Source organism: Cetorhinus maximus, chromosome 8 (assembly GCF_964194155.1).
Source record: "Cetorhinus maximus chromosome 8, sCetMax3.hap1.1, whole genome shotgun sequence".
In the NCBI taxonomy this organism is placed as follows: Eukaryota; Metazoa; Chordata; class Chondrichthyes; order Lamniformes; family Cetorhinidae; genus Cetorhinus; species Cetorhinus maximus.
This window is the reverse complement of record NC_135886.1, coordinates 142,121,198-142,193,286: the sequence shown is the minus strand read 5'-3', so window position 1 is coordinate 142,193,286 and position 72,089 is coordinate 142,121,198. Positions and strand designations below refer to the sequence as shown.

At 44.4% G+C, this 72,089-nt stretch overlaps 1 long non-coding RNA gene across 1 annotated transcript; it reads right to left on the bottom strand.

Annotated features, from left to right (window-relative positions):
• Nucleotides 1–33,107: 33,107 nt before the first annotated feature.
• Nucleotides 33,108–49,024, bottom strand: LOC144683225 (uncharacterized). The gene is made up of 3 exons (XR_013577202.1): nt 48,954–49,024; nt 47,358–47,462; nt 33,108–33,289 (listed from the first exon to the last, which is right to left on the bottom strand). It is a non-coding gene; the product is annotated as an uncharacterized LOC144683225 (long non-coding RNA).
• Between the last annotated feature and the right edge of the window lie 23,065 nt (nt 49,025–72,089).

The following is a 72,089-nucleotide window of genomic DNA, read 5'->3' as shown; positions in this document are numbered from 1 at the left end:
CAAAGCAGGTGTGAAATTATCCCCATAATTTTAGGCTAGCAGGAAAGAAAAATCATTCTTCTGGTGTCTAATTGCAATTTGTTTATTTTAGCCCTCCATACTGAGCCTGCCCAGCATTTTCTTTTTCTTTAAATGCATTTTTATGTTATCAGAGTTACATTAAAAATTGGAAAGCTTCCCCCCTTGCATGTTCTATAATAGCTTGAAATGCTAACTTCATATTTAAAGGAAAATATATAACGCAAGTTCCTTGGGCCCCTAGTATTTATGTTGATTTCTATGGATGCTAATGATATTGGTAATGAAATTCAGGTCTAAATTGACCTCAGTAAAATGGGCCCAAAAATGGGCATAGTTTCACACATAACTTTCCAATTATGCCACCCATAGGAAATTCCATTCCCCAGTCTGTAAAGAGCAGAAAATTATTATTGGCACACAAACCTTGCATTTGTTCCGGCTGTAATTTGCTGATGCTGTTCTGAACCATTTCATCATCTGTAAATTTGTGGGGCAAATTATGCTTTTGAGCTGCTTTTGCTTTTTGGAAAAAAACAAAATGTCACTTAATATTTGTGTTCACAAAAAAATGTACTTCTATTCACTTGCACAAAATAGGACAAACTGGAAATAAAGTCTTGACATGGCAAGATTTTGGTCCCGGAGCAGATACTAACTCAACAGGAGTGTAAGTCCGAAATCAGTCACTGGGGTCAACATGCCCAGTATTTTTAAAGGGCATGAAATTAGAAACAATGTAAGTTGGGGCAATGACATCCACAGCGGATTTTCTGATCTTCACTGCACCAAGTTAGAATCTAGGCTTGGAGCACTGTTTCACAATTCTGAGGCTATAACCCTGAGCCAATGTTTCTGCTGAAAGTGGATCTTTGGTCCTGTGAAACAAATGGGTTGGCTCTCAGTTTTTTCTGCGAAGAAAGAGTAGAAAATATAGATAATGACATTATAGATGAATTGTTCCAGTGTTCCTCAGAATAATAGTAAAATTAAGACCAAAATGGATAACCTTTTGTTTTGTCCGATAATTTATATAGATTTTTCTTTTCCCACCTATTTCCATTATTTTTAAATTTATACCTTTTATGCCCTGTTAGTCTTACTTCACCCCACCCCCACGAGAGCTATCTGTACCTTGTGTGTCCTGCCATCCATTCTTAATTAGCACATTCTCTTAGATAATATCACCACCTTCAACACCTCTTTGATCTTTTGTCTGTGACATCTTTTGATTATCTGCTCCTATCACTGCTTGCTTGTCCCTACAACCACCCCCCCCCCCCCCCCACTTAAACCAGCTTATATTTCACCCCTCTCCTAATTTTACTCAGTTCTGTTGAAGGGTCATGAGGACTCGAAACGTCAACTTTATTCTTCTCCGCCGATGCTGCCAGACCTGCTGAGTTTTTCCAGGTAATTCTGTTTTTGTTTCGGATAACCTCACACTTATCCACATTAAACTCCATCTGCCAAATTTTGGCCCATTCACCTAACCTGTCCATATCCATTTGTAAATTTCTTATTTCTTCATTGCAACTTACTTTCCCACCTATTTTGGTGTCATCTGCAAATTTAGCTCTAGTACTTTCTATACCTGAATCCAAGTCATTAATATAGATTATAAATAGTTGGGGCCCAAGAACTGAACCCTGTGGCACCCCACTAGTTACAGCTTGCCATCCAGAAAAAGACCCATTTATCCTGACTCTGCTTTCTGTTGGTTAGCCAATCCTCTATCCAAGCTAATATATTACCCCTAACTCCATGTGATCTTATCTTGTGTATTAATCTTTTGTGCGGCACCTTATCAAAGGCCTTCTGGAAGTCCAGATATACTACATCTACAGGATCCCCATTATCCACTTTGCTTGTCACATCTTCAAAGAACTCTCGCAAATTAGTCAAACACGATTTACTCTTCATAAAACCATGCTGATTCTGATTGATTGCATTTTGACTTTCCAAATGCCCCATTACTACTTCTTTAATAATGGATTCCAACAATTTCCCAACGACAGATGTTAAACTAACTGGTCTATAGTTTCCTACTTTCTGCTTTCCCCCCTTTTTGAAAAAGGGCATTATATTAGCATTTTTCCAGTCCACTGGAACCTTTCCAGAATCCAGGGAATTTTGGAATATTATAGCCAATGCACCCACTATCTCCGCTGCCACTTCCTTTAAGACCCTGGGATGTAGGCCATCAGGTCCTGGGGACTTGTCACCCTTTAACCCCAATAGTTTGCTCAGTACTTTTTCTCTAGTGATGGTGATTGTTCTAAGTTCCTCCTTCTCTATACCCTCTGCACTACCTGTTACTATTGGGGTGGTACTAGTGTCCTCCACCATGAAAACCGAGGCAAAATATTGATTAAGCATCTCTGCTATTTCTGCATTCCCCACTATTAACTCCCCAGTCTCATCCGCCAAGGGACCAACATTCACTTTAGCTGCTCTCTTTCCTTTTATATACTTGTAGAAGCTTTTGCTATCAGTTTTTACATTTTGCGTTAGTTTTCTTTCATAATTTACCTTTGCTCTTTTTATTATTTTTTTAGTAATCCTTTGTTGATCTTTAAAAGTTTCCCAATCTTCCAGCCTGTCACTGACCTTTGCAATTTGGTATGCCTTAGTTTTTGCCTTTATGTTATCTTTAACTTCCTTGCTTAGCCATGGATGCTTTTTCCCCCCCTTACCATCTTTCTTCCTCTTTGGAATATATTTTACTTGAGAGTAATTGAAGATCTCCTTAAATATCTGCCACTGTTCATCAATTGTCCTACGTTGTAGTCTTCCTGCCCAGTCCACTAGGGCCAATTCTGCCCTCATGCCTATGTAGTTACATTTATTTAACTCCAGGACACGAGTGTGGGACTCAAGTTTCTCACTCTCAAACTAAACTTGAAATTCTAGCATGCTATGATCACTCTTCCCTAGAGGATCCTTTACTGAGGTCATTAATTAATCCCATCTCATTACACAAAACCAAATCCAGAATAGCCTGCTCCCTGGTTGGTTCCACAACATATTGCTCCAAGAAACAATCTCTAATACACTCTATGAACTCTCCCTCGAGGCTACCCTTGCCAATTTGATTAGTCCAGTCTATATGCAGATTAAAATCACCCATGATTATTGCCGTGCCTTTCTTACATGCTCCCAGTATTTCCTGATTTATACTGTGCCCTACTGCTGAACAACTGTTTGGGGACCTATGGATTACTCCCACCAGGGACTTCTTTCCCTTGCTATTTCTTATTTCTACCCAGACTGACTCTACGTCTTGCTCTCCAGTGCCTATATCATTCCTCACTATAGCACTGATCTCTTCCTTTACTAACAAAGCTACACCACCTTCTTTTCCTTCCTGCCTATCCTTCCGAAACACTGAGTACCCTGGGATATTCAACTCCCAAACCTGTTCTCCCTGTAACCATGTCTCAGTAATCACCACCAAATCATACTTATTTATCTCTATTTGCGTTGTTAACTCATTAGTTTTATTCCAAATGCTACGTGCATTCAGATACAAAGCCTTTAAGTTTGTCCTATTGTTTATTTTCCCTACTCTTATATGATTTTTTGATGCAATATGGCGTTCACACACTCTGTCCCTTCTTTTCACGTTTTGGTAACAATCAGCCTTGTCACTAACCTGCACTCTTACCCTCTCCTTAAACTTTGATTTTTTTATATTTCCATGCAACTGAACCCTCCTCCCCACTATTTAGTTTAAAGCCCTATCTACAACCCTAGTTATGCGATTTGCCAGGACACTGGTCCCAGCATGATTCAAATGGAGCCCATCCGAATGGAATAGCTCCTTCTTTCCCCAGTACTGGTGCCAATGTCCCATGAATTCGAACCCATTTCTCCCACATCAATCTTTGAGCCACACATATACCTCTTTAATCTTATTGACCCTGTGCCAATTAACTTGTGGCTCAGGTTGTAATCTGGAGATTATTACCTTTTTGGTTCTGCTTTTTAATTTAGCCCCTAGCTGCTCGTATTCCCTCAGCAGAACCTCTTTCCTTGTTCTACCTCTAACGTTGGTATCTACGTGGACCACGACAACTGGATCTTTCCCCTCCCACTCCAAGTTCCTCTGCAGCCCAGAGGAGATATCCTTAACCCTGGCACGAGGTAGGCAACACAGCCTTCGGGTTCCATTGGGTTCTCGATCCTGGCTACAGAGAACAGTATCTATTCCCCTAACTATACTATCCCTGGTTACAACTACATTCCTCCTTTTTCCCCCAACCTGAATGGCTCCCTGTACCACAGTGCTATGGTCAGTTTGCTCATCCTCCCTACAGTCCCCACTCTCGTCCACAGAGGGAGCAAGAATCTCGAACCTGTTAGATAAGAGCAAGGGCTAAGGTTCCTGCAGTGTTACTTCCTGGATACCTCTACCTGCCTCACTCATAGTCACACCCTCCTGTCCCTGACCACTGGCCGAATTTCAGGTAGTTAATCTAAGGGATGTGACTGTCTCCTGAAACACAGCGTCCAGGTAACCCTCCCCCTCCCTGATGTATCGCAGTGTCTGAAGCTCAGACTCCAGCTCATCAACTCTGAGCTGGAGTTCCTCGAGCAACCAACGTTTGCTACAAATGTGGTCACTAGGAACCACAATGGGGTCCACCAGCTCCCACATCATGCAGCTACGACACATCGCCTGGCCCTGCATCTCTATTTTATTTAGTTAGTTTTTCAATTTGTTTGTAAATTTCCTACTGGTCTTTAGTTTATCAATCTGTTAAATATTTCTCCTATTTACCTTTAATCTGAAAGCAAGTTAGAATAGAGATTCAAAATACATTTTTTACAATCAACCAGAACTTGCTCTCTCTGCTGAGTTGAAGCTGAAGTGTTAGGCCTCCGATCCTGGGCCCCAGTAGTCACCTTTAATCTGAAATCAACTTCGAATAGTAGTTCAAACTAGCAGTTACTTACCAGCCAATGAACTTACGGTTTTCCTGTGATGTCACTCTTTGTTTTTTTTCACTCGGCGACTGTGACTGCAGAGGACACTCTTCCCAGACTGCTTCTTATCCAAGTGCCTACTTTCCCTTTTGTTCCTTGACCTAGAATTTTGCTCACAAGTTTATTGTGTGGCACTGTATCAAATGAATGAGAGGGGTTCTCATTGAAACGTATAAAATTCTGACAGGAATGGACATACTGGATGCAGGGATGATATTTCCTCTGGCTGGGGGGTGTCTAGATCAAGGGGTCATAGTCTCAGGATATGGAGTAGGCCATTTAGGACTGAGATGAGGAGGGACTTCTTCACTCAAAGGGTGGTGAATCTGTAGAATTTTCTACAACAGAAGGCTGTGGATGCCAAGTTACTGAATATATTTAAGAAGAAAATAGATAGATTTCTAGACCCTAAAGGCATCAGGGAGTATGAGGAGAGAGCGGGAATGTGGTGTTGAGATAGAGGATGAGTCATGATAATATTGATCGGTGGAGTAGGTTTGAAAGGCAGAATGGCCTGCTCTTGCTCCTATTTTCTATGTTTTTAAAAATATAGGGCAGAATCTTGTGGAGGCCACTATGGAGGTCAGCTTGACAGGCCGGCGGTGGGTCTTCCGCCAGGATCAAGGACCCTGGGGGAGGTGGGGAGGGTGGGTTGGAAGTCCCACCCACTGAGAGCTGCCAGCCGGAGTGGCCGGCTGCTCTTCTGTACTCAGCATCATCACCAAGGAAGTACGACACCCACCTGAGGCCTCGGATCGAGGAGAGACGCAGGCACGGTTGAGTGATGGTGGGAAGGGGGTCACGGGGTGGGCATTGTGGGGGAGGGTAAGGCTCAGCCAGGATGGGGGGTGTGCCTCTCAGCAGGCCTCTCCCCTCCCAATGTCGGGTTCTTCGATCAGGCACTGAGTTAATACCAGCAGCGACAGGATGAGGCCCTTCAGTGGGCATTAATTGGCCACTTAAGGTCTTCAATTGGCAGCGGGGTGGGCAGGTCATTCATGGGCCTGGACCTTCCCTGGACCTAATCAGGGTGAAGGTGGTGGGATTCCAACCCACCACCCTCCCTCTTGTTTAAAAGGCCCCCCCCGCCCGCCCCCACCTCCAAACCCGCCACGGGACAAGGCACAAGATTCTGCCCAGAATTTCAAAATTTACCAAATTGGGGGATATAGTTAATACACAGGAGGACTGTAAAAATTACAAGACATAATAAATTGCAGAATGTGTGTGAATGGTAAATAGATTTTTAATATAGATTTGTGTGGGTTGGTACATTTTGGTAGGAGAAATAAAGTGCCCATATACTCCTTAAAAAATAGATGTTTAGTTGGTTAGAGCAGCAGAGAGATCGAGTGAGGTGGATGTACAGTTTCAAAAACTGAACTCAAAAAAAATGTATTTATACAGCGCCTTTTATGACTTTGGGATGTCCCATAGCACTTTTGAAGTGTGGCCACTTTTGAGATACAGGAAACGCGGCAGCCAGTTTGTGTACAGCAAGCTCCCCAAAAACAGCACTGTGATAATGACCAGATAACTGTTATTGTGATGCTGATTAAGGAACAAATGTATGTTTTATTTTAATTCATTCACCGGATGTGGGCTTCGCTGGCTGGGCCAGCATTTATTGCCCATCCCTAGCTGCCCTTGAGAAGGTGGTGGTGAGCTGCCTTCCTGAACCACTGCAGTCCATGTGGTGTAGGTATACCCACAGTGCTGGTAGGAAGGGAGTTCCAGGATTTTGACCTAGTGATAGTGAAGGAACAGCAACATATTTCCAAGTCAGGATGGTGAGTGATTTGGAAGGGAACTTCCAGGTGGTTGTGTTCCCATCTATCTGCTGCCCTTATCCTTCTAGATGGTAATGGCTGTGGGTTTGGAAGGTGCTGTTGAAGGAGCCTTGGTGAATATTGGCCAGGACCACCAGGATAACTCTTCTGCTCTTCTTTGAAATGGTGTTGTGGAATCTTTAATGTCCATCCATGAGAGCAGATAGAGCCTCAGTTTAAAATCTTAGTTAAAAATGCAGTGACACACTGATATGTCGTTAAAAAAAACCAACAAACCATTGGGATTGGAATGATATTTCCTCTGGCTGGGGGGGTGTTTAGATCAAGGGATCATAGTCTCAGGATATGGGGTAGGCCATTTAGGACTGAGATGAGGAGGGACTTCTTCACTCAAAGGTTGGTGAATCTGTAGAATTTTCTACCATAGAAGGCCCAGCCAGCGAAGCCCACATCCAGTGGTTTATAGGCGACCTAATGAAGTTCAGTCAAAATATGAAGGAGGTTGATGGGGGTAGGTGTAGAGAAGATATTTCCACTTAGGGAGAAATCTAAACCTCGGGGTCATAATTATAATACAGTCACTAATAAATCTTACAAGGAATTCAGGAAAAACTTTTTTGCCCAGAGCAGCTAGAATATTGAACTTGCTACCACATCAAGTGGTTGAGGCAAACAGCATAGATAGTGTAGGAGAGGCTGCACAACACCAGGGGGGAGAAAATAATAGGAGGATTCGCTAATAGGGTGAGATGAAATAGTGTGAAGAAGCTTCTGTGGAGTATAAACAGCCAGATAGAGCAGCTCGGCTGAATGATCTGTTTCTGTGCAGTAAATTCCAGGTAAGCCTTTTCATGATCTGTTCAATTTAAGCATTTGTTTTCTCCATGTAAACACATTGCCCACTCCTCCAATTACTGAATCAGTAATACTATCAAAGGAAGTCATCTTGTACAACACTTTCTTAATATTTAAACAGAGATGGACCGAACTCTAACCATGGACATCATGTGGCTCCAGTTCTTGCATTAGCTCATCAAAGGCTTCTTCACTGGTATCTATACCACGTATTCCATTAAGGTCAGTAACTTTGACTTCAAAGCTGTTTTCGCTGGTATCTGTAAAATATGTTTGGTTTGATAACACATCAATTACAGATGCTCACAAAAAAATCTCTGCCTCACTCATTAATACTTTGTGTTGGTTAAATCTGAGATAGTGCTTCTCCAGAGATGCAACATTTTGTTTAGCATTTTCAGGGAAGGTTTCCTCTCTTGCTGTGTGTTGGTGACTGTGCTAACACATTGTGAAGATGTCCTCTAGTCAGCTTTAGTGATTTTTCTAACAGATTGAAGATTTCCTCCAGTTGCTGTGCATTAGGGTAGATGTAGAGAGATGTTTTCACTTTTGGAAAGTCCAAAATAAGAGGTCATAAATATAAAATAGTCACTAATAAATCTTATAATGAACTCAAGAGTAACTTCTTTATGCAAAGAGTGGTAAGAATGTGGATGCGCTACCACATGGAGTAGTTGTGGTGTATAACATACATGCATTGAATGGGAAGCTACTTAAGCTTGGAGGGAGAAGAATATAAGGGTATTCTGATGGGATGAGATAAAGTAGACTGGGGGAGGCTCATGTGGTGCATAAGCACCAGCATAAGACTTAGATTAAACGGCCTGATTCTGTGCTGTAAATTCCAGGTAATCTATTTCATAATCCGTTCAATTCAAGCATCTGTTTTCTCCATGAATGTACATGTGTTTCCCAGTCCTCCAATTACTGAGTTAGTAATACTATTAAAGGAAGTAATCTTGTACAATGCTTTCCTATTATTTAAAACAGAGATGAACAGAACGCTAACCATCGTCATTTGGTGGCTCCAGTTCTTCCAAAAGCTTGTTAAAGGCTTCTTCATTAGAATCTATATCATGTGTTTCATCAAAGTTGGTGCTTTCGATTTCGGTGGTATCTGTAAAATATGTTTGGTTTGACAACACATCAATTACAGATGCTCAAATATTTGTTTGCCTCATTCATTAATACTTTCAGTGTTGATTAAATTTGAGCTATCGCTTCTCGAGAGATGCAACCTATTGTTAAACATTTTCACAGAGCTTCCTCTGGTCTCAGTGTGTTACAGACTGTGCTAATACAGTGTTAAGATTTCCACTTGTAACTTTTACTGATTTTGTTAACAGTGTGAAGTCTTCCTCTGGTTGCTGTGTGCTATTGGCTGTGCTAACTTAGTTTGAAGGTTTCCTCTGGTTGCTTTTTGGTATTGTGCTAACACAGTTTGAAGATTTCCTCCAGTCATTTTTGGAGATGGTGCTAACAATTTGAAGATTTCCTGTGGCTGCTGTGCGTTAGGGTACATGTAGAGAAGGTTTTTCCACTTCTGGAGGAGTCCAAAGCTAGGGGTCATTAAGAGAAAATAGTCACTAATAGATCTTATAAGGAATTCAGGGATATCCAGAGTTTGGTTAGAATGTGCAACTTGCTACCCATGGAGTAGTTGATGCAATAAAATAAATGAATTAAGGTGAAGCCACATAAGCACTGGAGGGAGAAAAGGACATAAGGAGATTCAAATTGGGTGAGATGAAGTAAAATGGAAAGAGGTTCATGTGAAGCATAACACCAACTGAGAGCAGCTGGGCTGAATGGCCTTTTTCTGTGCTGCAATTTCTATGTAATCTTTTTCATGTTCCATTCAATTCAAGCATTTGTTTTTTCCATGAATGTACACGCATTGCCCATCCTCCAAATACTGAATTAGTAATACTATTAAAGGAAGTAATCTTGTAGAATTTCCTAATATTTAAACAGAGGTGAACAGAACTCTAACCATAGGCATCAGTGGTTCTATTTCTCCATAAGCTTGTCAAAGGCTTCTTCACTGGAATCCATATCATGTGTTTCATTAAGGTCAGTAACTCTGACCTCACTGTTTCACTGGTATCTGTAAAATATGTTTAGTTTGACAACATATCAATTACAGATGCTCATAAAAAAGTATTTGTTTGCCTCATTCATTAATACTTTCAGCGTAGAGTAAATTTGAAGTAAAACTTCTCCAGAGACACAACATTTTGTTAAGTATTTTCAGGAAGATTTCCTCTCTCATTAACACATTGTGTAGATTTCCGCCGGTCACTGTTAGGGATCATGCTCACACAGTGTGAAGTTTTCCTCTGGTTGCTGATAGTGACTGTGTTAACACAGTGTGAAGATCTCCTCTGGTCACTGTGTGATAGTGACTATGCTCACACAGTGTGAAGGTTTCCTCTGGTTGCTGTGTGTTAGTGACCACGCTCACACAGTCTGAAGGTTTCCTCTGGTTGCTGTTAGTGACTGTGTTAACACGGTGTGATGATCTCCTCTGGTCACTGTGTGATAGTGACTATGCTCACAGAGTGTTAAGGTTTCCTCTGGATGCTGTTTGCTAATAGTGTGAAGATTTCCTCTGGTCACTATTAGTGGCTCTGTTAACACAGTGTGGAGGTTTCCTCTGGTCATTGTTAGTGACTGTGTTAACACAATGTGCAGATCTCTGGTCACTGTGTGTTGGTGACTATGCTCATACAGTGTGAGAGTTTCCTCTGGCCATTGTTACTGACTGTGCTCACAAAATGTGAGGATTTCCATTGATTGCTGTGTGTTAACACAATGTGAAGATTTCCTCTGGTCGCTGTGTGTTAGTGACCATGCTCATACAGTGTGAGAGGTTCCTCTGGCTATTGTTAGTGACTGTACTCACATAGTGCGAAGATTTCCATTGGTTGCTGTGTGCCATCAGTGTGAAGATTTCCCCCGGTCACTGTTCGTGACTGCTAACACTGTCAAGATTTCCTCTGGTTGCTGTGGGTTAGTGACCATGCTCGTACAGAGTGAGAGTTTCCTCTGGCCATTGTTAGTGACTGTGCTCACACAGTATTAAAATTTGCTGTGTATTAATAATTATGCTAACATAATGTGAAGACTTCCTCTGGTCACTTTTATTAACTGTGCTAGCAGATTGAAAATGCCCTCTGGTCACTGTATGTTAGTGACTGTGCTAGTACAGTGTGAAGAGTTCTCCTGGTCTCTATTTCTTGTGAAGCTGTAAATATACTTGAAAAGATAGAGTTTATGATTTTGTTACAACTTGTGAATTCAGGAAATTTCACATTATGTTTACAATGTTAATAATACACAGACCAGTGAAAATCATCTCTTCGTTTCCCACTAAGTTATGGTCAATTTTGAACAAGACTACTGACATAGTTAGGCTACTGTTACCACATTGTGTACAATTTTGGGCCACCCAATGTTTAGGAATGACCACAGAGAGCATGTACATAGGTTCATCAGAATGATGTTGGTGATGAGAAACTATAGTTTTGAAGCTTGAAATATTGAGACTAGTTCCACTAGAAAGATTCAATTGAGATTTTTAAAATCATGAAGAGTTTTAAGAGGATAAATAGGGAAAGACTGAGGAACTAATGATGAGGGATCATCAGTTTAAAATTGTCACAAAGAGAAAAGGGCAAGGGTGAGAAGAAATGTACCTATTTATTGAGAGTTGTTAGAGAGTTGCTTTGCTACAGGATAACGTTGAGGCAAAGGCCATTGTACCTTTTAAGAGGACAGTGGAGGATCACTTGAAGCAGAGAAAGATGCAGGTCTTTGGGAAGAAAGTGGAAGAGTGGGATTAACTTTTCTGGTGTGATCCAACACAGGTATGATGGTTCATTATTTATAAAGAAAGGCAAAGGGCTGAAAAAACCAAATGGCCTATTGTGCTTCCCCTTTTAGTACCAGTTCACAAACAATTATCCAATTATGTTTCAAAATCCCCAAAGTCTTTAACATGACTATTTTTCCCAGTGGAATATTTCAAAAATTTATTATCTTTTGAGTGCTTCTTTCCTATCAATGTTCGTTTTAAATTTACTTTTAAATAATTTAAACTGATGCCTGATTCTACTGGCTTTTACCGTGAAGTAAATATTTCACATTCGCCTTATCCAGACGTAATGCTTCACTGCCTGACTTCCCATGGTGTTGCTGGCTGACAAAAATAGAAATACAGGGTGGAATTTTACGCCAGGGGGATTTTATGGTCCCGCCGATGTCAATGGAGTTTAGAGTGGCTCGCCGCATTTTATGGCCCCGTCCCTGCCACGACAGGGCAGTAAAACTCTGGCCATAGAATCTATATCTTCTCCCACTTGCTAACAAAAGTTTGTTGTTTCTCCTTCTCTGTCATCCTCTTCCTCTGTTTATATGTTTTGCCATCCCCTCCATATTCTCTCTATATAACTTGTTTAATTTTTCTTATCTAGTTGATTCAATTTATCTTCATCTTTCCTATTAGCTTGTCCTTCCCCACTGACTCCTCGTTCCATGGTATGTGTGCTTGTGCTGCTTCTCTCTGTCAGAATGTCTGAATTTTGTTCAGCAATTCAAAATTTCCTAATTCTCTCGTCTCCTTTTTAAGAACATAAGAAATAGGAGCAGAAGTAGACCATTTGGCTCTTCATGCCTGCTCTGCCATTCAATAAGATCATGGCTGATCTTATACCTCAATTCCATCTTTCCATACTATTTTCATATCCTTTAATTCTTTTAATACCCAAAAAATCTATCTGTTTTGAATATACTCAGTGACTGAGCACTCACAATTCTCTGGGAGAGCATTCCAAAGGATCACAACTCTGAGTGAAGAAATTTTTCCTCATCTCAGTCCTAAATAGCTGATGCCTTATTCTGACACTTGTGCTCCTATGTTCTAGATTCCCCAGCCAGGGAAACATTTTGTCAGCATCTACCATGTCAAGCACCTTAAGAATTTTATATATCAATTAGGTAATCTATTATTCTTATAAACTCTAGGGCATATAGGCCTAGTCTGTTCAATTACCTCATCTCCAGAAACCAGTCTAGTGAACCTAGTGCACCTTCATTTTTTATTTCCTTCCTTCAGTAAGGAGATCAAAACTGCACAAAATACTCCAGATGTGGCTTCAACAATCAATGTCCTATGTAACTGTAGTTTAAGATGTATTTACTCTTACACGCCAATCTCTTTGTAACAAAACCTAACATTCCATTTGCCTTCCTAATTGCATGCTGTAACTGCCTGCTTAGGACTGTTCAGCACAGTGGGCTAAATGGCTAGCACATGTTTCAGAGTAACATCAGCAGGTTCAAGTCCTGTTCTGGTTGAGGCAGTCTTGGCACCTGCATCATTGCCCTGCCCCTAAGAGTGGAAGGCCATGGCAATAGGCAACTGCTGAGAAATTGGCACAGGATGAAGCATCAGCAGGCTTTGGGCCAAGGAGCTGCCTTTGGGCAGAGCATACATACCATACCATACCGGCATGTTAACTTTCTGTGATTCATGTCACCAAGGACAACCAAGATCCCTTTGAAGGCAAACATTTCCTAGTCTCTCATAATTCAAAAAATATTCTGCTTTTTAAAAAAAAATTCCACCAAAACAGGTAACTTCACATTGCATTCTATTTACCATGGTCTTGCCCAGTCACCCAACCTGCCCCTCTGCAGCCTCTTTATGTCCTCCTCACTACCTACTTTCCCAATCTAACTTTGTATCATTAGCAAACTTGGATACATTATATTCAGTCCCCTCATTTAAGTCATTAACATAGATAGTAAATAGCTGAAACCCAAGTACTGATCCTTGCGGTATCCCACTAGTTACAGCCTGCCAATTCAAAATGTTCTGTTTGTTCCTACACGGATTTCTGTCCAGTTCTCAATGCATGGTAATATATTACACTCAGTCTCACGAGTCTAATTTTGTATAATAACCTACAAACATACGAGCAAGGTGCAGGAGTAGACCCCTTGAGCCTGCTCCGTCATTTAATGAGATCATGACCGATCTGATAGTAACCTGACATCTGCATCCCACCTACCCTCGATAACCTATCATCCCCTTACTTACCAAGAGTCTCTACCTCTGCCTTAAAAATATTCAAAGACTTTGATTCTACCATCTTTTTAGGAAGAGTTCCAAAGACTCATGACTCTCTGTGAAAAAATTTCCCCTCATCCCTGTTTTAAATGGGCGACCCTTATTTTTAAACAGTGACCCCTAGTTCTAGATTCTTCCACAAGAGGAAACATCCTCTCCACATCCACTCTGTCAAGACCCCTCAGGATCTTATATGTTTCAATCAAGTAGCCTCTTAGTCTTCTAAACTCCAGCAGATACTAGCCTAGTCTGTCCAACCATTCCTCATAAGACAACCCACCCATCCCAGGTATTAGTTTGGTAAATCTTCTCTGAACTGCTTCCAACGCATTTATATCCTTCCTTAAATAAGGTGACCAATAGTGTACATAGTACTCCAAATGTGGTCTCACTAGTGCCCTGTAGAACTGAAGCATAATCTCCCTACTTTTATATTCAATTTCCCTCGCAATAAATGATAATATTCTATTAGCTTTCCTAATGACTTGCTGTACTTGCGTACTAGCCTTTTGTGATTCATGCACTAGGATACACAGATCCCTCTGCATCTCAGAGCTCAGCAACCTCTCATCATTTAAATAATATGCTTTTCTTTATTCTTCCTGCCAAAATGGACTATTTCACATGTTTCCACATTATACTCCATTTGCCAGATCTTTGTCCATTCACTTAACCTACTTATATCTTTTTGTAGCCTCCTTATGTCCTCTTCACAACTTACTTTCCTACCTATTTTTGTGTCATCTTCAAATTTGGCAACCATCCCTTCAATCCCTTCATCATTTATATAAATTGTGAACATTTGAGGTCCCAGCACTGATCCCTGTGGCACACCACTCGTTACATCTTACCAACCTGAAAAAGACCCATTTATGCCTACTCTCTGCTTCCAATTAGCTAGTCAATCTTCTGTCCATGTCAATATGTTACCCCCTATACCATAAGCTTTTAGTTTGCACAATAACCTCTGAGGTGGCATTTTATCAAATACCTTCTGGAAATCTAGGTATAGTACATCCACCAGTTCCCCATTATCCACAGCACATGATACTTCCTCAAAGAACTCCAATAAGTTGGTTAAACACAATTTCCCTTTCCCAAAACCAAGTTGACACTGCCTGATGACCTTGAGCTTATCCAAGTGCCCTGCTATAACTTCTTTAATAATAGCTTCAAACATTTCGCCCATGGCAGATGGTTAAGCTAACTGGCCTGTAGTTTCCCGCTGTCTGTCTCCCTCCTTTTTTGAATAATGGAGTTACATTTGCTATCTTCCAATTTAATGGGACCTTCCCCGAATCTAGGGAGTTTTGGAAAATTAAAACCAATGCATCAACTATCTCACTAGACACTTCTTTTAAGATCCGAGGACGAAGTCTGTCAGGACCCAGGCTCTTGTCAGCCCACAGCTCCAACAATTTACTCAATACCACTTCTCTGGTGACTGTAATTTTCCTTACTTCCTTCCCCACTTCCATTTCCTGGCTTGTAGCTGCTTCTGGGATGTTACTTGTATTCTCTAAAGTGAAACTGGTGCAAAATACCTGTTAAATTCATCTGCCATCTCCTTGTTTTCCATTATCAATTCTCCAGACTATTTTCTATATGACCAAAGCTCACTTTGTTAACTCTTTTCTTTTTTAAATATTTATAAAAACTCTTACTATCTATTTTTATATTTCTGGCCAACTTTCTCTCATACTCTAATTTTTCCTTCCATATTAGCCTTTTAGTCATTCTTTGCTGTTCCTTATATTTTGTCCAATCTTATGACCTGCCACCTGTATTTGCACAATCATATGTTTTTTCTTTAAGTTTGGTACTATCTTTAACCTTGCCAGTTAACCATGGATGGTGTGTCTGACCCTGGGACTTTTTCTTACTCATTGGAATGTATCTATTCTGTGTATTCTGAAACATCCCCTTAAATATTAGCCACTGCATCTCTATTCACCTATCCCTTAACCTAATTTGCAAATTCACTTTAGTCAGCTCAGCTTTCATGCTCTCATAACTGCCCTTATTTAAGTTTAAAAACATAGGCCGACGGCTGGCTGCATTTCCTGCCATTAGATATCGGGAACCTCATTGCAATACATCTGCATATCATTAGGCCAGCCCGCCGGAATTGTCTCCCTCCCGCTGGACCGACCATCCACGTCGACAGGAAAGCACGCTGACGTGTTTCACAACAGCATATAAAAGGCGTGCGCTTGGCTGGCTGCATTTTGAGGGGAACGCGGAGGTGAGTACACAGCAACGATGTGCAGCGCTTGGCAGGGTCCTGTTGGAATTCCAGCGTGAGGTGTGTTTGGTTGGTGGGGATCAAGGGCTGCCTTGTGGTTGAGGCGACTTGTGGGGGTGGGGGCAAAGGAAGCCCTGCCATTGAGGTGACCTGTGGCGGGGGGAGCGGGAACAGCTACTTTGGGGTTGAGGTGACTTCTGGGAGCGGGACAGGTGTGGCCATGCTGTTGAGGCAAATTGTAGTAGGGGGGACAAGGGCTGCATTGCAGTTGAATATAGCGCGCAAGCATTCGGGGTGAGGGGTAGTGTGGGTGAGGGAAACGGCCATGCATTAGGGACACCTGATGTAGAGTGACCATTCCTCTGCAACTGAGACAGTTCGAGTGCAGCCATTGGGCTTCTAGCTTATCTGCCCACTCAAGCAATGCAGTGGCATCAAAGTGCCACGAAGTGATCCAGAGCTTTTCACCCCTCAGGCACAGACTGCAAAGTAATGAGCATTTTAGTGGACTGCAGAACAATTGGGCAACTGCACACATTGTACAATCTCCTTGCTAAATCTGGCCATGGAGCAGTCACTGGTGGAGGTGCTCACAGCCCCTTGCAATGTCATCATCCCGGTTTGGACCAGTCTCCCCGATAGTTCAAGCTAACAGTGCAGCCTTGCAGCATGGGTTAGGAGAATACCTGCGCCTGAGCTGAGAGCACAGCGTGCAGTCCAATGGGCAAAGCTGCCGCCAATCAGTCAGGTGAAGTGGGGCGGAGGTGGGTGGGGGTCTCAGGCAGCCATGCAGTGCACTAATCTCTGGCCATCCAAGTGGTGGCCAGCATTCTCTGGGGTGTGTTAAGGGGCCTTCACACTTAGCCAGGACAGGTTCTTAATACACCCATGCTAACCCACGTGTCTCCCTCTTTCACCCTGCAGGATCATGGAGCCTGGTGAACTAGCTGTGTGCCTGTTGGCCTGCAGAGAGCAAAGATGACAGAGGAGAGAGCGGCTGAGGTGCCCGGCTGGGCAGAGGGCGGAGCAGCACAGTCAGAGAGAAGGGGCATCTGGGACTCCTGAATATGCTGCCCAAGAGCCACAGCGCACTGTCGCTGGTTGGTGCTTAGCGACACCCAGGGTCTATAGATGCCCCCTTTCATTCCTGCAGATGACCAAGAACCATGTCGCTGAAGACAGCGCATTTCTAGGGAACAGGTCAGTCACATCTGCCAACTACTGCAAGATTTGGCACCACGGGGACATGGAGGGCATCCACTGCCAGTGGCCGTGAAAGTGACAGCGGCGCTCAATTTCTATGCCAGTGGCTCCTTTCAGGGCTCTATAGGTGACCCCTGTGGGATATCACAAGCCTCCACCCACAAATGCATCCATGACATCACGGATGCCATCTTTGCAAGGGCACACAGCTTTGTGCATTTCGCCCGGGACCAGGACAGCCAGGATGCAAGAGCGATTGGATTTGCCCAGATCTCGGGTTTCCCACAGGTACAGGGTGCCATCGACTGCAGTCATGTGGTGCTCGGTCTTCATTACAACACGTGGTCAACTATGTCAGCTGCAAGGGATTCCATTCGCTCAATGTGCAACTTGTGTGTGACCACCAGAAATGCATCCTGCAGGTCTCCGCACGGTTTCCAAGGAGTGTCCACGACTCCTACTTTCTGAGTCGGTCACAGATCCCTGATGTATTCCAGGGTCCACAGAAGCTGCAGGGATGGCTCCTCGGGGACAAGGGCCACCCGCAGAGAATGTGGCTGATGACACCTGTGTGGCGGCCTCAGGCTGCAGCAGAGTGACGCTGTAATGAGGCTCATGCTGCAGCTCCTAACTTAGTGGAGCAGACCATTGAGATGCTGAAAATGAGGTTCCAGTGCCTAGACTGGTCTGTTGGAGCCCTGCAGTATAGTCTGCAGAGTGTCATGCATTGTCGTCGTCTGCTGCACCCTTTCCAACCTGGTGCTGCAACGGGGAGAGGAGCTAGCTGAGGAGGAGGTGGAGAAGCTGGAGGTCTCATCGGATGAGGAGGACGTGGGCGGTGATGAGGTCCTCGAAGGTGGCGATGACGGGGATGAGGCCCTTGCACTGGCCAGACAAGGCAGGTGCACTCGGAGGCCCTCATAACTGCTAGATTTGAGGAGGATGATGACGACATGCAGTGAGGAGACACCACATATCCTCACATTGCATTTGTGAACGTTTGACTCCAGTCTGGCTTATGGCAGTGCACATACCCTCTATGATAGTGGTCCTGTCATGGAGATGCAGTGGAAACCCTAATAGTTGCTCAATTGCAGGAGGGTGATGACGACATGCAGTGAGGACACTCCATAGGTCTTCACATAGCCTCTGAGAATGTCTGACTCCTGTCTGGCTGAGGGTAGCTCGCTTGTGCTCTGTGATCAGGGTCATATCATAGAGATACAGCCATAAAACTTTAGAAGCATCTGATCCTTTATCCACCTTCAGCACCTGAGCCCTTCAGGAGCACAGAGTCACTGGTCACAGATGCTGAAGAGATGGGGCCAGCCCCACCTTAAAGTTACTGATAGCACTCAGAGAGAATGATGGAACTCTGTAACACCTGCCTACGACATTCTGGCAGCAATGACGATCACCGTTGAGGTGCAGGCATCAGTAATGTGTCAGGGAGTGTGAGACGGACCATCGCTTTGGTCTGAAGATTGCACAAAGTACAGGGAAGAGGCCCTGCACTGAGACACCTGCCTTTATCTTGTGCAGAAAGGCTTCACACCTGTGTGCCACGAACACTGCTCATCAGAACAAGGAGACATAGGCTGGGAGGCATTCTTGGGAGTTCAACAACAATAGTGTACAGTATGTACAAGTTCTTAACACCCGTGCCCAGGCTGTGCAAATACATCTTCTTAACTGTCCTAACCCTGCCGCTATGTCTTGGTGCTCCCTGGACATCAACAGCGGAGGCGGAGGCAGCCTGCTGATTGTTACACCCTGTCTGTGATAACCTTGGCAGGCGAACTCTGGAAGGCCGAGACTTGAAGGGCCCTTGCCTGCTGTGTGGCAGTGGCACCTCCTTGGCCTGTGGAGCTGGAGCTGCTGAGGCCACAGGAAGAGGGAATTCGGATGGGCCGGATGTTCATGGAATCACCTGCATGGATGGCCCCGGCGGGGATACCTGCTGATCCTCTTCCATATGGATGCCCAAGGGCCCCAGGCTGACTCTTTGAGGAGAAGGGGTAGCTGGAGTGAGATCGAGCTGCCCCGCACCCCACACAGCAGTGCAGGAGCAATGTCCTGGACCAAGGTCTCCATGGTGGCTGCTATCCTACCAGTGTTGACCTCATGCCAGCATTATCACCTCAGCCTGAAGGTGGACGGACTCCTCCATCGTGCCTTGCAATCTGAGGAGTGCAGCAGGCATCCCTTCCTGATGTTCCCGAGCTTGCCTTTGCAGCTCCAGCAACTGTGACATGACCGAGTCCAAAGGCTCATCATGTGACTTGGACTCAGCAAATCTCTGGCCTCCAGCAGTCCTCCGAGTGCCGGACACCTGAGAAGTCTCCGCCGCTGCCTGCTGTGGATCAGACAGTGCAATGTGCTCACCAGATTGTGATCCCAAGGTTATTCTAAAGCTTGGTCCCTCCGAGGTGTGTGTCTCTGTGCTAGTGGAGGATGTGGGTGAGCGCTGTGACGGGACTTCAAGCAGGATGCCTTCAGATTCCCCTTCAGAGGTTTCTTCGGGGCTTGATTGGAGGCCCAGAATTGTGGATTCTGTCAGCTGTTTCCCGGATGTACCTGCAGAAGCAAGGGGAGACAATTAGTGCATGGCAGTGGCCTGTGAAACAGGACACATCACTCACAGGATGGTTGTCTGATGGATGTTGCACTGCTGGATCCTCACTTGGTAGAGCAGCGCCGACCTCACCGTCAACACAGGACCGGTCCAGATCCTTGCCGGCCAGCTGGATGGCTGTTTTCAAAGTCCATGAGGATCTTTAATTCAGGCATTCCTCCACCGGTCTGCGACCTCTCCCTCTTGTTTGTGCCAGCTTGTCTGCATGAATAGAGATGGAGAAAGTGTAACAAAAACAAAAATTGCTGGAAAAACTCAGCAGGTCTGACAGCATCTGTGGAGAGAAAGACAGAGTTAATGTTTCGAGTCCATATGACTCTTCTTCAGTCATACAGACTCGAAACATTAACTCTGTCTTTCTCTCCACAGATGCTGTCAGGCCTGCTGAGTTTTTCCAGCAATTTTTGTTTTTGTTTCAGATTTCCAGCATCCGCAGTATTTTGCTTTTATCTTGGAGGAAGTGTAAGCAGGGTGTCTACCAGGCCAGATGATAAGTATGCCTGGTCTGTGTGGCTGCTGAGTGAACCCATGGATGGGATGAGAACAATGAAGGTGTATGTGAGAAAGTGAATGGTGATGTCCCTTGAACTAGCAGTGAGTGAGATCCCTGTGAATGTGTGATGCTTTGTGAGTGTTTGAGTTGAGAGTGTGAGGAGAGTGAATTACCCTAGCAGACCAGAGGAGATCATTCATCCTCTTGTGGCACTGGATGGCTGGTGTCTTTTGAAGGGCATTGGTGCTGACCATCGTTGCCACCACTCCCCAAGCCTGGTTGGTCACACCGCTGCTCATCCTGCAGTCAGTGCGGGGGTAGAGGACATTGCTGTGGGCCTCCATGGCATCCAAGAAGTGTTCCAGTGATGCGTCGCTAAACCTGGGGCCTGCAGACTTCTTGCCTTCCGTGGACATCTTCCTTGCATTTGTCGTGGGCTGGAAGCACTGAGATGTGTGCACATGGCTGTACTTTAAATATGGCTCCCGGCGTAACGAAGCTGTGAGGTGATGGCGGGTGGGCGAATGAGAGCCTGCCCACCATGGAAACAGCGTGTTTCCCGGGAATGCACAAATAATGTGGCACGTTTGGGACGATATGGCGTGAAAATCCGCCATTGCAGCTGACGGGAAAATGTCATTTGCACCCATATTCTCAGACCCACTCCTCTCTCCCTCAAACTGAATGTAAAATTCAATGTTTGTTGCTACCTAGAGGCGCTTTCACTATGAGATTGTTAATTACTCCCATCTCATTGCACAATACTAGGTCTAGTATAGCCAGCTCTCTGGTTGGCCTCAGAACAAGAAACTATCCCGAATACATTCAATGTGCTCCTCATCTAGGCTATCTTTGCCCATCTGACTTTTCCAGCCTATATGTAAATTAAAATCTCCCATGATTATCGCCGTGCCTTTCTGACAAACTCCAATTATTTCTTCCTTTATGCTCTGCTCTACCATGTGGTTACTGTTAGGGGGCCTGTACACAACTCCCACAAGTGACTTCTTGCCTTTACCATTTCTCATCTCTACCGAACTGTTACCACATCCTGATTTTCTGAACTTAGGTCATCCTTCTCTATTGTGCTAATACCATCATTAATTAACAAAGACAGCCCTCCACCTTTTCCTTGCTTTCTGACCTTCCTAAATATCCTGTACCCTTCAATATTCAGGTTCCAACCCATGTCCTCCTGCAGCCATGTCTCCATAATGGCTATCAAATAGTAATTATTTATTTCTATATGTGCTATCAGTTCATCTGTTTTGTTTCGAATACTACATGCATTCAGCTACGGAGCTTTTAGTTTTATCCTTTTATTCTTTTTAGAACCTCTAGTTTAATCTGTTTATTCACTGTTAGATTTGTACTCTCTATCCCTTACTGTTTTTCATTTCTCTTAATACTATCTTTTTCTTTTGCCTTGTCTCTGCTCTATGATTTACCACATGTTGCCAAATTTGATCCCTTGCCCCCACTATTTAGTTTAAAACCCTCTTTTCTTCCTTAGTTCCTCGCAAGAACACCAGTCCCAGCACGGTTTGGGTGTAGGCCGGCCCAATGGTACAGATCCCACTTTCCCCAGTACTGTTGCCAGTGCCCGACGAAGCGGAACCCACTTCTCCCACACCAGCCTTTCAGCCACGCATTCATCTCTCTAATCTGATTTGTCCTATGCCAATTTGCACGAGGCTCAGGTAACAATCCAGAGATTATGACCTTTGAAGTTCTGCTTCTTCGTTCGATGCCTAGGTCCTCACACTGACTATGCAGAACCTCCTTCTTTGTCCTGCCTATGTCGTTTGTACCTACATGGACCACGATGGCTGGGTCCTCCCCCTCCCACTGCAAGTTCCTCTCCAGCCTCGAGCAGATGTCCCGCACCCTGGCACTGGGCAGGCAGCACAGCCTTCTGGACTCTCGCTCTTTGCTGAAAAGAACGGTGTCAATCCCTCTGATTATACTGTCCCCTCCTACCACTACATTCCTTTTTTCTCCCCCCACTTGAATGGCTTCCTGTACCACGGTGCCACGGCCAGTTAGCTCATCCACCCTGCAGCCCCTGCTCTCATCCAACAAGCCTAAAAATACCTCAAACCTGTTGGACAATTGTAAAAGCTGAGGCTTCTGCCCTCTGAGTCCCCTTATCTGCCTCACTCAAGGACACACTCTGCTGTCCCTGACCACTGGCCAAAACAGAAGATCCTGTCCTAAGAGGTGTGATTGCCTCCTGCTACAAAGAATCCAGGTAACTTTTCCCCTTCCTGATGTGTCACAGTGTCTGTAATTCAGCCTCCAGCTCATAAACTCTGAGCTGAAGCTGCTCAAACTTCAAACACTTACTGCAGATGTGTAATGAGGCAGGTTTAATAAATTATCTCAGAAAAAAAGATCCTATAGGAAAGTGACCATAACATGGTAGAATTTAGCATTCAGTTTGAGAGTGAGAAACTTGGGTTGAAAACAACTGTGCTAAACTTAATAAGGGTAATTACACAGGAACGAGGGCAGAGTTGGCTGGAGTGGACTGGGAAAGGAGTTTAGCAAAAAAGATGGTTGATGAACAATGGCAGATGTTTAAAAAAATAGTTCCTGACTCACAATAAAGATATATCCCGTGAGGAAGAAGAATTCTAGGAAGGGGATAAATCAACTATGGTTAGCCAAGGAAATTAAGGAGTGCGCCAAATTGAAAGGAAAAACAAACAATGTGGCAAAGATTAGTGGTAAGCCAGAGGATTGGGAAAGTTTTAAAAACCAGAAAAAGATGACCAAAAAAAAGAGGGAGAAAATAAACTTTGAGGGTAAACTAGCAAGCAATATAAAAAAGGACAGTAAAGCTTCTTCAAATATATAAGAAGGAAGAGAGAGGCCAAAGTGAGCATAGGCCCCTTAGAGAATGAGGCTGGGAAATAATAATGGGAACCAGGAAATGGCAGAGGAGTTAAATAAATACTTTGCATCAGTCTTCACGGTAGAAGACACGAATAGCATTCCAAAAATATTAAATAATCAAGGGGCAAAAGAGCGGGAGGAAATAAATACAATAACTATCACTAGAGAAAAAGTACTAGGGAAACTAATGGGACTAAAGGCCTATAAGTCCCTTGGACCTGATGGTTTGCATCCTAGGATATTAAAGGAAGTAGCTACACAAATAGTGAATGGACTAGTAGCAATCTTCCAAGAATCCTTAGATTCTGAAAAAGTCCCACAGGATTGGAAAACTGCCAATGCAACACCCTTATTCAAAAAGGCAGGGGGCGGGCGGAGGGGGTGGGGAGACAAAAAAACAGGTAACTATAGGCCAGTTAGCTTAACATCTGTCATTGGGAGAATGTTAGAGTCTATTATAAAGGATGTAATAGCAGAGCATTTAGATATGCATAATATAATCAAGCAGAGTCAGCATGGCTTCATAAAGGGGAAATCATGCATGACAAATTTATTAGAATTCTTTGAGAAGGTAACAAGCAGGATAGCTAAAGGGGAATCAGTAGATGTAACATATTTGGATTTCCAAAAGGTGTTTGATAAGGTACTGCACATAAGGCTACTTAATAAGATAAGAGCCCGTGGTGTTGGAGGTAGTATATTAGCATGGATAGAGGATTGGCTAACTAATAGAAGACAAAGATTTGGGGTAAGGCGGGCATTTTCAGTATGGCAACCTGTAACTAGTGGAGTGCCACAGGGATCAGTGCTGGGGCCAGTTATTTACAATACATATTAATGACTTGGATGAGGGAAATGAATGTACTATTGCCAAGTTTGCAGATGAGATAAAAATAGGTGGGAAGGCAAGTGGTCAGGATGACACAAAGAGTCCATAGACAGATTAAGTGGGTGGGCAAAAACTTGACAGATGGAATATAATATGGGAAAATGTGAGGTTATGCACTTTGGCAGGAGGAATAGAGGAGCTGAATATTATTTAAATGGAGAAAGACTGCAGAATGTTGCAGCACAGAGGGATTTGGGGGTCCTCGTACATTAATCACAAAAAGCTAACATACAAGTTCAACAGGTAACAGGGAAGGCAAATGGAATGTTGGCCTTTATTTCAAAGGGAATGGTGTGTAAAAAGGGAAATCTTGCTAAAACTATATAAGGCACTAGTTAGAGCACACCTAGAATACTGTGAACAGTTTTGGTCCCCTTATCTCAGGAAAGATACACTGGTATTGGAGGCAGTCCAAAGAAGGTTCACTAGGTTGATCCCGGGTATGAAGGGATTTTCTTATGAGGAGAGGTTGAATAGGTTGGGCCTGTACTCACTGGAGTTTAGAAGAATGAGAGGATCAGAGGGCATAATCTCAGAGTAAGGGGTCGCCCATTTAAAACAGAGATGAGGAGGAATTTCTTCTCTCAGAAGGTAGTGAATCTTTGGAATTCTTTGCCGCAGAGGGCTGTAGAGGCTGGGTCATTAAGTATATTCAAGGCTGAGATAAACAGATTTTTAATCAGTAAGGTAATCAAGGGTTATGGGGAAAAGACAAGAAAGTGGAATTAAGGATTATCAGATTAGCCATGATCTCATTGAATGGCAGAGCAGGCTTGATGTGCTGAATGGCCTACTTCTGCTCCTACATCTTATGGTCTTATAAGTGAAATAGTACATAAATTAATCAAAATTAAATATGATAAATTCCTGGTCTGAGAGGAGTATACCCACATATTTTAAAATAATCTAGGGAAGAGATAGCAGAGAAATTACTACACATTTTTAATAATTCATTAGAGAAAGGTGTTGTACCAAAAAACTGACCTTTAGCCAACATTATAGCCATAGTTAAGAAGGGAGATAGAACATGTCCAGGGAATTAGAGGCCAGTCAGCTTGACATTGGTGGTATGAAAAATAATGGAAAATCCTTATGAGAGGAGAGCACAGAAGAACATCCAGAGATCCAAAATAATAATAATGAATAGTCAGCATGTATTTCAAGAGGAGTAATCTCACTTGACCAACCATGTTATGCTAAACTTATATCGCACCTTAGTCAAACCACATCTGAAGTAATGCATATAATTCTGGTTGCCATTCTATGAAAGAGATAGGCATTGGAGAGAGTGCAAAAGAAGATTTACAAGGATGATATCAGGTATGCGGGGTCATATCTATCAAGGGAGAATGAAAAAAGGCTGATGGATGACCTTATAGAAATATTTAAAAGTATGAAGGGTTTTGATCGAGTAGACACAGCGAGAAGGTTTCCACTTGTGGGGAAGAACAAATCTGGAGGCCATCAATATGAAATAGTCACCAAAATATGAAGTAAGGGGTTCAGAAGAAACCTTTTACTCAGAGACTGGTGAGAATTTGAAACTCAATGCCACAAGGAGTCATTGAAGCAAATAGTAAAATGCACTTAAGGGGAAACACAGAATCACACAGTGCAGAAGAGGCCCTTCGGTCCATCTGCACCGACACGTGAGAAACACCTGATCTACCTACCTAATCCCATTTACCAGCACTTGGCCCATAGCCTTGAATGTTATGACGTGCCAAGTGCTCATCCAGGTACTTTTTAAAGGATGGGAGGCAACCCGCCTCCACCACCCTCCCAGGCAGCGCATTCCAGACTGTCAGCACCCTCTGGGTAAAAAAGTTTTTCCTCACATCCCCCCTAAACCTCCTGCCCCTCACCTTGAACTTATGTCCCCTCGTGACTGACCCTTCAACTAAGAGGAGCAGCTGCTCCCTATCTGCGCTGTCCATGCCCTTCATAATCTTGTACACCTCGATCAGGTTGCCCCTCAGTCTTCTCTGCTCCAAAGAAAACAACCCAAGTCTATCCAACCTCTCTTTGTAACTTAAATGTTTCATCCCAGGCAACACCCTGGTGAGTCTCCTCTGCACCCCCTCCAGTGCAATCACATCCTTCCTATAATGTGGTGATCAGAACTGCACACAGTACTCCAGCTGTGGCCTCACCAATGTTCTATACAGGGGGAGCTTCCAGGGCGATGGAAGCTAGACAAGCATTAGTGGGAGAGGGCAGTAGAGGGTTACGCTGAAAAACTTAGGTGAGGGAGGATGGGAGGAGGCTCAAGTGGAGCATAAACACTGACATGGACTGGTTGGGTTGCATGGTGTGTTTCTGTGCTATTTATCTTATGTAATCCTATGCAAATCTCTGTCTTAGGCCTTGACATCTTTCCTAAAATGTGATTTTTAAAAATTCATTCATGGGATGTGGGCTTCAATGGCTGGGCCAGCATTTATTGCCCATCCCCAGTTGGCCTCGAGAAGGTGGTGGTGAGCTGCCTTCTTGAACTGCTGCAGTCCATGTGGTGTAGATACACTGTGGTGTACCCACAGTGCTGTTAGGAAGGGAGTTCCAGGAATTTGACCCAGCGACAGTGAAGGAATGGCAATATATTTCCAAGTGAAGGTGGTGAATGACTTGGAGGGGAACTTCCAGGTGGCAGTGTACCTGTCTATCTGCTGCCCTTGTCCTTCTAGATGGTAGCGGTCGTGGGTTTGGAAGGTGCTGTCCAAGGAGCCTTGGTGAATTCCTACAGTGCACCTTGTAGATGCTGCTACTGTGCGTCAGTGGTGCAGGGAGTGAATGTTTGTGAATTGGTGCTAATCAAGAGCGCTGCATTGTCCTGGGCAGTGTCAAGCTTCCTGAGTGTTGTGGGAGCTGCACTCATCCAGGCAAGTGGGGATTATTCCATCACACTCCTGACTTGTGCCTTGTAGATGGTGGACAGGCATTGGGGAGTGAGCAGGTGAGTTACTCGGCACATGATTCCTTGCTCTTGTAGCCACAGTATTTATATGGCTAGTCCAGTTCAGTTTCAGGTCATGGTAACACCCAGGATTTTGATAGCGGAGAATTCAGTGACAATAATGCCATTGAACGTCAATGGGCGATGGTTAGATTCTCTCTTGTTGGGGATGGTCATTGCCTGACACTTGTGTGGCGCGAATGCTAGTAGCTACTTGTCAGCCCAAGCCTGAATATTGTTCAGGTCTTGTTGCATTTGGACATGGACTGCTTCAGTATCTGAGGAGTTGCCAATGGTGCAGAACATTGCACAGTCATCAGCGGGTACCCCGTGTCTGACCTTATGATGGAAGGAAGGTCATTGATGAAGCAGCTGAAGATGGTTGGGCCTAGGACACTACCCTGAGGAACTCCTGCAGTGATGCCCTGGAGCTGAGATGACTGACCTCCAACAACCACAACCATCTTCCTTTGTGCCAGGTATAACTGAAGCCAGTGGAGAGTTTTCCCCCAATTCCCATTGACTCCAGTTTTGCTAGGCTCCTTGATGCCACACTCGGTAAAATGCAGCCTTGATGTCAAGGGCAGTTACTCTCACCTCACCTCGGGAGTTCAGTTCTTTTGTCCAAGCTTGAACCAAGGCTGCAATGAGGTCAGGAGCGGAACCCAACTGGGCATCAGTGAGCAGGTGATTGCTAAGCAAGTGCCGCTTGATAGCACTGTTGATGACCCCTTCCATTACTTTACTGATGATCGAGAGCAGACTGATGGGGCGGTAATTGACCGGGTTGGATTTGTCCTGCTTTTTGTGTACAGGACACACCTGGACAACTTTCTGCATAGCTGGGTAGATGCCAAGTGTTGTAGCTATACTGGAACAGCTTGTCTATACTGGAACAGTTTGGAACACAAGTCTTCAGCACTATTGCCGGAATATTGTCAGGGCCCATAGCCTTTGCACTATCCAGTGCCTTCAGCTGTTTCTTGATATAATGTGGAGTGAATTGAATTGGCTGAAGCCTGGCATTGGTGATGCTGGGAACCTGTGGAGGAGGCCAAGTTGGATCATCCACGTGGCACTTCTTTAGCACTAATGTGCTGGGCCCCCCCATCATTGAGGATGGGGATATTTTTGGAGCTTCCTCTAGTGAATTGTTTAATTGTCCACCACCAATCATGACTGGATGTGGCAGGACTGCAGAGCTTAGATCTGATCTGTTTGTTGTGGGATCCCTTAGCTCTGTCTATCACTTGCTGCCTATGTTGTTTGGCATGCAAGTAGTCCAGTGTTATTGCTTCACCAGGTTGACACCTCATTTTTAGGTATACCTGGTGCTGCTCCTGGCATGCCCTCTTCATTGAACCAGGGTTGCTCCCCTGGCTTAATGATAATGGTAGAGTGGAGGATATGCTGGGCCATGATGTTACAGATTGTGTTCGACCAGTCTTGAGTTGCTAGATCTTTTCAAAATTTATCTCCTTTAGCACAGTGGTAGTGCCACACAACACAATAGAGGGTACCCTTAATGTGAAGGCGGGACTTTGTCTCCACGGTCATGGACAGATGCATTTGTGGCAGGTAGGTTGGTGAGGATGAGGTCAAGTACCTTTTTCCCTCTGTTGGTTCCCTCACCACCTGCCGCAGATGTGGTCTAGCAGCTTTGTTCTTTAGGACTTGGCCAGCTTGGTCAGCAGTGGTGTTACCGAGCCACTCTTGGTGGTGGACTTTAAAGTCCCCCACCCAGAGTACATTCTGCGCCCATGCCACTCTCATGCTTCCTCCAAGTGGTGTTCGACATGGAGGAACATTAATTCATCAGCTGAGGGGGGCTGGTAGGTAGTAATCAGACAAATGACCCATTTACGCATACTCTGTTTTCTGCCAGCCAGCCAATCTTCTATCCAGGCTAATATGTTGCCTCCTACACTATGAGCTTTTATTTTCCGCAATTCCCTTTGATATGGCACAATTACCATGTCTCTTCTGGAAATCCAAGTACAGTATGTCTACAGGCTCCCCTCTATCTACTGCACATATTACTCCTTCAAAAAACTCTAATCAATTGGTTAAATTTGATTTCCCTTTCATAAAACCATGCTGACTCTTCTCGATTAACTTGAGCTTTGCTATGTGCCCAGCTATAACCTCTTTAATGATCGACCCTAACACCTTCCCCACGACAGATGTCAAGCTAACTAGCCTATAGTTTCCTGTTTTCTGCCTCCCTCCCTTCTTGAATAGAGGGAATTTTGGAAAATTAACACCAATGCATCCACTACCTTGTTAGCCACCTCTTTTAAGACACTAGGGTGAAGTCCATCTGGACCTGGAGACTTAACAGCCCACAGCTCCATCAGTTTGTACAGCCCTGTTTCCCTTATGATTGTAGTTCCTCTCTCCCCTCCACCTCCCAATTTACAGTTATTACTGGAATGGTTTTTGTATCCTCTGTAGCAAAGACAAACAAAATATTTGTTCATTTCAGATACTATTTCCTTATTAACTACTATTAACTCCCTATTCTCACTCTCTCGAGGACCAACACTCACTTTACCTACTCTTTTTTTGTTTAAATACTTCTGGAAACTCTTGCTATCCATTTTTAAATTTCTAGCTAGCTTCCTCTCATACTCTAATTTCTTTCTCCTGACTAACCTTTTAATTATTCTCTGCTGTTCTTTATATTCTGACCAATCATCTGACCTGCCACTCATCTTTGCGCAGTTATATGCTTTTTCCTTAAGTTTGATGCTTTCCCTAACTTCTTTAGCTAACCATAGATTGAGGGAATTTTTCTTTATAGTAGGAATATACTTATTCTGAGTATTCTGAAAAATCCCATTAAATATCTGCCACTGCTTCGCTACTGATCTATCCCCTATCTGAATATTCCAGTTCACTTCAGTTAACTCAGCATTCATGCCCACACAGTTACCCTTATTTAAGTTTAAAATATAAGTCTTAGACCCACTCTTCTACCTTTCAAACTGGATGTAAAATTCAATCATATTGTGGTCGCAGCTACCTACGGTGCCTTTACTCTGAGGTCATCAATTAATCCTATTACATTACACAATACTAAGTCTAATATAACCTACTCTCTGGTTGGTTGCAGAACTTGCTGCTCTAAGAAACTATCTCGCAAGACTTCTATGAATTCCTTATCCAGGCTACTACTGCCACTCTGATTTTTCCAGTTCATATGTAGATTAAAATCACCCATGATTATTGTCATCCCTTTATCACAAGCACCCAATGTTTCTTCTTGAATACTTTGTCCTGCATTGTGGTTACTGTTATGGGACCTGTAGACCACCTTCACTAGTGACTTCTTTCTCCTATTATTTCTCATTTCCACCCAAACCGATTCTACATCCTGAGCTCCTGAACCAAGGACATCTCTACCTATTGCACAAAGGTCATCCTTTATTAACAGTGCTACCCCTCCATCTTGACCTGGCTTCCTCTTCTTCTTGAAGGTCAGATACCCCTCAATATTCAGGACCCAATCCCTGACATCTTGCAGCTAAGTCTCCGTAATGGTTATCAGATCATATTTATTTACTTCAATGTGCGCTATCGATTTGTTTACTTTGTTATGAATGCTATGCGCACTCAGAAACAGAGCCTTTAGATTAGTCTTTTTGTTCTCTTTGTGACATCTAGTCTTGAGTCTTTGTGTAGTCTTATGTTTTCTCTCTCTCTCTCTTCCTGCCATTCTCCGACCCTCATTTCCAATATTACTATTTTTGTCTCTTACCTTGTCTCTACTCTTTGATATACCGCATCTTTCCAGAACTGATCCCTTGCCCCCACTAGTTAATTTAAAACTCTCTCTATTTATGTGGTTTGCAAGAACACTGGTCCCAGCCCAGTTCAGGTGTAGACCGTCCCAATGGTACAGACTCCACTTTCCCCGGTACTGGTGCCTGTGCCCCACAAACCGGAACCCTCTTCTCCCACACCAGTCTTTGAGCCACGTATTCATCTCTCTAACTTTATGTACCCTGTGCCAATTTCTCCATTCTGAAAAACTACTGTTCACAACTTGTCTGTACTTTTTGTCTCTTAGCCAATTTTGTATCTAAATTGCCACTGTCCATTTAATTCCTTGGGCTTCAATTTTGCTCGCAAGTCTATCAAGTGGTATTTTAGTTGGTCCACCATCTATAAGACACAATTCAGGACTGTGATGGAATACTCTCCACTTGCCTGGATGAGTGCAACTCGAACAATACTGAAGAAGCTCAACAGCTTCCAGGACAAAGCAGCCCACTTGACTGGCACTCCATCCGCCTTCAACATTCACCCTCTCCATCACCAACGCATAGTAGCAGCAGTGTGTGCCTCTACAAGGTGCACTGCAGCAACTCACCAAGGCTCCTTCAATACCACCTTCCAAACCCACGACCTCTGCCACCTAGAAGGATGAGGGCAGCAGATGACTGGGAACACCACCAGCTGCAACTTAGAACGTATGGAAGAGGAGCAGGCCCTTCAGCTCCTCGAGCCTGCTCGGCATTAAGTTGGATCATGGCAAATCTGTATTTCAACACAATTTATCTACCTTGGTACTATAGCCCTTAGTACCCTTACCTAACAAAAATCTATCAGTTTCAGTTTTGGAATTTTCAATTGACCCCCAGCCTCAACAGCTTTTCTGGGGAGACAGTTTCAGATTTCCACTACCCTTTGTGTGAAGAAGTGCTTCCTGATGTTACCCTTGAATGGCCTAGCTTTAATTTTAATGATATATTCCCGTGTTCTGGAGTCTCCCTGTCAGAGGAAATAGTTTCTCTCTGTCTATCCTTTCAAATCCTTTAATTTTCTTCAACTCCTCAATTAGTTTACCTCTTAGTCATCTATATTCAAGGGAATACAAGCCTAGTCTATGAAACTGTCCTCATAATTTAACCTCTTCAGAACCAGTATTATTCTGGTGAATCTACACTGCACCCCCTCCAAGGCCAATATATCCCTCCTTTGCTGTGGTTCCCAGAACTGACTCAGTATTCCAGTTGTGGTCCACCCTAGGTGTACAATCATGCTGGCAGAGGAAAAAAGATTTAGACTGGGCAGAGAACAGAGAAGGATTGAGCCGGGACTCAGTTATACTCAGAGGGAGGAGATTTGAATTGTGTATTGTAACAGGGCACATGTGTTGAAATTTTACCTTGTGGGAGAAAAAAAGTGAAAAGCAACGCATGCTAAAAGTAATCTTGAAGCTATGAAAAAAATGACAAACTTGCAAAAAGATAGGATGAATTATGAGCTGTCAATACAAAACATGCTGTCAGCCTTGTGGGGTGTGGTTTATTCTTTGTCTCATACACTTGGTGTTGAATAAAGTGGTTATAAAGTGCTGTCTGTGCCAAGACACCATAAAGAGCCCGATTGGTGTTTCCTTGAAGTGAGACCTAGTCCCCATAGTGTGGCTGGAATTCCTGAGAAATTCTCCAGTGATACAGAACCCATTACAAATAAGCATAGCAAAGGACAGTTGTTTGAACGACAGGACCGCGGAATTTACCTGCCACTGAACTGCTAAGCCAGAAGACCGATTTCTCTTGGATGCCTTCTTCCTTTTGCCACACAGCCCTCAGGGATTTTCCTCTGAGGCTACAGCAGCTTATAACTATTCGCCAGAGCACAAAGTCCCACTACCACGGATATGGCACTGTTCCAGCTCAGCCTGAGCAACACATTGGCTGTGGGCTTACTCAGTCTAATTAGTTGAACTCACATTAAGGGGAGAAGTCAACTCATTCAGGAACTGGTACACATGTTCCTGAGCAGCAACAGTCATAGTATCCTGTAAACCGTGCCCGTGGACTCTATTTCATCCCCATCTTTCTGCTATCCCTACAGTTACTACACTCCATAGTTACTTTTATCTCATCTCAGCTGCACAGTTCCTAAACTGCTCTTGAGAGAACCTATTTCATATCTTATTTTCTCACGAACATTTAAACAATCAACTAAGAGATTAATAGATTACTATTTTTTCTAACCGGGCACTATGTTCGCTTCCAACTCGTCCAGTCTTTCCTCAACAATATCATCATCATCATCATCATCATCACCATCACCATCATCATCTGAAATGTTGTCCCCTATGGGCTGTTGGTCATCATCGTCATAGTCAGAAAGGCTTCTCCTTGTAGGTTCCAAAATGTTATCCCTTCGACCTGTAATGTATATTTGGGACATCAATACTTAAGATTTATGACTTTTCTACAGAATATAAGTGTGAGTACGCATGGAAGCAGCAAAATGCCCTTGGTCTTTCCAGCTGGTTAGGTTATAGTTTGCCCAGTCTTGCTCTGTTTGTGCCAGAGGAAAAAAATAGAAGATAAAACATTTTGTAACAGTCTAATTTTTTTTGAACAAAACTTTCATAACATCACAATTTCAAAAGAATCTAGACATAGATGCCGATAGCATGATAGGTGGCATCTGACATGTGTGGTGCATCCCACATTAATCATATAGCAGAAGAGGAGGCGCACATCTTTGAAAAAGCTACAATATTAGTCCCATTGCCCTGGTCTTTCTCCATAATCCTACATATTTCTCCTTTTCAGGTATTTGTCCAAGTCCTTTTCTAAAGTTTCTAATGATCCTGTTTCCCCTGCCCTTTCATATATAAATGACTTGGATGAGGGAACCAAATGCAATATTTCCAAGTTTGCTGATGACACATAACTGGGTGGGGTTGTAAGAGGATGCAAGGAGGCTTGAGGGCGATTTAGACAAGTTGTGTGTGTGGGCAAACATACGGCAGATGCAGTATAATGTGGATAATTGTGAAGTTATACGCTTCGGTGTGAAAAACGGAAAGGCATATTATTTAAATGGTGATATATTTGGAAGTGTGGATGTACAAAGGGATCTGGGTGTCCTTGTACACCAGTCAATGAAAGTAAATAGGCAGGTGCAGCAAACAATTAGGAAGGCAAATGGTATGTTGGCCTTCATTGCAAGAGGATTTGAGTTCAGAAGTAGGGATGTCTTACTGCAGTTAGACAGGGTCTTGGTGAGACCACACCTGGAGTATTGCATGCAGTTTTGGTCACCCTACCTAAGAAAGGATATTCTTGCCATAGAGAGAGTGCAGTGAAGGTTTACTAGGCTGATACCGGGGATGGTAGGACTGTCGTATGAGGAGAGATTGGTTCGACTGGGCCTCTATTCACTAGAGTTTAGAAGAATCAGAGGGGATCTGATTGAAATGTATAAAATTCTAACATGACCAGACAGACTGGATGCAGGGAGGATGTTTCCCCTGGTTGGGGAGTCTAGAACCAGGGGCCACAGTCTCGGAATATGGGGCAGGCCATTTAGGACTGAGATGAGGAAAAATTTCTTCACTCAGAGGGTGGTCAGCCTATGGAATTCTCTACCACAGAAGGCTGTGGAGGCTGGATCACTGAGTATATCCAAGAAAGAAATTGATACATTTTTGGATATTAGGGGCATCAAGGCGTATGGAGAGAAAGCAGGAATATGGTGTTGAGATAGAGGATCACCCATGATCATACTGAATAGTGGAGCAGGCTCAAAGGGCTGAAAGGCCTACTCCTGCTCCTAGTTTCTATGTTTCAGACAGTGCATTCTAGATTATAATAACTCATTGTATAAAAAACCGACTTTGCTCCTCATGTTGCTCCTCTGGTTCTTTTGCCAATTCCTTTAAGTCTGTGCCCTGTGGTTACCACTCTTCTACCAGTGGAAATTGTTTCTCCTTATTTCCTGTTCATGATTTTGAACACCTCTATTAAAGCTCCCTTTCTGCTGTAAAGATATTTATCTACATTGTTAAAATATCTATTTCTTAGCTGAGGTAAACAATGATCACACATTTCACAAAAAAAATGCAGAAAACTGGCAAGTCTCTCATGGTACTGTTCATAGCAGGTCAGAGGATAGGGGATTTCATGAGCAGAATTATACAATGTAGAACACAGTGTATTGTTCTGCTGCTGAGGTACAGGTGTCCACTTAAAACCAGAAAGTCTAATTGCCATTAGGAGGTTTGGAGATCAATGAGATGCAATTCCTCTTAGAGACAATTAGACTTAACTCAGGTAAGTTAAAAATACAGGTGTTTCCAGTTCTGATGAAAGTTTATCGACCTGAAAGGTTAGGTTAGTACTGTTCCCCTATCAAAGATGCAGCCTGAACTGCTGACTGCTTCCAAGCATTTGTTTTCTTTATTCCTTCTGTTGACCATTAATCCCTGGCTCCAACATTTCTCCCTTCCCAATGTCATAAAAATCAATAGGAAATGTCATTAAAAAAAATATTTTGCATCTGTATCAAAGGGAAAATGTTTTTGCTTCAGGAGCAGAGCTTCATGCATTGGAGGTAGATGTTGGAAATGTGGTCTTGGGCTCCATGTGACAAGCCTGTGGCTCATACAGTTTTTCTTTTTGTCCTTTAATGAGAACACAGAGAAAATCCTGCTGCAGCTTGTGATGCAGTAGTGAGCATGGTTCATGTGAGGCAAACGTTGTTTTTGACTTACAGTTATTGACCAATTGCCAAAGGGACCAAGATCCATTCCAGTGACAGATTGTGATCAAGGGCAGAATTTTGCTCTTGTCGGGCGGTCTTGGCAGGGGCAGTTAGGAAGCCGACCGCCGCCCGTGATCAAGGCTGGAAGGCGATTTCAAGCTGTCGGGCCAATCCTACTGCCGTAAAATTCTGTTCGTAATGTATAAGTGAATGAAGTGAGGTGAATGAAGGACTACCTGCAGGTGAAGACTGTGAGGTGTAATGGAACGTCAATTACTTCCTGGACATTAACGGGCCCATATCTTGCTGGAAAAAATACCAGTGCGTTCACAACATACACTGTTCTTCACAACATACACTGTTCTTCACAACATACACTGTGGCCTGAATTTTTCACTCATGGGGCTTGTGCAATCGGCATGCCCGGGAGCGGTTGGGAAACGGGCCCCCAGCAGAGCGCTGCCTGTGTGGGTTGGGTGGGGTGGGGAATGGGAGTGTGAGCAGCACGAGTGCGGGCGGGGTGAGTGGAAACTTGGCGCGTGTGCGCGAGTGCGTGCTTGATAATCTTTCTGAGGCACGGAGCTGCCTCAGGGAGATGAAGAGTTTAAAAAAAAAACAAAGAAATGAAAAATGTAATGAAACATGTCCCCTCATGTGACTCTGTCACATGAGCAGGGACATGTTATTAAATTTTAAAATTTTCATTTTGTTTTTATTTGCTTTAGGGAACCTCATCCCGCCCGTGGATGAGGTTTCCTAAAAAGTGCAAAGACTGCTTGGCTTTTTCGCCTGCCCGCTAACCGTAAGGTTGGATGGTCAGGCAAAAAATTTATTTTAGTAACCTGGTTAATGGCCTTAACAGGCCTTTAAATTGTCAGCAGGCATGCTGCCGACTCAAGCGCACACCCGCTGACCGAAATGTTGTGCGACTGTGCATTGACGTCAGGACGTTTGCCCAACATCAATGCAAGTCATTTTTCGCTCGAGTGGGTCAGGCACACGCCTGCCCGCCGAGGTAAAATATTTTGCCCCAAGGGTTTTCCAGTGAAAATATCCTATGCAATGGCTTTGGTAGAATGTCACACAGAGCAGCTTAGACCCCAGCAGATAAATTCAGCAGCTACGCACATCCCTGTATTTAAAATCATAATGGGTTGGAATGGGGATAACATCCAGCATGATAGATTTCCAATGGCATCTAAGAATTTGGAGCATGAGCCAATAAATATGCAACCTGAATTCCCCAAGTATTGCTAGATCTTACCAACTCCATCTGTTTTTGGAAACAATCCCAATCATTTTTGTACGTCAGCTTAGACACCAGTGACCAGACACCAGGGGGCGATAATTATGACAAATTGAAGCTACTGGTTAAAATCTGTGCAAGATCACAGGAAAATTTCTACTTAAAGATTGTGGATCTCTGAAACAAGAGCATTGTGGCCTCAAATGACCGGCATGTTCAATGCACATGGTAATTGCTCTCACTGCCCATTAATGGAATCCAGTTACCATTCACTTAAGGGAAGATCCCAGTGAGACAGTGAACCTGTGCATCCAATAGCAGGGCAGCTTGGATGGAGCATGGCTCAGGCTGAACAAACCAGAGGACAAATTAATTTTTTTAAAGAAATCAACAGCTGTATTTATATAGCACCTTTCACATAGAATCTTGTCCCAAGACACTTAACAGGAGCAAACTGTGACAAATGGACTTGGGGGTCCAGATACATGGATCATTAAAATAAAACTGCCACAGAAAATAATCAAAAAGGCTAATGGAATGCTGGCCTTTATATCTAGAGGACTAGGAAACAAAGCTGTCGAGGTTATACTTCAGAAATATAAAGTGAAAGCAAAATACTGTGAATTCCAGAAATCTGAAATAAAATCAAAGTGCTGAAAGTGCTCAGCAGGTCTGGCGGCAACTGTGGAGAGAGAAACAGAGCTAAAGTTTCAAGTTGAATATAACTCTTCAAAACTAAATCTGAAATTCTGAAGAAGAGTCATATTCGACTTGAAACACTGGCCTGAATCTTACACTAGTCGGGCGTGGGCGACTGGTGGGTCCGGAAGAGGACGCGCTCCTGGCCGCAATTTCACACTGGCTGGCCAATTAACTGGCAGCCAGAGTGAAACGCATGCTGAGAAAGGCTCAGCGCTGGTGGGGGGCTGCGGGGAGAGGTCGAATGCCGAGAGAAGGGAGGGTGTGGGCTGGTGCTCCCTGAAGGCTGACGGCTGCTGTGGAGCTGACTCAGGGAGCTGCAGTAATTTAAAAATGAAATGATCTCTTTATTGATCTCTGTTGCAGACTATGACAATACTGCAAGTTTGAGCACCTGACAGCAGACCACATAGCAGATCATCCCTCAAGCGTCTTCTCTTATTTTATTTAACCCCGGACATTTCGTCCCGCCCTGGATATAGTTTGTAGTGAAAACGTGAAGGTCGACCAGCCATTTGGCCTGTCCGCCAAATGTAAAAGTGGACGGGCTACATAAAATCACTGACAAGTGGCTCCTTAATGGGCTTAATTGCCTGCTTAATTGTCAGCGACCGCGCTTCCAGTGACCGCACTTCCAACTCCTGCTTGCGCACCCGCCAACCGTAATGTTGTGCGTGAGCATGATGACGTCGGAACGCGCACCCGACGTCTTCTCACACGATTTCGCATGATTCCGGGTTGGGTGCGTGCCTGCATGATCAAGGTAAAATTCTGGACATTAATTCTGTTTCTCCACAGATGCTGCCAGACCTGCTAAGTATTTCCAGAACTTTCTGTTTCTATTTCAGCTATATTAAATCCTAGATAGACCACACCCTGAATACTGCAAACAGTTTAGGGCACCATACCTTTAGGAAAGATTCAACGAAAGATGCTGAGAGGTTGTTTGCCCTGGCTGGGAATCTAGAACACGACTGCACAGAGTATAATGGACCAGTCATTTAAGACTAGGGTGAGGAGAAACTTTTTTACTCAAAGGGTTGTGAATCATTGGCATTCTCTACCCCAGAGTGTTATGGATGCTGTATCATTCAGATTTTTGGTCTCACAGGGAATTGAGGGATATGGGGAAAGGGTGGGAAAGTGGAGTTGAGGCCAAAGATCTGCCATGATCATATTGAATGGTGGAGCAAGTTCAAGAGGCTGTATGGTCTATTCCTGCCCCTTTTCTTATACTTATATTGGCCTCAGATGGAGTGCAGCATAGGTTTACTAGAATTATATTTAGGCTCCAAGGGTTAATCTATAAGGAAAAAATAAACAAACTGGGGTTATATTCCCTAGAATTTAAATGGTTAAGGGCCAATTTGATTCAGGTTTTCACCATATTAAACTCTTTCGAGTTATCAACAGTCACAGATTGCAACTCTTTCGAGTACAATCACAGTTCTTGGTTTCCGGGAGTGGGACATGAACCCACAACCCTCTGATTCAAAGGCGAGGGTGCTATGAACTGAGCCAACAGAGAGGTTAGATAGAGAGAACTATTTTCAGCTGTTGGGGAGTCAAGGATGAGAGGACTTGGCTGAAAAATTAGAGCCAGACTTTTTACAAGTGATATTAGAAAACACTTCTTCATGCAAAGAGTGATAGAAATTTGGAGCTCTTTTTCTGCAGATGGCAAGATCAATTGTGAATTTTAAATCTGAGATTGATATATTTTTGTTAGTCAAAGGTATTAAGGAATACATGACTAAGGCAGGTTTAGGAAGTTAGGTCACAAATCAGCTTTGATCTCATTCAATGGCAGAACAGACTCAACAGGCTAAATGGCCTCCTCCTGTTCCCATGTTATCAAATAAAATTTGCTATGGAGCCACATGCAATTCCAGAACTGAGGTGCTATACCTATTGGGAAAAATAGAACAGGCTGGGGGTCCCTTAAGAGAAGGCTTAGAGGTGAACTGATAGAAGTCTTCAAGGTTATGAAAGCATTTGACAGGGTAGATGTAAAGATGTTTTCACTTGTGGATGGTACCCAAAGTAAGGGTCATAGATATACGATAGTCACTATTAAATCAAATAGGAAATTCAGGAGAAATTTGTTTATCTAAAGAGTAGCTAGAATGTGGAGCTCGTTACCACATGGAGTAGTCGAGGTGTAGATGCCTATATAAGCACAGGGGTGAGAAAAGAATAGAAGGATATGCTGAGAGGGATAGGTGAAGGGGGATGGGAGGAGGCCATGGGCCAAGTGCTGGTAAATGGGATTAGGTAGGTAGGTCAGGTGTTTCTCACGTGTCGTTGCAGACCCGATGGGCTGAAGGGCCTTTTCTGCACTGTGTGATTCTGTGGGCAGAATTTTACAACAGCGGGATTTTACGTTCCCGTTGTCGTCAATGAGGTTTATAACGGCCCGCCGCATTTTACGGCCCCGTCCCCGCCAAAACAGAGCCGTAAAATTCTGCCCTGTGATTCTGTGACTGAACAGCCTGTAGTGCTGTACATTCTATGTAGTTTTATGAATTTTCCATGCCTTTACTACCTCTCACACACACCGCCATCAGTAGCCTCTACAAATCTTGTGCCTTCAGTCCGTTCCTTAAATTTTCTTTTCCCAGTGCTCTATGTCTGTGTTTGCCTCTGTGAGGCTTGTTGGGTTAGACATTCTATAGTAATGTTTAGTGCTATTGTTGAAGGAAAGGTTCTGCTTCAAATGAGAACAGGTAATGATTCACTCAACGCTGACGCTGCAAGAGCACCACAATCTAAGTAATTGAAACTAATTCCACTGCTGCAAAAATTTTCAGTAGTCAAGGTGCTTATTGGCAATTTCAAGCTTCCACATGCATTCATCTCTGAATAACATCAGGTATTGGTATTAATAGGCACCAAAAGTGAACATTTGTCAAATTTGAGCTGTGGCAACACACTGTGACCTCTGAACTTGTGGGGCTGGATTTTCAGTTGCCAGCAGGGTTGGGAGCAGGTATGAGGGTGATTTGAAAACTACATTCTTGGAGGAGAGCACTGGATCCCGCTGCCTCCAGATGCATTGCAATTTTCATTGGGAGGGTGGGATGAGGGGGTGGCTGCAATCCGCCATACCTCCAATTAAGAGCTTGCTAATCTACTTGTGGAGCCAATTAAAAGGCTTCACTGGGCCAGTTTGGGATTTTCAAATCAGCAAGCATGGGGAAGGAACAGTGTTTGGGACACATTAGGGTGAAGCTGGCCTGTACACACTGGGGAGTCATCAAGGCTAATGGAAGCACTGGCCAGCTCATATGAAAAAAGGACAACCATGCAGCTGCTCAACCAGTGACACAGAGTTGCCATTGTTGGTTCTAAGAGGCTTATATTTCTCACTACAGAGAGGTTGGAGTCCTCAGACAGGTGTCACTGCTGGCTTCACAGTAGAGGTTAGCAGAGAATGCCCTGCTGAACAAACCACTAGCAGCTCAGCAACTGGAGATGGAAATAGGCTACTCTGACTGGGTGAAATAGCGAGGACGAGCTTCAGCAGAGGCATCCTCCTGTACAGGAAGAGGCTCGAGGAGCACAGCGAGGGAAAGGTGCTACCCACAATATGAGGTGAACCGCCCAAGAGTCAGCTACCTGCACATGACAAAGTGCCAGTGCTGGAGGAGGCTGCATCAATCCAGGCAGATGGTCTTGGAGATTTGCTCTATGGTGCACACTGACCTGATGCCTTGTGGACCCCATGGCAATCCCCAATCCGTAGCTGTCAAAGTTAGCGTCGCCCTGTACTTCTTTGCATCAGGGTTGATCCAGGGGTTAGCTGGGTACCTGGGTAATATCTCGCAGTTGGCAGCTCATCACGCCATCAGGCTAGTGACAGATGCTCCATTCCAGATACATGGAGGGCATTGGGGTTTGCCACCATCGATGGATTCCCTGAGATGCAGGGAGTCATCAATTGTACCCACATAGGCATCAGGGCACTGACAGACCAGCCAATCAGATTCCTGACCTGAAAAGGCTTTTCTACTCATTGAACGTGCAACTTGCCTGTGACTACAGGAAGCACATCTTGCAGGTCTGTGCTCAGTTCATGGTCAGCTGCCATGATGTCTTCATCCTGTGAAAGTCCCTGGTCCCTCTTCAGGTCAACATCCAGATTCCATGATGTATGAGGGTTATCGCCCGTCTGGGACCCAGGGACATAAGCGGAGAGGCACGATGACCAGAGCCATCTCTTAACACGTATCTGCACTGAACAGACCGTTGGCACCTTGAAGATGCACTTCTGTTGCTTTGACCCAGTTAGGTGGTGCCCTGTAGCACAAGCCAGCTGGGGTGTCCCCTATTGTCGCCCACATGTGACTATACAAAGAGGCCTGGAGCTGAATGATGCAACCCAATCTTCCTCAGAGGATGACAGGGAGGAGGAAGAACAGAAAGAAGAGGAGGATGAAGCGGCGGGAGGTTCCAGAGGAGCCTGTCACCCACACATTGCAGAGAGATTGCTGACCATCTCAGGCCTCACAGCTATTGGCTATTGGCAGGCTGGCATGGCCGCAAAGGCCGAGCTGATTCGTCAATCTGAGCCACCTGAGTGGCTCCCAGGCCTATGTCAGATATCTCCCAATCTGCACTTGAACCGCCAAGACAGGTTTTCCAGCCAGCGCACACATCTGGATAATCCCACTGGCACCCAGCGACATGGAGCATGGGGTCTCCGCTGCCAACGTCATGTCACCTTACCCGCAACAACGCCATGGCCCCCCAACCCAGGATCCAGCTTAGCCTTCTTCTCAGTCCCCATCAAATCTATGGACACAGAAATCTGAACGGTATCATGAATACATAACTCATATGAAACACAGAGAAAACTTCACCAGGGTGACCCATTAAGTGCAGCTAATGATGTAGTGCCTTGTGCTTCTGCCCACTCTAAAGCAATGCTTCCTCTGTGACTGAGGATGAGGTGGGAGCAGTCTGAATCATCTCTCTGCTGGGATGCCCATGGTTCCCATCCTTTGTGGGGGCTCCTCCACAGGCTGCTGTGCCTGCATCATTGCAGGGCCAGCCTCTGCCACAGGGCCTTGCGCAAGGATGGCTCCTGAGTTGGAGGGTCCGAGGGGATAAGGGATGATGCCACTGCCCCCGAGGGGTGGTCCCTCAGCATCTTTGACTGCCTCAGCCCTTTCATGATGTCCTTGCAAGCTGGAGGAGGCCACCGGCTATGCTGCAATTGGCTTCCAATCCAAGCATCTCTGGCCATCAGCAACACTGAGCATTTTCATTCTAAAGAGAATCTGACTCTTTCTGTCCTCCTGCTCCTGCACTCACTCAGAATGGTGCTGCATATGGCTCTGCAAAAGGGTGGCCACTCTCTCAATGGAGGAGCACATGCAATCAAATCCCTGAGCTATGACGGAGCACATGCGCTGCAAGGACTTTTCCATTGTTGGCCTATGGCTCCACAATTCCTCAGGGATCTCCGGCAACTGGAAAATCTTCTGTGCCTGATGCTCCAGAAAGACCCTCCTTGTCTGTGACACTCAAGCATCATCGCCCTGCGGAGTATGGCTGTGTCTGTCCTCTGTCCTCCGAGGGGCACTGCCCACAGCTGACTCTGCCTCATCCTTTCCTCCTGCTCACTAATGATGTTATGCTCACTCTGTCTTCTCCATTCTAATGTGCATTGCGACCCCACTGAGATAGGTGTGTCTGCGCTGGTAAATGGTGTGAGAATAGGATGTGATGATCCTGGCTCTGTGCAGTCTCCCCCAGCCGAGCAGGCTGGCAACCTTTGCGCTGGCTCCCACTGTGCAACCCATTCTCCAGGCACTGTAGGAGAAAGAAGAAGCAGAAAGTGCTGACTAGAACTCATTGGCATAACCAAGTCCAGAGATGACAGCAGTCACAAGCAGGAGTTTCCTCCAGGTTAGAGCTATCAAATGACCCTACTCTTCACGGCTTTCAGCCTCACCAGCGTTAATGGCATCTAAACAATGTTCAACGTTTCCTCTTCTCTGACCAGGAGCTGGTACAAGCCTGGAATTTCACCTCCTGTCGACTCTAGCTCCCAATTATTGTGCATGCACTTCTCCCTCAGGATGATGGGAGAACGATGCCTGAATACCCTCACAATATGACACTGACATAAGCTGTTTGCTCCTTAGTAGTGCTTCCATCGCCTTTTCGCTCCATACATGAGGGTGGCTGACATCTCAGTGATGGGACTGGGCACTCACTCTGACAATGTATATAGAGTTAGGGGCTTGTCACCTGTGTGCCGCTTGACACTTACTTTCCCAGATCTTATGAGGTAATTGAAGCACTTGCAGCACTAGACCCAGGACCTCCTGGTAACATAATGACTGCTGACCTCCTCTGCCCCCTACAGCTAGGCCCTTTTGGTCTCCTGGGTGGGAGGTTGGCAGGGAGGGGGTGGGGGGGGAGGTGGGGGAGAGGAGGGGCGTGCGGGGTGATGGCGATGCATCTTTGGCCAGAGTCTGAGAAAAAAATTCCGCTGCGTCTCAGTTGCCAGCTCAGTCAGGATCTCCAGGGAGGCATTATAAAATCTAGGGGCTGCCGTGCCCGTATGCTCCTGGTAGCATCGGTCTGGTCCCAATCTTCTCCCTGGGCAGCCATCCCCACATGAGAAGGCACAGTCATGGTTGCTGCTTGTCTTTTCAAAGGGCCTTTGGTAACTTTGCCCCATCTCCAGCCCACTTTTGGTGCTGCTGATTGGGTGTTGAACCTGCCCCCAGGCGAATTAATTCATTTCCATTTCAAAATGACCCAAGATGTGGTAGGGACCTGGAAGCTGGGTTTTTATTTATTCTTTCATAAGGTGTGGGCGTCGCTGGCTAGGCCAGCACTTATTGTCCTTGAGAAGGTGGTGGCGAGCCACCTTCTTGAATCATATGGTGCAGGTACACTCATAGTGCTGTTAAGGATTGAAAGCACTGGCTGTGCTGTCAGAAGTAAGGTAACAGATAAAATTCCATAAGTGTATTCAAACCAAAAGTTTAGCTCAGGCATTTCAAGTCCCAAGTCAGAAGTTCTGGTGTTGGCAGACACCCTTATCACGAAGATACTTGATTCAGAGTTCCTGTGGAAGAAAGTAGAGAAGACGATTGGGCCCTTATTCAGAAGAATGTAAGCCAGTTGCTCCCAGGCCATAAGGAGTTGGGACAGCCTTCATGCAATAACAACATAAGACCTTGCATGTGACAAGACAAACCATTGAGAACAATTATTGCATTACGACAGTGAAACCATTTACCATTTCTCATGAAAAAAAACTGTCTCAGCTGAAAAGGGATATGCTAAATACTGATTATAAAAATAATTTATTCAATTGTGATATTCTGTCAATGGACAATGATACTGCTAATGGCTATTGACATCCAGTAATAGTAATGAGGGAGTGCTGCACTGTTGGAGGTACCATCTTTCTGTTAAGACATTAAAGTCGATGCCCTGTCTGCCTTCTCAGGTGGTTGTAAAAGATCCCACAGCACCAATCTGAAGAACAGCAGGGAAGTTTCCCTGCTGTTCGTATCAATATTGATCCCACAACCAACACATAAGACATATAAAAACTGAAAATGCTAGAAATACTCAGCAGGTCTGGCAGCATCTTTGGAGAGAGAAACAGAGTTAACATTTCGATGACCAGAACTGGAAAAAAAGGGAGATGTAAAAATAAGTATTGAGGCAGGGAAAGAGGGGAGGAAAAAATAGAGCAAAAGGGAAACGTCTGTGATAGGTTGGAAAACAGGACAGGTTAGATGACCAAAGAATAATGATGCAAGGTAAAAGACGGTGATAATGAGACAAGCAAAGAAACAGAAGTTGTGTCCATAGGAAGCATAAATGGGAAAGCAGAATCGTTATCAATCGTTACTGTTCAAAAGCAAAACCAAAAATGCCAAAAAATTGGGGCAGAGGTTATGATCCCTGTGTTGAGTCCAGAAGGGTGTAAAGCGTCCAATCAAAAGATGAGATGCTGTTCCTGAAACTTATTTTGAGCTTTGTTGAAACATTGTAGGAGGCCGAGGACAGAGAAGACAGTGTGGCAGTGTGCTTGGCAAGTAAGATAACAGATGATGGAAGTTTGGGGTCACACTTGCAAACTGAATGGAGGTGTTCACAAAATGGTCACCCAATCTGCATTTGGTTTCCCCAGTGTAGAGGAGACTGCATTGTGAGCAGGGCGTACAGTATATTCAACTGAAAGATGTACTGTGAGTTCTGATGAAAGGTCATTGATCGGAAACATTAATTCCATTTCTCTCTCCGCAGATGCTGTCTAGACCTGCTGAGAATTTCTAGCATTTTCCGTTTTTATTGTTTGGCTTACAATGGGCATTGGTTTTACACTATCCCAGGAAATGGAGACACAGAAGTCGAGGAAATAGTCCATATGAAGGCAAGGGAAGGATGGAAATTGGAAGCAAAGTTGATGATGTTTTCTAGTTCAAGGTGAAAACAGAAAACAAAACTGTTAGTTATCAATGTATTAGAAGAGGTGAGGTACGGGGCCCGAGTGGGACTGGAACAAAATATGCTCCACATATTCCACAAAAAAGGAAGATTGTGGCTAGGACCCATACAAGCTCCTGTAGCAACACATTTCATTTGGAAGAAGTGATAAAGAAGTTCTTCAAAGCAGGAGTGAGTTCAGTCAGGTGAAGGGAGATGGTGGTGGATGGACATTGGTGGGTCTTTGTTCAAGGAAGAAATGAGGAGCCCTCAGGCCATCCAGATGGGGGATCTAGGTACGAAGAGATTAAACATGCACTTTGAAAAGGAGATACTTATAGTCAGGAAACTGGAAACTGTTAAAGCGGTAGAAGATATCGGAAGATTCACAGATATAGGTGGGAAGAGACTGGACAAAGGGAGAAAAATAATAGCATTGAGATAGAGATCAAAGAACTAAAACAGATGATCTGGGTATTTCTTCGTTGCTCTCTGTAAGACCTGCTGTATGCAACTTCGTTTCCATAATTCCTACATTACAACAGTGACTATACTTCAAAAGTATTTAATTGGCTGTAAAGCGCTTTGAAACATTATCAGGTCTTGAAAGGTGCTATAGAAATGCAATGTCTATCTCCCCTTCTGCCAATTGTCCACTGTAACACCTTGGAAAAGCAGCAGGAAGCCCAGAAAATGGTGCCAACAATTGCCTGGATGAGTGTAGCACCAAGAACATTCAAGAAGCTTGACACCATCCAAGACAAAGCAACTTGCTTGATTTGCACCCCTTCCACAAACATTCACTCCCTCCACCACTGATGAACAGTGGCAGCAGTGTGTACCCTACAAGATGCACTGCAGAAATTCACCAAGGCTCCTTAGGCAGCATCTTCCAAACTCACGACCACCATCATCAAGAAGGACAAGAGCAGTAGATATTGGGAACACCACCACCTGCAAGTTCCCCTCCAAGTCACTCACAATCCTGACTTGGAAATATATCGCCGTTCCTTCACTGTCGCTGGGTCAAAATCCTGGCACTCCCTCCCTAACAGCACTGCGCGTGTACCTACACCACATGAACTGCAGTGGTTCAAGAAGGCAACTCACCACCACCTTCTCAAGGGCAATTAGGGATGGGCAATAAATGCTAACCTAGCCAGCGATGCCCACATCCCATTTATGAATAAAATAAAAATTCCAGATGCTTTTCCATGAACATTCCACTGAAGTTAGCACGGATGATCAGAAGAAACCCCCCAATAGTAATTTATTCCATTATTTTATACCTTTAATATCAAAGTATAGGCAAAATTGAATTGAAGTCTCACCTCTTTGTGCTTGTGGCCAAACACCATCTCTGAAACCATCAGAAGGTTCATTCCTCCTCATTATTCTTTTTCCTTTTCGCTTTTTCGTATGATGTTTCAGCTGATCTACAATGAATAATTGGCATGCCAAGAGACATGCAACTTCATCACAAATGCCTAATTGTAGGAATATTTCTTTGTCTTTCATTGTTAAGCGCAGAATACGACTGTAATAATATTGCCTTTAAACGTTATTTTAAAATCACTACAAACTGCAGTAATTGATAATTACACATAGGATAACACATGAAACCTCAACACGTTTGGTTGAACTACCTCTCTCCACTATTTCAGTGATGGCGATTCCCAGCAAATAGTTTCCGATCCCTGCTAAAGGAGCACAAAAAGGACTGCAAGCGATTTTGATGTCCCATGAAATTGGCTGCCCTTGGCACTTCTAGCAACATGGCAATTTTGAAGAACAGTGCAGAAACATGTTCGAGGGCAACATGTTACTGACATGGTTATTTGCAAATAAAAATACGAAGAGTGATTCCACAGTCCGTTTCTTCAAATGGGATGGCAGTGTTCGCAGGCAGAATATTTCTGGAAATCACCAGAACATAACTTATGATTTTCTATCCATTAAATGAGGTGATAGATTAGAAAAATATTACTCCTCTTCCCCGCCTGCCTCAGTTTCAGGAAAATGTAGCTCTTTGCTGTGATTACTGCATCATGGAATCATACCTAAGATCATCTCATGTGATGCTATTAACAGTCTTTTGCAATTAGAGAAAACTGATCTTGAACATCGCAGAACTAAAATGAACCTCATCGCGACACATTTTTTGTTTCTTAATTTTAGCCATTACCACTCCCTTTGGCTTTCGTACACCATGAAACCTATCTTTTAATCTTTCCTGCCCTCCACCCTATCACAGACCTCCCCCTTTCACTTGCGCAAAATCTATTGCATCTCTATCTTTCCTCAGTTTTGATGAAAGGTCGTTGACCCGAAATGTTAACTCTGTTTCTCACTCCACAGATGCTGCCCGACCTGGTGAGCATTTCCAGCATTTTCTGTTTTTATATCAAACATTTTCATGCCCTGCAATACAAATCACGATCAATGTAATCTCCTTCACTAAGTTTAGTTGCCTAACGGAGTGGGAGAGGAATTTTGTAGATTTTTTTTCCTAAATTGCCTGGATTTTTATGTCTCCCTGGAGATTCAATGTCTCTGGGTGGGGTGAGGAGTGGTTTGCATTATTATCAATGAGACATCACAATTATACTGGAAAGCTGAATGTATCAGCTGGTCTTTTCCAGTCCAACATTTTAATATGTTCGTAAAGGAGTCTGATCAAATTTAATTTATCAAATTAGAAATAAAAAATAATGTTACAAAAAATAATAGTTTCAAAAGATAGTGGTCAGTGTTTTCCAGTCGTTTAATGGACATTTTAAATGGATAGGAAATTTATGGGCTGCTGAGTGAACAGTGATTAAATCTAGCCGTTAAAGCTGTTGTACAGTAGATTTTCAGGATAGCAGTATTACATCCTTGTTTCTCAATTACATGTAATGGAAAGAGGAGATGATTATTATCCTAACCTTCTTTTGTTGCCTCCTGGAAGTTGTTGAAGACCTCCTCTATCTTCTCCTCATCTGAGTCTTGCAAAAGTGCTTCTAAACATTACAAAATGTTAAGGGGCAGATTCACCACTCAATACTTTTGTTACAACAATATATTCAATGATGTTTTTTGGACCAGCTGTTAAACCAAGGGTCAATCTACCTGCTCAGACAGACATAAGAGGACTATTTGTAAATAAGTATTGGAGTTCTCCCGATTCCTTGGCCATCATTACTCCCTCGATCAGCAACAATCATATAGATAACTAGTCATTTAAATACCATAGGATTTTATATTCTTCCTTTTCAAATACATACCCTTCTAAATGATCTAGCATTCTTTCAAAATAGGCACTTAGATTGGGCTTTTCAGCAGTTGGTTAAAAGTCTGTCTTAGTTTTTGCCTCTCAGTTATCAGTAACATGTGAATTTAATTCTCCTGAACATGGCAGGCCACTCACACATCAGCAGGTAGCATGACATTGGTCACATCATTCCACACTCAGTCTCATTTTCTGATGCATTCCAAACTGCTTTTTATATGTAACAGGTAAGCAGTATTTCAGAGGCTTTGCTCACGTTAAGATCAGAGGATGTGCAATGTCCAATAAGAACGGGAGTATTAGACCAGGTAAAATGCAATCTGCTACTATACCACAAAGATGCAGCCATGTGCAACATAGGCCAGGATTTTTCAGTCGGCGTGCATGGGCGGGCCAGACATGCCAGCGCATAAAATGACACACGATGATGTTGGGCGTGCGTCCCGACGTCATTGCGCTGTCTCACATTGTTTCGTTTGGCGGGCGCGCACCGGAGTTGGCTGTGCACTCGCTGATAATTGATAGGCCTATTAAAGCCATTAACGATGTAATTAATTTCAAGTTTACACTGCCCATCCAACCTTATGTGGCCTTTATGTTTTTTAGGAAACCTCATCCACGAGCGGGATGAGGTTTCCTAAAGCTTTTGCGAATTAAATTTTAAAAATTTTTGAAAAATAAAAACATGTCCCATCTCATGTGACACAGTCACATGAGGGGACATGTTTCATTAAATTTTTATTACATTAATTTTTTTCAAAAGCACTTCAATCTCCTTGAGGCAGCTCCATGTGTCAAGGAGATTGAAGCGCTCTTTCGCGCACATGTGCAAAAGAGTGTTGGACCCGACTCTCCCTCCTCCCCCTGTCCACACAGGTAGTGCTTGCATATTCATTGGCCTACCCACGTAAAATGGCATTGCAGAGCCCATTGAGGGCAGCGGTTGGCTCCGCGACCACCCCTGCCTGCTCCCGCCGAGCCCCCACCTGACGCGGGAAAAATTCAGGCCATAGTGTCCTTCTTTAAGTCCAAAAAATGGAGTTGATTTGCCTTTCTCCTGTCAACAGCTTTTCTGTTGGAACAATTTACATGTCCAATGGGTCTTGGATGCATCTTTTATTTACATATTCCCTTGGTTACAGGTATATCTTTAATTTGTATAGCTTCTCCCACTATTGACATCTTTTGCCACACCATTTAATCATCTCCTGTTCTCCACCTAATCACAGAACATTCTTTTTTGCCCCCACCTGCTCCTTTCCACTAAACCTCATCCCAAAAACAATTCCATTGGAGCTCCCACCACTCTCTATCCTGAACATAGAGTCTCGACTGTGAAACACTACTCTCTTCTACTCTAATCAGCGAACTGAACTCTAGGGAAAAAACAATAACTACTAAGCAAAAATTCAGGATCACGCAGTAGGGCACAAGTTCCTCGTCAACACCTCCCCCAGCTATCAAAAGTACAGACCTTGAGAATACGAGAATCTATTCCTTATTGAAAAGGAAATACAAGCTTTAAAAAATGGAACTTTATATAATCCCATTAAGATATTTCTGCCTGCTTCCCTCTATCTACCCTGATCTCCATTCCATGGTCTTCCCAGTTTCTCTGCACCGTCTGTTTCCTCTGCTCCATCTATCTGTTTCTATTCTCCCAGTCACACCTTCCATACCTCTCTTCCTCTCCATCTTCTCTTTTCCCTCTTTGCCTCTTCTTCTCTCTTTGTTGTTCTCCCATTCTCTGCTTTACCTATTCTTCTCTTGGGTCCCTTTCTTTTCTCACCCTGCTTAACCAGAATTGTGCTCAGTCACAGCAGATCTGAAAGTTGCATTTAATTAGCAGACCCAATGATGTTGAGCTGATTGTTTACCTGACATTGGCTTCTCCCCCATCGCTTTTATTTTAGAAGGTCTAAAGTGTACTTCTGCATGGACAATACAAAAATATCTTGGTTAACGAAGTCAGTTGCTGTTGTAATAATCAAGTATAAATTACAGACGTTGTGTGGGTTGCAACTTTCTATCTCAAACTGTTGAAACTCCTCGGTCCATGTGATGAAGGTACACCCACAGTGATTTGACTGAGTATTTAACCGAGTGTGACATCATGGGTCCTGGGCAAAATTGAGGTCAATAGGCATCAAGGGGAAAGGTCTCCACTGGTTGGAGCCATGGTACAAAGTAAGAAGGTTGTGGTTGTTGGAGGCCAATCATAGCAGCCCTAGGACATTGATGCAGGAGATCCTGAGGGCAGTGTCCTACCCTACCATCTTCAGCTGTTTCATCAATATCCTTCATCCAACAGAATGTCAGAAGTGAGGATGTTTGCTGATGATTGCATAATGTTCAGTACCATTTGCAAGTCCCCTTTTACTGAAACAGTCCATGCTGCACACAGCTAGACAGGGACAACATTCAGGTTTGGACTGATGAGGGGCAAATAACATTCGTGCCTCAAGTGCCAGACAACAACCATCTTGAACAAGAGAATCTGACCATCTCCCCATGACATTTAAAAACATTACCATCACTGAATCCCATATCATCAGTACCCTGGGGGAAACCATTGACCAGAAACTTAATTGGATCACCCTTTAAATACTGAGACTACAGGAGCAAGTCAGAGGCTGAGACTTCTGCACTAAGTAACTCACCTCCCGACTCCTCAAAACCTGTTCATCATCCACAAGGCACAAGTCAGGTCTGTGATGAAATGACCCTCACTTGCCTGGATAAGTGCAGCTCCAGCAACACTCAAGAAGTTCACTACAATGCAGGACAAAGCTGCCTGCTTGATCGGTACCCGATCAAGTCGGAAGGTTGGGCGGGAAAGGAGTGGCTTCATTTCCAGGTAAGGTAAAGTGAGCGGAATGGCAATCCAACTCTGATTGCAATTCCACAGAAGTTACAGGTCATCATTAATAGCTGAGGCCCAGCACTGATCCCTGCAGCACACCACTAGTTGGTTTGCCATCCTGAAAATGTCTCATTTATCCAGACTCCGTTTCCTATTAGTTAGCCAATCCTTCAACCACTATATCATCCCCAACACCATGAGCTCTTATCCTCTCCAGTAAACTTTTGTGTAGCAGTTTATCGAATGGCTTTTGGAAACCTAAATGCAGTACATCTACTGGTTCCCCTTTATCCACCCTGCTTGTTAGATCCTCAGATGACTCTAACAGATTGCTTAACATGATTTCCCTTTCACAACCATGTTGACTCTGCCTAATTGTTTTATGATCTTCTAATTATCCTGCTAACTACCTCCTTAATAATGGATTCAAGCATTTTCCAAACAACCAATGTTAGACTAACTGGCCTATAGTTTCCTGCTTTCTGTTTCCCTCTTTTCTTGAATAATGGTGTTACATTTGCAGCTTTCCAATCTTCTGGGATCTTTACAGAATCTAGGGAATATTGGAAGATTAAACCAAGCATCCACTTCCTTTAAGACCCTAGGATGCCGGCCGTCAGGTCCAGGGGGACTTGTCAATCTTTATCCCATTAGTTTTCCTGGTACATTTACCATTAATGATTTTTTTTACTCTTTGATGGAATGTGGCAAGGGCAGCATTTGTTGCCCATCCCTAATTGCCCAAGAAGCAGGTGGCTTGCTAGGCCATTGCAAAGAGTCATCTGTGGGTCTGCAGTCACATGTAAGCCAGGCCAGCTAAGGATGGCAGGTTTCCTTCCCTGAAGGACATTAGTGAGCCAGATGGGGTTTTTGTTTACGACAATCAATGATAGTTATATGAGACTAGGTTTATATTGCAGATTTATTAATTAACTTTAAATTCTCCAGCTGCCACGGTGGGATTATGAACCTGTGTCCCCCCTGCACTAGCCTGGGCCTCTGGATTACTCATCCAATGACATTACCATTATGCCACCATCTCCCACCTGTGATTGGTTTAAATTCCTCCCTTTGCTGGTTTCTAATCTTCTAGGCTACCACTAATCTTTGCTGCATTGTACGTCTTTCAATTTGATATCATCCTTAACTTCCTTAGCTACAGATGGTGCATCCTTCTCATAGCATCTTTCTTTATCAACGGAATAAATCTCTGTTGACAGTTATGAAATATCTCCTTAAATGTCTGCCACTGCTTTTCTACTGTCTTACCATTTCACTTATTTCCCATTCCACTTTAGCCAACTCAGAATCACAGAACTGTTACAGCGCAGAAGGAGGCCATTTGGCCCATCATGTCTGCACTGGCTCTCTAAATGAGCATTTCAGCTATTGCCATTCTCCCGTAACCCTGCACATTGCTTCTTTTCAAACAATCATCTAATTCTCTCTTGAATGCCTCGATTAAAACTGCCTCCACCACACTCTCAGGCAGTGCATCACAGACCCTAACGACTTGCTGTGTGAAAACATTTTTTTCTCATTTTGCTTCTTTTACCAATTACCTTAAATCGATGCCCTCTGTTTCTCAATCCTTCTGCCAGTGGGCACAGTTTCTCCTTATCTACTCTGTCCAACCCCCTCATGATTTTGAATACTTCTGTCAAATCTCCTCTCAGCCTTTTTTCCTCCAAGGAACAGAGTCTCAATTTCTCTAATCTATCTTTCACCTGAAATTTCTCATCCCTGGAATCATTTTCTTAAACCTCTTCTGCACTCTCTCCAATGCCTTCACATTCTTCCTAAAATGTGGTGCCCAGAACTGTGTGCAGTATTCCAGCTGAGGTCTAACTAGTTTCTTATACAAGCGCAACATAACCTCCTTGTGCTTGTACTCTAGGCCTCTATTAATAAAGTCTAGGATACTGTGTGCTTTATTAAATGCTCTCTCAACCTGTCCCACCACCTTTAATGACTTATGCACATATATACCCAGGTCCCTCTGCTCCTACACCCCCTTTAGCATTGTACCCTTTATTTTATACTGTCTCTCCATGTTCTTCCCACTAAAATGCATCACCTCACATTTCTCTGCATTGAACTTCATCTGCCACCTATCCGCCCATTCCACCAACTTGTCTATGTCCTTTCGAATTGTCCTCCTCACAGTTTACAATGCTTCTAAATTTTATATCATCTGCAAATTTTGAAATTGTTCCCTGTATACCAGGATCTAGATCATTAATATATATCAGGAAAAGCAAAGGTCCCAATACCGACCCCTAGGGAACTCCACTACAAACCTTCCTCCAGCCAGAAAAACATCCATTAACCATTACTCTCCGTTTCCTGTCACTTTGCCAATTTTGTATCCATGTTGCTACTGTCCCTTTTATTCTTTTTACTTTTGTGAAAACTCTGTCTTCATAACATTGTAATTGCCTTTGTTAAGTTTAAGATAATAGTTACAGACCCAAATTTCTCACCCTCAAACTGAATTTGAAATTCTACCATGCTATGATCACTCTTACCCAGAGAATCATTTTATTATGAGGTCATTAATTAACCCTGTCTCATTACACATTTAGTTAGTTAGGCATCAGTCTGCATCTGGAGAAGATGGGCTGCACCCAGGGTGTGTGTCACTTCTGTAACAAAAGCAAAATATTGCAGATGCTGGAAATCTGAAACAAAAACAGAAAATGCTGGAAAAACTCAGCAGGTCTGGCAGTATCTGCGGAGAGAGAAACAGAGTTAATGTTTTGAGCCCAAATGACTCTTCTTGAGTATGTCACTTCTGTATTGAACATCATCTGTTGTTGGCTGTAGAGGCCGATTGGCGAGTAGCAGTCCCTTCCACTGCTAGCACAGATGAATAGCATTGGCCCGAGGTTGTCTGATGCTTTTTGCCTTCTGGCAGGCTCTCTTTCCATCATCTGATGATTTATTTTGTCCTCTGCTTTTTCCACGCCCTTTCTGACCGCTTGTCTCTGAGCACTCTTGTCAGCAGCGAGGTCTTCCCATGCATTGACTCCAATCCTGGTTTAACTTGACGTCCCAGTTGCAGATTTCCTTGTATCGCAGACATGGGAATCTTGTTGGTCTCATGCTGATAGCAAGCTCGCCATGCAGCATGGCCGTCATCCATTTGGCTCATGTGACCCAGCCATTGCAGTCGCTGCTGACTCATGAAGGCAACATGCTGGTGTACTTCCAGCACGTTGCCTTCGCCCACCAGCATCCCTGCACATTGCCATATTCAGCACGCTATCTTGCCAGGAGAAACCCAATATTCGTCTGAAGCAGTGGAGGTGGAAGCTGTTCAGCCGCTTTTTATGGCTTGCATAAGTTGTTCATGCCTTGCTGTTGTAAAGGAAGGTGCTGAGAACACAAGCCTGGCTAGTGTGCTGTTGGTCCACACGTGACTTCTCAACTTTGACATGGCAGCTGCAGCCTTGGCAATCCTGGTGCTGATTTTGGCATCAAGGGATGGGCTACTGGTAAGGGTTCAGGTTACTGGTGACTGTTGATCTCAGGTATGTGAAGCTGTCGATGACCTCCTGTGTGAGGTTGTCAATGTTGATGGAAGGTGGAGTCTCTACATTGTGGCCCATAACTTTGATCTTCCTGATGCTGATTGTCAGTCCAAACTCCTTGAAGGCCCAGGAGAACCAATCTACAAGCTGTAGCAAGTAAACTTCAGTATGAAAAGCCAGTGTGATGTCATCAGCAAACGGCAACTCACAAACTGGGACATTATGCACTTTGGTCTTGGCGCACAATCTTGTCAAGATGAAGAACTTGACGTCAGCTCTGGCATGCAGGTAGACATGCTCATTTGAGTTGCCGAAAGCATAGCAGCATGAAAAAAAAAATGCCAAAGAGGGTTGGCACCAGGATGCAGCCCTGCTTTGCCCTGCTGCTGATCTTGAAAGCCTCCAATGATGCTCCATTTTAACTGATGGAACTGTGCATGTTCTCGTGGAAAGTAGAAATGAAGCCCAGGAGTCCAGGCGGGCAGCCTATTTTCCGCAGCCATTTAGAGTGCGTCTCTGCTCATAATGTTGAAGGCCTTGGTGAGGTCCAGTCAATGTAAGTGGTCAGCGCTGTTTGTGGCATTTCACCTGCTGAAGTGAGAAAATTATGTCAACTGTCGATTTGCCAGCTCTGAAGCTGCACTGAGGCTCAGGGCAGATGCGTGATGCCAGGGGGTCTCCAATCTGGTCAGAGCAATGCAGGCAAAGACCTTTCCCACAACACTTAACAAGGAGATGCCTCAGTAATTGTTGCAGTCACTGCAATCCCCTTTGCTTTTGTACAAGGTGACTATTTTTGCATCCCACTTGTCTTGAGGCTTGTCTCCTTCCAGCAGAGGCACAAAAGTCCATGGAGATGCTACACCAGTGCTGGTTTTCCACTTCTGATGATTTCAGGTGGAATGCCATAGTTTCCTGGAGTTTTACACTGGCAAGATGCTCAATGGCCTTGTTTAGCTCTATTATGGTGAGCTCACTGTCTAGCTCCTCCATGACTGAAAAGTCTGGAATGGTGCCGAGAATTTCTTCAGTGACAGCATTGTCAGTTGTGTAGAGTTCAAGGTAGTGCTCCACCCACCTTTCCATCTGCTTGCTGGGTTCAGTGATGATCGTCCATGTCCCTGTCTTGAAGGGAGCTGATTTGCTTGCTGCTGGGCCTGTTGGTCTCTTGATTACTACATACATCCCTCTGGCATCCCCGGACTCAGCAGCAGATTGTACGCTGCTGCAGACTTACAAATGGTATTGATTGTCGCAGTGCCGAGCAGTCTGCTGAGACTTGATTCTGGCAGCTCTGAGAGCACCTAGATTTTGTTTGCCGGGGACTTGCTTGTAGTGCATGAGGGCTCCCCTGTTGGTTGCAGAAATTGGCTCCATTTCAATCCAATAAGTATTAAGCAGTCAGCATTCCTCTGACCTCTTTTCTGGTACGCAGTGAGTGCAGAGTCATAGCTGGTGTTGTGCAGATGATCCCACTTGACATCACACTCTGGCCTTGGGTGTTGTTGTCCAAAACAGCCCGATCAAGGAATTGAGGAACTCCTCGGTCCTTTCTTGGTCAGTGGTATGGCAAGTGTTGGTCTGAGGAGCAGTATAGTTTCCTTGGCTGAAACCTGACCTTGCTATTCAGGGAGTGCTCAGTATCACTGTCAGTGCTGTGATCACTATGAGTGGTGAGGGCACTATTGAAGTTGATATGTCTGGTAATGCTGAGATCTGGCTTGTGTCTGTGGTGTGATTTTGGATCTCTCCAGAGCACCTGAGAGCAAGCAAAAGCCAGGATTCAACAAATTTGTGACTTTAAAGTAAAACACTGAGCAGGAGAACTCCGCAGGCTGTCGATCCAGGCAGCCATTGTTAAAAAATGTTTTCAAGCTAAGCACTATCAACATTGTAGAGGAGCCAACCAAAACTGGCAAATGTGGGAAATCCCTTTCTCTCCAAGAGAAGAGCGACACCATTATGAAATTCAGAAAGCACTTCAAGCAGAATCTACACTGTTAAAAATTTGATCATGGATTAGATTTCCAAACTTGCAAATCAACTCAGACTTATTGAAGACCCAGATCAATCACAAAATTGGGCATCCTGGAGAACAGATTTTTTGAATTACTGGAGTACATTAGGTCTAAGTAGAAATTCAGAAAAAGTCCAGATTAATACCTTTTTGTACTCGCTTGGTGAACTTGCTGATGAAGTAATCCTAATGCAGTGCATTGATGAGTCCTCAACCAGCTTTGATGAAATATTAGAAGCTTTTGATGAATATTTTAATCTTCAAGTTATAGGGCACACAGAGCTTAAAAGGAGGGATAGAAAACCCACAGTAATGCTACAAAAGAGCAAAAGACATTACCCAGTCAAACCACACAAGGGCATCAGAGAGACCAATAAGTTTCTGGAAGTCCCGAAAATATATCTTTTTAGGAAGCCTGACACATTACCCGAACTGCAACAGCAAATGTGTATGCAAGTATGGAGCGAGCAGCTGACTGTGAATGAAGGAAAGCTATCTGATGAAGTCCAACATATACAAACCCTGCAAAAGGACAATGAAATAAGGCTGGAAGATTTCACATCAAAGTTGAATTGGAAGATTTGAAACAAAATACAAGCTCAGTGTATACTTTTAAAAGTGCACAATAAATTAAAGTCTTCATTGAACCAAACTTTCCGAGATCTGAGTAAACAAATTTCTGAGGCATAACAAAGATACCAGGAGAAATAACCATTCTGAATTCCATTGTTGGCAAATTGAAGTGGGAGTTGAGAAAACTCAACCAGAAATACAGCCAGGCACAACAGCAGCCAGAAAATGCACTCAAAGAAGTTGTGGCCTCGTAAGAACTGAAGAACCAGAGAAGAGAAGACTCAGGAATGTTATGTATTCCAGGAGGAAGCCAGTGGATATAAAAAAGAGACTACAGAGATGAAGAAAATGGTTGGGCATTTGGAAGAAAACTTGGGAAAGCATTACATTTCCAAAGATTTATATGAAGAGATGCAAGTTAAGAACCTAGAATGGTAAGAGTAAGTAGAACTTTGCACAAAAAGGTATGAAGAGTGTCAGAAACAACTGGCAGAACCGCAATTACAGAATTTGAACTTGAAGGATAGCGCAGAGGAATTATGCTCTGCTAAAGAAAAACTGATTAGTATAGAGAACCAACTTCCATGTACAAAAGATGAGTTTGTAAAGGAAAAATGAGAATTGATGAGAACACTAGAATGCCATTCACAGGAAATAGAACACTTGAAAGAGGACTTGAAATGCTTAAATGATGAACTTGGAGAAGCAACCACCAGCCAGCGCAACAACTGAACTGACCAAGTGCAGTTCAGCATGAAATAATGGAAGAAAAGGATGAAAACATACCCAGATGCCCGAACAACCTCCAAACCTACAGAAAGAACCAACAGCGACAGAGCCTATCACTCCTCCGATAGTAGTGTTATAAGGCCTCGAGACAGCCTGAACCTTTAAATTCAAGGAGTTAAATGGGGAAGATGGGGTAGTGATAATATAGTAGTGACAACATGAAGGTAGTACAGTAATAACAATGTAAGACATAAGGAAACTATAATCACTTAAAATACACTGGATAAAGACTTGGGTGGAAATGTAGTATAGGGTCTGGCACATATAGGGTTAATGCAGGACTGAGTACAGTACAAAGTGATGCAAGAGAGCAAATCATCTGCACCCAGTGTCAGTCGAGGAGTGGAAAGAGCTGTGTGTACCATCTAGCATGGAGACAGCTCCTAGCCTAGTTCTAAGAGTCAATAAAGATTAACCTATGTATGACTACAAAGACTTCTTCAGACATACCGAACTGTAACAAACACCCAACAATACTTGCATTCCAACTTGCAATGTGAAAGACTGATGTCTTCTTTGTTGAGTTTGTCTTGCCTGTGGCATAGTTTAGCAATCTGTCTGACAAGGAATGACTCTCTGAGCTCCAAGCACCCACTGAAGCAAGCAGGCCATGGCGGGACATCACCTAATTGACTGGAGGCTCCCAGCTTGAGGCGGGCGGTAGCTATCCAATGAGATGCGATGATCTCTACCACATCGGAAGTAACCCCTGGCACTCATGCTTTACACCAATTGAGCAACAGCTTACAACCAGTAGCTGTTTGTTTCCATGCTGTGCCAATGTAAACTAGGGTGCAGGCCTGGGCAAACAGTATGGAGACCCTGAGTTGCTCAAGCATGAGGGCCCCTCTCTTGTCGTTGCTAGATAGTCCAAATGAATGGCTGAAACCAGCACTCTTTGGTATCAGCTCCGTTGCAGGAGTTGCCAGAAAGCTGCCCGATAGTCGACACATTACCACTTGGGGGACTCCACTCCAGATTTTGTGTCAGGGTTTTTCCCTTAGCCTCTTTCTCTCCAGCCACACCCACAAGACAGTGGGGTATTTAGTCAAAGCTGGGGTTTGGTTCAGGGGCACCAGGGTTTAACTACAGGCCAGTGGACCTGTATGTATGTGTCTGGGAGCCAGGCTCCTCCAAGTCCCCTGCATTTTAGCCTAGGTCTGCGAGTTACCCAGTTTATGTAAGTCACCATGGGGAGGCAGTACATAGGGTTTGCTGATGAAGAGGCTTTGTCCTGGCAGGAGAAGCTTACACACTTGGCTCTTTTTTCGTAATAGTTATATTGCTAGCCAGTGGTGAGAGATGAAAGCAAGAGGTCACAAGCAGACTAACCACTATGCACCATCCACTACACTACTTGATGCATTGCATCAACCAGAGATGTTAAATGTTAACAGGTCTTAAATAGTCTGTTCTTTCATTGGTTACAGAATGTATTGTTCCAAGAAACTGTCCTGAATATATTCTATGAACTGCCCTTCCAGGCTAACTTTGCCAATTTGATTTGTCCAATCTACATGGACTGCAGCGGTTCAAGTAGGTGACTCACTGCCATCTTCTAAAGGGCAATTATGGGCGGACAAAGAAGCACCTACAGCCCTTCTCCATTCACCAGCAGTCAGCCCTTCTCAGGATTGGACAATTGACCCCCTAGGAATCAAACATTCCCCAGCCTCCACACCGAGAAGAGATTCTAAAGCCCTGGAATTAGGAAAATTTTCCTCAACACCTCCCCATTAAACAGGAAATTGGGTTCTTGGAATATGAGAGACTATTTCTCACAGAAGAAAAAATTACATAAGGAAACATCACTCAACACAATCACCCTGAGTTTTTTCTGCTGCATCCATTTACCCATTCCACTCCCCTCTTAGCATCTGCTTTCCCTGCTGCTAATCACCACTTCAAAACCCCATAACCCCTCTCTTTCTCCATCTTCCTAGCCGTCTGCTTTCCTCCCTCTTCTCTCATGTCCACATCCCATTTAATTATTTCTGTCTTCTTAATTCTTCCCCTCCTCACCTGGGCCCAATTCTCCCTTCGCCTTCTCATCCTGCTTCATCTGGGGATAACACAATCGCTGCAGCTCTGCAACTTACTTTTTAATTATTTATTAACACAGCTGCATTTTAACATTGAAAATAAAATGCAAATGAATCAACAGAAGTCATTATATTTTCCAAATCAGCAGGTTAGCAAAAGCAATGACATTGTCCTGTATGTTTACCTGATATCATTTTCTCTTTTGGCTTTTTTACCTCAACCAATTCTACATAGACATAAGAAAAAAATTTTAGGTTAACAAAATCATCTGCTGTTAGAATAATTTTTACAAATTACAAATGTTGGGTTGATGTTACCAACACTCAGGGATAGGCTGGGAGGGGGGGTGGAATGTACTGTAAAATGGTGGTGAAAGGCTGAGGGGGGGTTGGGTTACCCATCGTTTTCCCATCGCCATGCTATTTTGCCAGCATTGGAGAAGAACACGGTTGACCCTTCTGCTCAGAGGCCAATTGAACTATTTAAGTGATCGATTAATAACTTTTTCCACCACTACAGGCATTTTATCAGCAATTGGAGGGGGAGTGGGGGCAGTGTGGAACCATCCGTTGCAAGGGGTGATACTCATTCGTGAAACCTGGCAGGCTCCCAGGTTGTTGGGTGGGTTGGGTTGGAGGGAGGTGGGGGCTCCCATTCTTCAGCAAGCCTCACAGCCACATTTCACAGCTTGCACCCACACTGCCTGTTATTCAGCTATGACAGCCACATCACCTGAGTATAGTACTGCACACTGACTGACATTTTTCAATCTCACTTGTAGAACAAGGAAATGCACAACTGGAGGCAGCAGGAGTGAGCAGTAGAGGACAGACATGGCTGCATGTTCCCACTTCCATCGAAGAGACAGCAGTCACCATAATTGGACTGGCGATTGTCAAGGCCGTGGTCAGTGGCGGCATTTAAACCATAGATATGGCATAGAAGAAGACATTCTCATTTCTTGCTTCCCCCCCATCCCATAATCACTTCTTATCCCCAAGCTGTAGATGCTGCGAGCCTGTGTCTCTTACTCAGTCCCTTCCCTCACTACAAGCCAACCTTTTTTTTTGATTCATCCTTGGGATCTGGGAATTTCTGAAAAGGCCAGCATTTGTTGCCCATCCCTAATTGCCCCTGATCAGGTGGTGGTGGTAAGCTGTCTTTTTCAACTACTGCAGCCCATGTGGTGTAGGTACACCCAGAATCATTTGACCAAGTATTGACTGAGGGTGGTATCAAGGCCAGGCAAACTTGAAGTCAATGGGAATCAGGAGAAACTCTCCACCAGTTGGAATCATATCTAGTACAAAGGAAGATGGATGTGTTGTTGAGCCCAATCATCCCAGGAGTTCCTTAGGGCAGTGTCCTAGGCCCAACCATCTTCAGCTACTTTATCAATAACCTTCCCTTCAACATTAAATCAGGAATGAGGGTGTTCGATAATGTTGCATCGTGTTCAGTACCATTCACAACTCCTCAGATATTTAAGATGCCTGTGACCATTGCAGGAAGACCTGGACAATATTCAGGCTTGGGCTGATAAGTAGCAAGTAACATTCATGGCACATCCAAGTGCCAGGCAATGACAATTTCCCCATGACATTCAACGGCATTATCATTGCTGAATCCCTTACTATCAACATCCTGGGGGGTTACAATTGACCAGAAACTGAACTGAACAAGCCATATAAATATTGTTGATACAATAACAGGTCAGAGGCTGGGAATTCTGCGGTAACTCACCTCCTGACACCCCAAAGCCTGTGAACCATCCACAAGGCACAAGTCAGGAGTGTAATGGAATACTCTTCACTTGCCTGGATGAGTGCAGCTCCCACAACACTCAAGAAGCTTGACACCATCCAGGACAAAGCAATGTACTTGACTGAAACCCAACCACCATATTCACTCCCTCCATCACTGGAGCACGACAGCAGCAGTGCGCACCAACTGCAGGATGCACTGCAGCAACTCACAAAGGTTCCATGGACAGCACCTCTTAAACCTACAACTTCCACCACCTAGAAGGACAGGGACAGTAGGTGCACAGCAACACCACTAGCTACAAGTTCCCTCCAAGTCACACACCAAATTGGAACCATATTGCTGTTCCTTCACTGCCACTGGATCAAAATCCTTGAACTCCCTTCCTAACAGCACTATAGGTGTGCCTATACCACATGGAATGAAGCAGTTCAAGAAGGCAGCCCACCACCACATTTTGAAGGGGAATTGAGGATTGGCAATAACTGCTGGCCTAGCCAGCGGCACACACATCACTTGCAAGAAATAAGAAAGAGAACACAATGAGCTCCTCTCTCCTGGTATTAGGAGCATCTGTCACTTCTCTGATGAAGCAGTGGATGATGAACTGGGAGCAGTTCCACATGTCACCTGCTGCGGCCTGAGTGGATCACTACATGAAGAAATTCATGGTCATGGTTCCCTTCACAGTCACTGACAGAACTGACCTTACCCTGCTCGGAGGCTGCAGGTCTGGTTCCAAAAGGTGGCAGAGTTCTGTGAACACCTCCTTCATAAAGCACAGATGATGTACATCCTGCTCCTGGTTTAGGTGGAGGTAAGTGAAATGCTCTCGGAAGACCCTGGGTCATTAAAGTCTCCTGTGTGAGCCCTACTCCCACTCCTCCTCCTGCGTCCTCCTTGAGCAGTTTCTCCTTTTCTCTGCTGCCTCTGCTCCATCTCCTTCTCATTCTGCATCCCAATGGGAATTGTGAATCTTACACCCATGGCTGGGAGTGAGGGCTGCAAGCAAAACCCTGGAATGCACAACAAGCCCATTCTACTCCTGCAGCACCATGCCTGAAGACTTCAACAACTCCTCCAAACTTTCAGCATTTCCACCAACTCAAACAGAACCTGTAGAAAGTAACCTGCAAATTTTGCACTGCTTTAAATAAAACTGGTGGACATAGGGTGTCCTTCCTGCAGCTGAACATGTGTGTGGTTAAGCAGTAGAAGACAGGCATGGCTGCATGTTCTCACCTCCATGGAAGAGACAGCAGTCACCATAATTGGAGTGGTGATGCTGAGGCCATGGTCAGTGGTGGTGTTTAGACCATAGAAGATCATGATACACTCTCACTTCTTTCGTCCCCCTTCCTCCTTGTCCCATAATCACTTCTGATCCCCAAGCTGCAGATGCTGTGAGCCTGCATCTCTTACTCAGTCCCTTCCCTCACCACAACCCAATCCCTAGTTTTAAATTCACCTCTGGAACATGAGCATTGCTGAAAGGGCCAGCGTTTGGTGCCCATCCCTAATTGCCCCTGAGCAGAGGGTGGTGAGCTGCCTTCTTCAACTGCTGCAGTCCATGTGGTGTAGGTACCCCCAGAATGACTTAACCAAGTATTGACTCTAGTCTGGTATCAAGGAGCCCTATGAGCTGAAGTCAATGGGAATCAGGAGAAACTCTCCACTAGTTGGAGTTATATCTAGTACAAAGGAAGATGGACGTATTATTGAGCCCAATCAATATTGCTGCATGAATTCTGCAAGGCAGTATCCTAGGCCCAGCCACCTTTAGCTGTTTCAGCAATGACCTTCTCTCCAACATAAGATAAGAATTGAGATGTTCGCTAATATTGCAGTGTTCAGTACCATTCACAAATACTGAATTGCAGGAAGACCTGGACAATATTCAGGCTTGGGCTGATAAGAGGCTAACAATAAAGTCAAAATATTGCGGATGCTGGAAATCTGAAATAAAAACAGAAAATGCTGGAAAAACTCAGCAGGTTTGGCAGGATCTGCGAAGAGAGAAAGGGTTATGCTATGACTCTTCCTCAGAGCTGAAGAGATGTAGCAATGTGATGGATTTTATACAGTTGAAGGGAGGTGGGGGGGTGGTGGAGCAGTTGGAGTGAAATAGAAGGACTGGGATAGGTGGGAACTCAGGAGAGACTTGACAAAGTTGTGATGGACACAAGATGAAGGGAGTGTTAATGGTAAAGTTAAAGGCTAAAGAAGGTGCTCATAATGGCATAAAGGCATAAAGGCAAGATAGCAGAATTTGTTAACAGCAGAACAAGGATCAGCATTCTGTGAAAGCAAAACATAAGATCAAGTTACAGGTGGCCATTTGGTGGGGTGGGAGGGTTAGGAAAAAAAACTTAACAAAGATCAAAATGTAGGAGAAAGATTTCATGGTCTGAAGCTGTTGAACTCAATGTTAAGTTCAGAAGGCGGTAAAGTGATGATCGGAAGATGAGGTGCTGTTCCTCCAGTTTGCGTTGGGCTTCACTGGAACATCACAACAGGCCAAGGACGGATTATGGGCATGAGGGCAAGATGGTGACTTGAAATGGCAAGTGACAGGAAGGCCGGAGTCATGCTTGCAGACTGAGTGAAGGCCTTCTGTGAAGAGGTCGCCCAGTCTGCGTTTAGTCTCCTCAATGTTGAGGAGACTGCATTATGAGCAGCAAATGCAGTAGACTAAATTGAACGAGGGTACAAGTGAAGCACTGCTTCACCTGAAAGGAGTGTCTGGTAGCTTGGACGTTGAGGAGGGAGGAGGCAAAGGGGCAGGTGTTACACCTTCTGCGGTTACATGGGAAAGTGCCTTGGGAAGGGAATGAGGAGCTGTGGGTGATGGAGGACTGGACCAGGCGTTATGGAGGGAACGGTCCCTATGGAATGCTGACAGAGGGCGTGAGAGAAAGATGTGTTTGGTGGTGACATCGTGCTGGAGTTGGTGGAAATGTCAGAGGATGGTCCTTTGAATGCGGAGAGTGGTGGGGTAAAAAGTGAAGACAAAGGGGACCCAATGATGGTTATGGGAAGGTGGGGAAGGTGCAGGACATGGGTCTGATATGGTTGAGGGCCCTGTCAACCACAGTGGAGGGGAGAACCTCGGCTCAGGAAACAGGAAAACCACAGATGGCCATTTTGGAAGGCAGCATCATCGGAACAGATGCGACAGAGGTGGAGGAACTCAAAGAATTGTATGGAGTCCTTACAGGAAGCAGAGTGTGAAGATCTACAGTCGAGGTAGCTGTGGGAGTCGGTGGGCTTGTAATTAATATTGGTAGACAGTCTATCATCAGGATTGGAGACAGAGAGGTCAAGGAAAGGAAGGGAAGTGTCAGAGATGGACCATGCGAATGTGAGAGATGAGTAGAAATTGGAGGAAAAATTGTTAAATTTTTCCAGGTCCAGACGAGAACGTGGAGCGGCACCAATACAGTCATCGATGTACCACAAGAAAGAGTTATGGCCGAAGGCCTGAGTAGGACTGGAACAAGGAACGTCCAACACACCTCATAAAGAGACAGGTACAACTGGGGTCCATGCGAGTACCCATAGCCACACCTTTTATTTGGAGGAAGTGAGACAAGTTTAAGGAGAAATTGTTCAGTGAAAGAAAAAGTTCAGCCAGACGGAGGAGAGTGATGGTGGATGGTGATTGTTCGGGCCTCTGTTCAAGGAAGAAGCGGAGAGCCCTCAGACCATCCTGGTGGGAGATGGAGGTGCAGAGGGATTGGACGTCCATGGTGAAGAGGAGGCGATTAGTGCCAGGGAACTGGAAATTGTTGATATGATGTAGGGCATCAAAGAAATCGCGAATGTAGGTGGGAAGAGACTGGACAAGGGGAGAGGGAAAGGAGTCAAGATTTGAAGAAATGAGTTCCTTGGGGCAGGAACAAGCTGAAATGATGGGTCTACCAGGACAGTCCTGTTTATGGGTTTTAGGAAGGAGGTAGAAGTGGGCTGCCCAGGGTTGGGAGACTATGAGGTTGGAAGCTGAGGAGGGAAGATCTCCAGAGGAGATGAGGTCAGTGACAGCCCTGGAAACAATGGCTTGATGTTCAGTGGTGGGGTCATGGTCAGGAGGGGGTAGGACAAAGTGTCTGAGAGTTACCGCTTAGCCTCTGTAAGGGAGAGGTCAGTATGCCAGACAACAATAGCACCACCCTTGTCAGCAGGTTTGTTAAGAAAGTTAGGGTAGGACCTGAGAGAGCGGAGGGCAGCATGTCCAGCTGGAGACAGGTTGGAATGGGTGAGAGAAGCAGAGAAATTAAGATGACCGATGTCACGCCAACAGTTCTCAATGAAAAGGTTAAGAGCAGGTGAGAGGCCAGAGGGAGGGGTCCAGGTAGAGGGTGAATAGCGGAGGTGGGTGAAAGGATCAGTTGAACAGGGGGGTGGGGGGAGGACTCCTTCCCAAAGAAGTGAGCCCGGGACGAATGCGACAAAAGGAAGAGTTCAGCATCGTACCGCGCCTGAAATTCATTGAGGTGAGTGCGTAAGGGTATGAAACTGAGTTATTTGCTGAGCACAGAACATTCAGCATCAGAGAGGAGATGGTCAGAGGGTGTAGTTAACACAGTGATTGCAACAAACTATAGTGAACAAGAGTTGGGATTAGAAGAAGGGATGGGTTCAGAGGGACGGGACAGGGTGGAGGGTTCAGAATGGGCATTGGTGTCAGTAAGTTGTTGGAATTTGCGTTCCTGAACACCTGATAGGAAGAGCAAAGGTTTCTTGTTAAGGAGTCGGACGAGATGAAGAATGAAATGGAACTGGGGACAAGGACAGCTTTGAGAAAGACTAGTAACATTTTTGGCACCCAAGTGCCAACCAATGACCATTTCCCCTTGACATTCCACTGCATTATCATTGCTGAATCACTGACGATCAACATTCTAGGGGTTGCCATGGACCAGAAACTGAACTGGACCAGCCATATAAATACTGTGGCTACAAGGGCAGCTCAGAGCTCAGAATTCTGTGTCTAGGAACTGATCTTTTGACTCTCCAAACCTGTCCACCATCTACAAGACACAAGTCATGCAGCACGACGTCCTGTTGACTTCACCAACGCATCCAAACACTCAGCACTTCCACCAGCCGAAATAGAACCTGTAGAAAGTAATCAGCAATAACCTGCAAATTACTGATTGCTTTAAATAAAACAGGTGGGTGTAAGGGTTGTCCAGCAACTGAACAGATGTTTAGCTGTGTGTTGTTAAGAGAAGCCAATAGCTAGAGCGCAAGTTTGAAAATAGCAAAGCTGCCATCAGATCAGTGTCACATGCTGATTGACATCACAATCTGTCTACAGTGCCTGCTTGCATCCTAACACCTGCATTAATGCCCTCATCAAGATGGCATCTGGTACATAGCAGGCCGGTGATAGGCACCTGACAGTCGTAGCAACAAAACCACAGGAGCTACAGAGCCCAATATTGCAGCAGCCGTGCTTTTAGAGAGGAATGTAGTTTTTCAATCCGCTTTTCTGATATCTTTGATAAAAAGATCAATGTAATTGTAAATTCCTGACACAGGAATGCACTTACATCAGCGTCCAAAACACTGGCCGGGATTTAGTGTGGCCAATGGATGTCTTGCCCAGCAATTAGAAGACAGGGTTCGAGCTGTTTATCACTTTCCCCTGGGATGCCTGACGTATTTACATTCCAATCAGGCACTTACCGAGACAGCTCTCCAGCACCACCAGTGCCAGTGGGAGCGGTGGATACTGCCGGTATTATAATGGGAACTTCACCAGGGACGACCAATGAATCCATGGACAGAGGTGAGTGTAGGACAGGAGGGGGTCACTGATAATCGAGTGGAAACATGAGCAGGGGGGTGGCTTCCTTAAGGCTTCCCACCCCCCAACATTTCTGATGCTGGGATCCTTCATTGGGTGCAGAGTGTCCACTTGTAGGCCACTGTCAAATCTGACCGTGTTTGCTGGGTGACCTCTCTGGTTGGCAAGACCTGTCTGCTGCTGGTATTCAACCAATGGCAGTGGGATGAGGCCCTTAACGGTGTCAATTGGCCTCCGGGTGGGAAGGCTGCCCACAAGCCTTCCTGTCCTGGTCTTGATTACTGGGAGGAACAAGGGTGGTGGGAACCCCATTCTGCATGATCACACATCACCCAAAACACACATCTTCGAAATTCCTGGGGTGATGGGTATGAGGGGAGGAGCAGGGGTGCAGGGCAGAGTGGCCATTAAATTCTGTCCAGTCTTTCTAATGCTCTGAAGCTTGTATTTCCCAGGGAAGACAGCAACCATCCAGCTGAATAAATCTCACCCAGAAATCATCACTTCAGAGTTGACACCACTCTCCACTCTCAGCACAAAGTCTGGACTAATACGCACCCACGCGCCCCACCCCCTACAACCCGCACCACACCACCCCATTCGCCAACCCCAGCTAACCAGCCAATTGGTCCCAAGGAATCAAACATTCCCCACCCTCCCCATCGAGCAGGAATTCCAAAATCCTGGAACAGAGAAAGTTTTCCTCATTCCCAGCTCCCCATTAAACAGGAAATTGGGCCCCTGGAATATGAGAGATGGTTTGTCACAAAAGAGAAAATCACAGAGTGAAACATCACTCAACACAATCCCCCTGGCTAGAATCTTCCAGCCCCTCATGCCAGTGGGATCTTCCGGTCCTGTCGATGTGAGCGGAGATTTCAATGGCTAGCTGGCCCCGCCATCGGGGAACCAACCACGAGGGGGGCTGGAAAATTCCAGCCCGAGTTCGTTCTCCCTTCCATTTCTCAGCCCAATTCCCCCTTTGCCACCTACCCACCCTCCATCTAATCAGTAGTTCCATACCCATGACCCCTCCCTCTGTCCATCTTCCCTGTCTTCCCCTTTCCTCCTTCTTCTCTCCTGTCCTCCTCCCATTTCATCCTTTCTGTCCCCTCATTCATTCCCCTCCTCACCTGGGCCCAATTTTCCCTTTACCCTCTCATCCTGCTTCATCTGGGTACAACACAGTTAAAACAACCCTGCAACTTATTTCTAAACACAGTTATATTGCATCATTGAAAATAAAACGCACATGAATCAACAGAAGTCATCATACATTCCAAATCAGCAGATTAGCAGAACCAACAACATTGTCCTGAGTGATTACCTGGTGTTTCTTTGTTCTTCTGCTTTTTTACTTCAACCAATTCTGCATGGACATAAGAAAAATATCTTGATTAACAAAATCATCTTTTATTATAGTAATTTTTACAAATTACAAATATTGGGTTGATGTTAGACCATAAGACGTAGGACCAGAAGTAGGCCTTTCAGCCCATCGAGTCTGCTCCACCATTGAATGAGATCATGGCTGATATGATAATCCAGTAGATGCAACACCTGCCCCTTTACTTCCCCCCTCCTCAGCATACAAGGGCCTAAACACTCCTTTCAAGTGAAGCAGCATTTCACTTGCACTTCCCTCAATTTAGTCTACTGCATTCGCTGCTCCCAATGCGGTTTCCTCTACATTGGAGAGACGAAACGCAGACTGGGTGACCGCTTCGCGGAACACCTTTGGTCTGTCCGCAAGCATGACCCAGACTTCCCTGTCGCTTGCCATTTCAACACTCCACCCTGCTCTCATGCCCACATGTCTGTCCTTGGCCCGCTACAATGTTCCAATGAAGCTCAACGCAAACTGGAGGAACAGCACCTCATCTTCCGACTAGGCCCTTTACAGCCTTCCGGACTGAATATTGAGTTCGACAACTTTAGATCATGAACTCTCTCCTCCATCCCCACCCCCTTTCCGATCCCCCTTTTTCCAATAATTTATATATATTTTTATTTTCCCACCTATTTCCATTATTTTTAAATGTATTTCCATCCATTGTTTTATCTCTACCTTTTAGCCTATTTCGATCCCTTCCCCCCACCCCACCCCAACTAGGGCTATCTGTACCTTGCTCGTCCTGCTTTCTATCCTTAATGTCACCATTAGCACATATTTTAGCTAATGTCACCACCGTCAACACCTCTTTGTCCTTTTGTCTATGACATCTTTTGGCAATCTCCACCTATCACTGGCCCTCTATCCAGCTCTACCTGTCCCACCCCCCCTTAAACCAGCTTATATTTCACCTCTTTTCTATTTTTCCTTAGTTCTGATGAAGAGTCATTCGGACTTGAAATGTTAACTGTATTCCTCCCAGCAGATGCTGTCAGACCTGCTGAGTTTTTCCAGGTATTTTTGTTTTTGTTTTGCTAATCCTGAACGCCACTTTCCTTGCCTTTTCCTCATAACCTCTGATTCCCTTACTGATTAAAAATCTGTCTATCTCAGCCTTGAATATACTTAACGACCCAGCCTCTACAGCCCTCTGCGGTAAAGAATTCACAGATTAACAACGCTCTGAACGAAGAAATTCCTCCTCATCTCTGTTTTATATGGCAACCCCTTACGCTGAGATTATTCCCTCTGGTCCTAGACTCTCCCACAAGGGAAAACAACCTCTCAGCATCTACCCTGTCAAGCCCCCTAAGAATCTAATATTTTTCAATAAGGTCGCCTCTCATTCTTGTATATTCCAATGAGTACAGGCCCAACCTACTCAACTTCTCCTCATAAGAAAACCCCTCCATACCAGAATCAATCTAGTGAACCTTTTCTGGACTCCCTCCAATGCTAGTACATCTTTCCTTAGATAAGGGGACCAAAAACATTCATAGTATTCTAGGTGTGGTCTAACTAGTGCCTTGTATAGTTTTAGCAAGACTTCCCTATTTTTTTACTCCATCCCTTTGAAATAAAGGCCAACATTCCATTTGCCTTCCCTATTACCTGTTGAACTTGTATGTTAGCTTTTTGGGATTCATGCACAAGGACCCCCAAATCCCTGTGCTGTTTCTGCAGTCTTTCTCCATTTAAATTATATTCAGCTCTTCCATTCTTCCTGCCAAAGTGCATAACCTCACATTTTCTCACATTATATTCCATCTGCCAAGTTTTTGCCTACTCACTTAGCCTGTCTATATCCTCTTGTAGACTGTTTCTGTTATCCTCATCACTTGTCTTCGTACTTATTTGCTTGTCATCCACAAACTTGGTGATAGGACATTCATCTACCTCATCCAAGTCATTAATAAATATTGTAAATAATTGTAGCCCCAGCACTGATCCCTGTGGCACTCCATTAGTTATATGTTGCCATCCTGAAAATGCCCCCCTTATCCCA